The following is a 60,948-nucleotide window of genomic DNA, read 5'->3' on the forward strand; positions in this document are numbered from 1 at the left end:
CCTCTGAGCGTTCCGCGTTCACGGTGCAATCTACGGTCAAAGCCCTCCCTGTGGTGGAATGATGAGCGTGAGAGAGCTTATCGACTTAGAAAAGCTGTCTGGAAAAGCCTCTCTCATAACCACTGCCCGCGGAATGGGTTAAATTACAAATTTTTCGCGGCTTCATTTAAAAGGACCATTGGTAAGGCGAAGGAGGAGTACAATGCGAATTTCAATAGTTATCTATCAAGCGCAAATAACAGCAAAGCTTTGTACCGATTCATGGAACGCAACCATAATTCGCCGTCCTCTCATGTTACAGAGTCGGTGGTGTTACCACCCCAGGATGCAAAAAAACAACTTGACCAGAGAGCACAAGGCCTTGCTTTACGCTTTCAAGCGCGGTTGGTGGTTCCATTCGTCCTACCCCGTCCACGCGCAGACTTCATTGCGGTTACGCCCTCTGCATTATTTTCCGTAGCTACTGGCCTCCAACCTGGAGCTCCTGGAAGCGATGGGGTCTCTATCGGTATGCTGAAGTATCTTGTGAAAGACCTCACTTCTGATGTATCGCATATTGTGAATGTGGCCCTTGAGACAGCTTGGCTCCCTCCTGAATGGAAAATTGCGGAAATAATCTTACTTCTCAAAGATCCTAAGAAGGGTTTGGTAATCGATAACATTCGACCGATTTCCCTCTTGTCTAATTTAGTAAAACTTATTGAACGCATTGTTCACAGCCGTCTTACAGATCCCGTTATTGCATTACAAGCCTTCAGTGCTTCTCAGGTAGAATTTCGTTGTGGGTGCTCGATCTGGACTGCGCATTCAGATTTGGAAAGCAGAATTAAGGTCGCAATGGAAAAGAAAGAGGTCGCGGCTTTAGTCACTTTGGATATCGCTAAAGCATATGACAGCGTAGAACATTCTATTCTATTGAACAAGATTGACGAAATTCGGCCGCCTTTTTACATCGTGGGAGGGAACAGCGCGAAACAAAACGACGGACAAAGGAAGAGGACACAAAGACGAGCGCTGACTCGAAACTGAATTTTTTATTGAAAAACGAAAAACATATATACATCAAACTCACGTGAACAAACAGAGCAACTACCATTGGTCTAGTGGAATCAAGACCATCAAACGCACAATACGCCACGTGGTGAACTCTGAACAAAAGCACCCCTGAATCCCGAAATGAAGCAAGTCATGAATTATCTAAAAACGATACTTCTTTGTTAACTAATGCTAAAGAAGGCTGGCTGATACATTGTGATTCCTTCTTTCGTATGAAATAAGCTTCCATAATCTCCCTTGTCAATTTATCCCGGTGTCTAAACAAAATTTTAGTTTTTGTGACCAAAGGGCGGCACTTTTTCTGTTTATCATTTTCCTTCCCACACTCGCGGCAATGATCTTTCAGATGAGAGTATCTGGTGTCTGATAGTGAATTAAGATGTTCCCTCAGGCGAACATTAATACATCGGCCTGTCTGACCAATGTATACTTTTTTGCACGATAGTGGAAGCTCGTAGACTACAGAGCATGCGCATTCCACCAACGGTGACCTGTGAGTAACACGACATTTAAATGGACTAACTCCTAATACACTTTCACTACGGTTTCTGATGGCCCGGCAAAGCCCGCTCAACTTGCAAGGCGCCGAAAAAACAACTTCGACTTCAAACCTACCAGCTACATTTTTTAGATTATGGGCTACTTTGTGAATGTAGGGGATGACTGCCCTTTTCATACATGCCTTGTCCTTCTTTGACTTGACGAAATCCGTCCTCACCAGCCGCACCAACTTTTCGCACGTTGCCGAAATAACCGAATCAGGGTACCCTGCGGTTTTCAGCCTGCTGACCTGTAACAATACACTCTCTTCGATCCGGTGAAAACAAGAATTCTGTAAGCTCGAGCGGAGGGCAGACACAGCTATTCCATTTTTTACATTTTTTGAATGTCCGGAAGAATAGTGCAAAACCTGTTTCTGTGATCTTGGGGAGTAAAACCAACAAACATGGTCGTTCTTGAAAAACAACTTAATACTAAGAAACTGGAGAGAATCCTTCAAGGGCACTTCTGAGGTAAACGACAGGCCATCTGCGCACTCTCGAAACAACTTCAAAATGTCTATCATCGTCCTATTGAAGTTCTCTCTTTTTGTCAGTACCAAAAAATCATCCACATATCTGAAAATCTTCACCACCATTCCCTCACTGTGTCTACTAATTTGTTTGTCAATCTCACCTAAGAAAATATTGCTCAAAACAGGTGCTACCCTAGACCCGATACAGATCCCCTTTTTTTGCACATAGACGCCGCCTTGCCAGCCTACATGAGTTGACCCTAAATAAAACGATAACAGTTCAAGAAAGGTGTCAAGAGGAACCCCGCACTGACCAATAAAGCCTACTTCATCATTGTCATCAGTGATGCACTTTTTTACTGCTTTCATAATCCCATTGTGAGGAAGTGAATAGTAAAGATCTTCAATGTCAATACTGAAGCCTGTACAACCACCTGGATTGCTATGCTTTAGGAAAAGGGTTACCTTGTCTGTATTACTAACCAGGAAAGGATCATCCACAACCAGATCCTTTGTCCGTCGTTTTGTTTCGCGCTGTTCCCTCCCACGATGTATCAGTACAAACTCGCCCAGTTATCCATCCTTCTTCGCCTTTTTACATTCTTGAATGGGTACAGGAATTCCTAAAAAATAGACGATTCTTCTGTTCCGACAGTTCATTTACTTCCGACATCTTTTTTCAGACTAGAGGCGTGCCTCAAGGATCGGTTGTCTCCTTTACTACTTATGCGGGACGTACCTATTCAGGGTGGCATCAAAGTGTATGTGATGCGGACGACATAGCCTTCTAAGGCGAAAGCCTTTACTGCCTCTTCGTTGTCGACAGAAGGCTGTCAGCAGAGGTGTCACGTTTGACGGGTGTCCACCGAGATATCTGAGACAGTTAATGCGTAATTTCCTCTCCTCAAATACAATTTTCATTTTCTTCATTACGGCCCTCTTTCTTCTTTCTTCTTCCACTTCTACGTCCTCCCTTCCTGTACGGTGCGGTTCAGGTGTCCACCGAGATGACAGAGAATTATTGCGCCATTTCCTTTCCTCAAAAAGCGTTGCGTTCAAAGGGCAATTAGGCATCGTGCCGAACGGGTGGTGGCGTTCCATGGACTCCCTGGCAGCACAACATGCAGTCGCGTTCCACTCCTAAAGGCGAAAATTAAGCGTAAGTAATTTAGCAGTTAATTAGTATTTAATCATTAACCAGTAATTAGCAATTAATTAGAAATTTGTCATTACTTAGTAATTCGTACTTAATTATGTGCGCCGTCATCCAGTGGTGACGTCACCAGTGCCACAGAGGTAACGAGGTGCGGATCATCATCATCATTATCATCATCATCACTTTAGACAGTCAAAGTGCCCCTGAATTTTTTTGCTGCTGCTAGAGACATTCATTCACTTTACCAGCTATTGCAGGCCTGCCTCAATGCCCTGGAATTATGGCTAGGTAAGTTACATTTAACTCTCAACGTAAACAAATATTCCGTTCTCGTTTTTCCTGCAGCGTCCCCTCTTTATATCTGCATGTCTACTGTATCGTGGCGCCAAAATCCCGCAAGATGAGTCTTTAAAGTACCTAGGTGTAATGTACGACCCTCATCTAGACTGGCGACGTCATGTCAGAAGTATTGTCCTCAAGGGTGAGCGAGCTCTCGGTCGCCTGACGCGTATCAGCAATAAGAAATTCGCTATGCACAGAGACACACTCTTATTTCTCCATAAGAACTACGTAAGACCTATTGTGGAGTTCGGTTGTATTCTGTTCTCCGGTTGTCCTCGCTACAAAATTCAACCTCTGGTTCTGTTGGAGAGGCGCGCGCTATGGCTTTGGCTGGGTTTGTCAAGATCAGTGGCAAATTCTGTCCTCTTTCTGGAAGCACGCGTACGGGACTTTATCTTTCGCTTCCAGCTTCTCACAGTGCGCACCTTCGTACGGGGACTTGAGCCTATGCCTGGAGTGACTCCTCCAATTTTTTTGACTAACCCAGTTTTGTTTCTAGACAAACATTGGCCGCTCTGCAAACTGCCTCAATCTGTGTTTACAAAGCACCTGTTGTCTAGAATTGCCGTCTCGCTTAGGTCTGTGGAATGCGTTAGCAATGTGCAGGCTGCAGTATCAGTGTGCTTCGACTACACGCTACCACTATATGAGAAGCACTTATCTGCCAATGTGCTAAACGGTCTCCTGGAGGAATATCTGTTCCAGTATCCGAGCCATGCTGTTATTTTCACAGATGCTTCTCAACAAGGCGAAAAAGCAGCAATAGGTGTTTATTCCCACTCACATGATTGGTGTTATTCTATCCGGGTCCCTGATTATACACCAATTTTCGCTGCTGAATTTCTCGCCATTGGTTTGGCCCTTCAAAACGTTCCCCGCAATATTTCTCAAGTAATCTTTCTATCGGACTGTCTTGGCAGAGCTTGAACGTTCGGGTACTAGCCTCTTGTACTGATCCCTAATCTACTTCGTGCCACTTCATATGCAAGAAGTGCGTTTCAGTGGATCCCGGGGCATTGTGGCATTGCTTCAAATTCGATGGCCGATTTCTCACCGAAATCAGCCATCGACGGGTATGTTGCCTATGTCGTTCCGAACCTCACCCTGTTGACCACGACCCGTTATGAACGTTACCAAATACACCAGTATCTGAGCCAGGAGCCCGTCCTTGGTACACCGGATTTCGAACATTTAAAATTCCCATGGAACATACGTTCTTGCGCATCAAGGCGATGTGAGGTTTCCATGAGGCTGGCCCTGCAGGATTCATTGCCCTAATGTATATTTATGCCGTTCTGGGTTCACGTCGTTAAATCTATGTGCGTCATGCAGGGATTTTGAAACGATAGATCATTTCATTCTCTACTGCCGGCGGTTAGCACTGCAGAGGATTCAGTTTTTGCAATATCCTCTTGCTCAGTTAGGGCTGCCGTTTACTCTTCCCGTCCTCCTCGCCTTCCGTGCAACCGTCTAAGGGCTTGCCCTTCAGCAAGTGTGTCAGCTTCTTCACAAGTATATTATTGAAACCGGGAGATTTTTGTGTTAACCTCTCGATGCCTTTACTTTTCTCTCAAAATTATTTTATTTCTGATTTTTGCTTTACAATTTAGTTATTCAACAGACACCGCTTTGTTTCCTCGATAGTCATTCTGATTTCTTCAAGATCTCTTAAAATTCGCGTTTTTTTTTCTCACTCACAGATTCCTCTATTTATAGTTAAGAGCCACTGGAGATAAACTTGGATGACTTTTTTCCTGTCTGGATCTGCACCGAACCTTGGCCAATCTTCCACCGTGGGTATGTGCCATCGTTTTTTGAGGCAACAAATACAACAACAACGACTCCTGAGCTGCACCATGCTAACGAAGATTGTGGCCGTCCACATTTATTGTTTGATTCGCCTCTTTACTCTGCACACATTTTCCCAAGAGGTATTTTAACAGGGCACTTGATCATCCTGAGATCACTCATGCCTCAAAACACTCAGCCACCACCGCAGCTTTTTTTTCTGATTGCACGAGACACTACTCCCTATCCGAACCAGCTTGTGCCTCATAAAACGGGGTCCTAATAATGCGATGACATTTAACTGGTCGTCTTGAAATAATTACCACGTAAGTTCCTTATTCGTAGTAAGGGTCGTGACGTCATAAGCACCGTCAAATTTGAAAGTGGATGCAAAATGTTGGAACTTCCTGGACACGAAAAATTATTGGTGTGGTTTTGATGTCGCTATCTATGTTGCTGCTCACAAACATCGTCCTATTCTGACAGATTCTAACGTCAAAATTTGTATTTGAGGAAAGCAAATGGCCTAGTAACTGCCTCACATCTGGGTGGAGACCCAAACCGCGCCGTAAGGGAAGAAATAAAGGAGGGAGTGAAAGAAGAAAGGAAGGGAGAGGTGCCGTAATGGGGGGCTTCGGAATGAATTCGACCTCCTGAGGATCAAGGTCGGGTTGTTGAAAACTCCTTTGTCGGGTGCAGAACCGGTTGGGCACATGTAAATGCTCGGCAAGCTGGCCCGTTTGGCAGTATCGGGAGCGGGATTAGCGGCGTGTCAGGGCACAAACAGAAACTCGTTCGCACGCCATCCCGGCTTCATCCGGCAGCGCGCCGCGATCTTGAACAGCCCGCTCACATACCCACATTGACCTCCTGGACGCCACAGCGGCCGTACTGCTTGAGTTCGCTTCTACCGTGTAACGTTAACGCGCAGGCGCCAAACTGCCACGAGGTTGCTGCCCGGCATGACCCACTCCTGTAGAGTTATTAGTATTTGTTTTACAGCTTGTCTTTACAGCCCCAGCATCGAACACTGCATGGGTCATCAGATCTGCTGTCTCAAATACAAGCATCAACTGTGCCCGATATTGAATTAACGTATGAAAGAGCGTTGTCTCTTACGCTAGAATTCAATGAAAAAAAGCCTGTCGGACCGGACCAACGTTTATAGATACTGACCGGACAGCATACCAAACGCCTTTTTATGCAAGTAAGTGGAATGGGTAACCCATTATCTGATCAATATATTTGTAACCTCACTCGAACAGAAACGGGTCCATAATGACAGGATTATTGCCAAGGGGGGCCCCAGTACATAAAGCTAGTGAAAGGCAGACTCTTGAAAATTACAAGCCAGTCTCTCCGGCTTGCGTACGTTGCAAACTTCGGGAGAGCATGATAAGGCAATCTTTCCGCATCTAGAATCCACAAAAGTTTTTTTTTTTTTTTTTTCAAATCAGCATGGTTTGCAGCAAAAATGTCGAAGTGCAACACAACTAGTAGAGACAGTTAAAGGTTTCGCGAAGGCTCTGAATGATATACAAATCGATGCAATATTACTTGCCCTTTCAAAGGATTTCGACAGAGTCCAACACAGTGATTGAGTTAACAAACTAGTACTACTGGGAATTAATCATTAACTTGTGCAGTGAATAAGCATATGTAAGCGATAGATTCCAATTCGTCGAAATAAACGGTTGCAAATAAGAATGTGGGAATTATGGGGCTTAGATTCCCAGAGCAGCTCAGGATGCAAGGAACGCTGTAGTAGAGGGCTCCGGATAATATCGACCCCCTGGGGTTCTTTAATGCGCACTGATATCACACAGTACACACGATTCCAACATTTCTGCTCCATCGAAATGCGACCGCCGCGGCCGTTATCCAACCCATGTCTTTCGAGTCAGCACCGAGCACTATAACCATTGAGTCTCCGCGGCGGCTAGAAAATAAGAATTACATCGGGCAACCTGAGGCGTACCTCAGGGGTCCGTCTTAAGTCCCGTTTTTTTTTTTACTTATATTAACGACATTGATTCTGAAGTAAATAGAGATGTTACCGTGAGACTTTTCGTCCACGTCTGCCTGCTCTATAGCGTAACAAATAATACAGACAACCAAAAATACTTAATGATGCTTTCGAAGCAATAGAAAAATGGTGCCAAAGCATAAAGATAGAGATAGATGAAAAAAAAAAACTAGCTCTGCGGGTCACGAACAAGGTCAAACATGACGATGAGCAATGTCATGAATTCAGCTCTACCGCACCTGCCGCAGTTGAAATACTTACGCACGTGGGAGTGCTCATTTCACTCAATTTAAGCTGAAAAAATAATGCACAAAAAATATGCCTAGCCACAGAAATGAAATTCTTGTTTTTGCATCGAAGAGGCCTCACAATCTGCCAACTGCCCATTTGACTTACATGCGACCAACATCCGAATATGGTTGGATTATATGGGGTACCACAAAAAGTAGATAAATAAAAAGCTTGAAAGCGTGAAAAGTACAGCAGCTCGATTTATGATGTCTACATATACGCCTACAGACTGTACAAACAACTCCGTTTACTTAATGGGCTACCTGTAGCCGGACGTCACCACTTGGCAAAAATAAATTTCTATTTCAGCATTGAAGAAATTTATTTATTTATTTGTTTATTTATTTATTTATTTATTTATTTATTTATTTATTTATTTATTTATTTATTTATTCATTCATTCATTCATTTGTACCTCGCACAATATTTCACACAAAATAATATTCACACAAATTTCCACAATATCAATAGTTCCAGTTACAAAGTCCCCAAAATAAGTCAAGCACCAACGAGCGATGAATGTTTTTACCAAACCCTGATTCCATGCCTTAATATCTACGCTCATTCTTGCTTTCCTACGACGATAGCAGCTTACAATTATTTACCAGCATCTTTCTTACAGTCCAGTATATTAACGACATTTGAAAAAGCTATTTCCAATTAACACTAAAATATTTTGTCAAGAAATTGCCTACATCTTTCCGTTTCGTGATTGTATACTGTTGCGATGAAAAGAAACGTGAACAACGTACCGCCTACAAGATCCGCTGTTCGAATTTCTTTTCATCGTGCGTTTACTTCGGTCATAGCATAAAGACGCCGAAGTCGTCCGTGATACATCCCAGGGCGACTGTAACGTCTTTTTCTTACCACCCTGGTTAACGCGCGATGAAAAGAAATTCGAACAGCGGGGCGTGTAGGCGCAAGGTTGACGTGTCCTTCCATCGTGATAGTACGTCGTTTAAGGTGAGCATCGAAGCAGGGCGTAGCCAGAGGGGGACGGGAGGTGTTTCGGTGCCAGAACATCACCTCCGCCCCCCCCCCTTCCGAAATTTTCTGAGCGCTGCATCATCCCCTCCCTCCTTCATTTCGATCTTTCTTTTGCATATGCTATTTTCACGTCGCATCGATATATGAAAGTGTAAAAACAAAATTCATAAAAGCATAAAAGTGGGTTTTATGCGAAGCATATTAACGTAGGTTTCGGGCCTTCGCGCGACGCCCGGCGGTGGCCACCATTGACCTTCAAGTGACCTTCAAGTAGGTCACGTGACATGACGTCACGTGATGACGTCACACCGGCTGCAGATGGGGCCTCATATCGCGCCGTCGGTCGCCTCCCGGCGGTGGCCACCATTGACCTTGAAGTGAGATCACATGATGTGACGTCACGTGATGACGTCACACCGGCTGCAGATGGGGCCTCATATCGCGCCGTCGGACGTCGCCCGGCGGAGGCCTCCACGCTCGGTAGCTCACTTTAGCTTCGGTTCGCGCGCGACGCGGCGGCGGCGCCACCATCGCTGCATCACGTGATAAGTGACGTCACGCCAGGGATGAGGCGCGCGCACCCGCCGTCGCGTCAGTCTGTGCCCGCAACCGCGCCAGCGTCTTTGCGCCGGGCGTGTATGCGGTCAAGATGCCTCCAAACGCTAAGGGCATGCTTCGCATCCACTGGGCTTAACCTTGGTAAGCCTCCAATTTTTTTTCTAGAAAAAATTGATGTACTACGTTGGCGCAGCTATATCATAGGAAGCGGAAGTTATTGCAGGAAAGAGTCACTCTTCTTCGCCATTGCGCGACGTATGGCACTCCTTTTCATTGTATGAACTGTTCACCCAATTAAACATACCTTTCCACGTCAGCCTACTTTCTATTCGTTCGCAGTTGCTGACATTGTTTCAGAGCGGAAGCTTTTGTCATATAAAAAAAAACGGCGCAAAGGACGGGACAACAATGTGAAAACAGGACGAGCCACCGTCACTCGCACGACTGAAACGAAGCAGGCAACAGTGATAGCACCTGAATACGCAGTTTTCTACAACTTACATGGACAAATTTTTGCCAAGGTTTTCATCACAAGGTTATCATCTACAAGCACGAGGTTTTCATCCACGTTTTGGTATGTCCTCTGAGCCAGTTTCAGTAAATCCGTGTAGTCTCGCTTCATCACCTCCATGGCATGTAGCGTTTAACCGATGACCTCTGCATATGTAGCCAGCCTGGCGCCACACAGAAAGGTCAGCCAGAGATATTCCACCTCGGCGACGTCGTAGGGCCCCATGAAGATAGTGCCACCATACGAGTTTTACTATAGAAGACTCTGCTGGCGGAATGGGCAGGGCCAGTATTCGTCATTTTAACGAAATATCCATCTGCCAAAGCTTCCTCTATATGCTAAAAAGAACATATAGGCCTGAACTATCACCTCGAACGCGTACTGATATTCTTACCAATCTAAGAATGCCGATGGGAGCGGTTTATCTTCTAGCCTTATGTTAAATAAAGGGCCATTTTGTTGGCAAAGTCGTAAGTAAGCTGAAAGAAAGAGTACATCACCGGTGGGGACCAAATCACAAGCACGCGGCATTAATGACACGAGCAGAGAATGCTTTCTGGTGCTATTTAATAAGAGCAACAGGAACATATGCACCTTGGACAAGTCACGGTTTTGCGCTTCCAAGGGGGACTTGGTAGCAAACACCTCGTGGATGACATTTCCTGAAAGTTGCATGTTGTTTTCTCATCTCTCTTTCCCTTCTAGGCAGAGCAGTAGCGTAGCTTACTGCAGACCGTTGATGCCAGGGTGCAGCCAGTTATGTTCACCTCCATGCGAGTATTCGGGGCGGGGTCGTGCGTGAGTTGTCCTCTTGGATCTCCTCTCCAAGCGATTCGCTGCGTGCTGAATTGGACCACTCGAACTCGAGCTTGTCCGTCTGCGACTCGCTCGCAGCCATGCCGATGGTGTTGGCTGGGGCATGGGTGGCCGTGAGAAAGGCGACATCGGCGGGCGGCGTGTGGTCTGTGGGAGTCACGACACAGACGCCGTTGGCGTTGCCCGTGTGCCCCAGTGATGATTCGCGGTGCCGGCCGCTGCGATCGTGTCGGTGATGGTGGCAGCAGCGGCAGCGGCAGGTGCGGCTGCGGCTGCGGTGCTGATAGCAGCGGCCGCAGCAGGTGCGGCTGCGAGTGCGGTGGTGGTAGCAGCGGCTGCGGTGGTGGCAGCAGCGGCCGCAGCAGTTGCGGCTGCGGTGGTCGTAGCAGCGGCAGCGGCAGGTGCGGCAGCGGCAGGTGCGGCTGCGGCTGCGGTGGTGGTAGCAGCGGCCGCAGCAGGTGCTGCTGCGGCTCCGGCGGTGGCAGCAGCGGCCGCAGGAGTTGCGGCTGCGGTGGTGGTAGCAGCGGCCGCAGCAGGTGCTGCTGCGGCTCCGGCGGTGGCAGCAGCGGACGCAGGAGGTGCGGCTGCGGTGGTGGTAGCAGCGGCAGCTGCAGGTGCGGCTGCGGTGGTGGTAGCAGCAGCAGCGGCTGCGGCAGCGGTGGTGATAGAAGTGGAGTCGGAGCGTAGGTGTTGCCCCGCTGGGACCGCACTCCGGTAGCTCGGCTGCGCTCCTTGGGGAAAGTACGTCCGGAAGCAGCGCCGAAGCGGTCACCTGGAGACATCCGCCTGGAGCCCGGCAGGCCCGCACCGCAGCAGCCGCGAGCAGGGCGCATTTTCAGATGAGGACGGCCGCGCTGTACTGCTGTGGTGGAAAAAGCGCTGCCGACCTGTCTGATCGCTGTTCGTCTTTTTGGCCCGTGCTGGCGCGTGGCGCTGCGCGCGGACTGGCCCAAAGGGAACGCCCGCAGAGGCTCCCGCCGCGCCGCCAAATGCGGAGAAAAAAAATGACGTCTGCTTGCATCGGTAGGTAAAACGACTACGACTGAGGAGTTAGACCTTCAAGGTCTTCGTCCAGAACGGCTTTTGGATGGGAAAGGTCACCCTTGTAATGCTCTCTGAGAAATAGTACCCAGATGGTTGCAAAATTTTGGAACTGACTGGACACGAAAATTTATACGCGTGGCGTTTGTGTCGCTATCTATGTTGCTGCCCACAAACATTGTCATATTCTGACAGATTTTAGCCTCGAAATTAGTTTCCGAGGAAAGGAAATCCAGTACCTCTCTCACATCTCGGCGGACACCTCAACCGCGCCGTAAGGAAAGGAATAAGAGAGGGTGAGAGAAGGAAGAAGAGGCGCCTTAATGGAGGGCTCCGGAAAATCTCAAAAACTCTCGATGCACCCCTCTTCTTGGCCGATCCCCCTGTGTGGGTATGCGCCATTCTATCAGGTGAGCAACAACAACAACAACAATTTCGACCGCCTGGGGATTCTTAACGGGCACTAACATCGCACAGCACACGGACGCCTTTTGCGTTTCGCCTCCATCGAAACGCGACCGTCGCGGCCGGGTTCGAATCCGGGAATACCAGCTGAGTAGCCTAGCGCCCTAAGCACTGATATACCCCGGCGGGTCATTTTAGCGTGATAAATGAAGATTATGAACTCTTAACATTGCGTCACAGGAATGAAATAATGTGTGCCCTGTACCACGTTGTGAAGGACTGTGTACGGGAGGCCTAGGCATGGCCCAAAAGAACTCTCCATCGACTAACACCAGAGACACTGTGTCTGGCTCAAAATTATCGCCCTGTCCCGTCAGCGAAGGCGGTTGTGTGGAATGCAGCGGGCGCAACACAGAGACGTGCGAAGTAGCCAGAGGGCAACGGAGGAGAGGCCGCGCGGGGAGCCCAGCGCGACCACAGATCCCTGCGACCCATTTTGCAGCGCGTCCCCAACTCCCCCCCCCCCCCTTTTTGGCGCAGAGACAGGCACGTTTGTGCGTTTGTGTGTGCGCGCTTGCACGCCTGCAGACGGCCTTGTTGTGAGGTACGGGCTGCGGACTCGGAGAAGGCTAGGAGTTGGGTCTTTATTAAGGGAAGTTAACCCAAAAGAAAAGAGGGCCCCATGCCCTTGGAAAACAGACTGTCTCCCCGGGCAGCTGCTCTCTTCCGCTGCGAGAGGAGGAATCTCTTTGTCCGTTGACGGCCAAGTTTTCGAATGCCCTGATCGCGTGTCCAAGCCGCGGTTCTTGGAAGAGACCACCCCGGGTTCCGATGCGAGAAGAGAGAGGACAGCCGTGACCCTCATAAATATGTCAACTTCGAGAGGAGTGCGTCTTCGGCTGAACATGAGCTCCGCGTTCGCGTAGAGGCCGGCACCCTGCGGCGCGGAGGGTAGGCCGGAACGCTCGCGGCACAAACAGCTTCCCGGAGTTCGCGGGCCCACTGGCCTGCATTGTCTTGCAGCGCGACGGCCTTGCTAATGGCTCGAGGTGGCGGGGGAGGCCGGCAAGTTAGCACCAAGAGGGCTCCCAGCAGAGGAGGCGAGGAGGACACCGAAGGAAAGAAAGGGAGTCCTCAGAGAGAGGCGTTGGAGACAAAAGGACAGAAGGGGAGAACGGGCAGAGACGGCGAGGTGGACGGAGGCAGATCGCGCTGGTCTGTAGTCGGTGAGGCCGGACCCGAGGGCATCCGTTGCAAACTGACCGCCAGCCGAGACGCCCAAGAAGCCGGACGCCACAACCCGTCAGAGTACCGCCAGCTGAGACGCCCAAGAAGCCTGACGCTACAGCCCGTCACAGTCACCGAGACGTGGGACCGCCACCAGGCTGAGCGCCACCCCCGCCAGAGCAGCCGAGAGCGAAGCAGCGGTGACAGCGATGAGCGGAAGAAAGCGGTGAGCGGAACTCCCAGTTTCACCTTCAGGCAGAGTGAGAATAAATTAGGTTGATTCGGAGGCGTTGTGTGTTGGCTCATTTCTCCTCGCTTCAGCAGAACCCGTAGATAGCAACAAACAACTGTGTTGCATTGTGACTGACCCCCGACAGGCGGGAACGTCACAAGTGGTGGCAGCGGTGGGATCTTGCTGAAGTTTTGGTGCGAGACCATTAACCCTCGTACCCGAGGAGAGAGGGGCCAACATGTCGCTACAGGAATCACCGAGTCTTCATGAAGGGATGATAGGTGCTAATGAAATGCTGTTGGGAGCTGTGATTCCATCATTCACGGGGGGTGACAACGGTCCCAAAATAAGAGACTTTCTGCAAATTTTAGAGCAGGTCGGTAATCTGGGCGGATGGCAGGAGAAACAGTTAGTCGGGATGGCGCGATGTAAGATGGTCGGGGCTGCTCTGGACTTTGCCTGGTTGGATGAGGAGGTGGCAGGCGTGACTTCGTATAAATCGTTTAAAGCGCTCGCGCTGAAACGATATGATACTGAGCCGGCGTGCAGGAAGTTTGAGAAGTTTCTAAGCGCAAGACAGAGTGCTGGTGAAAATGTGCGCTCGTTCGCGAGCCGGCTGCGTAGGCTCGGAACAGAGGCTTTTGAGGACGTTGATGGCGATGACACGTCGAAGAGAGAAGCGAGGCGCGAAATCCTTAGGGAGCAGCTGACCTCTAATTTTCTGAATGGGCTCCGTGATCCGGTAAGGAGATTTGCTCTGTCACACGATCCCAAGACATTCGAAGAGGCAGTAGAGGTAGCGTCTAGAGAAGAGCAGTTAGAGGAGGTGACGAGCACGAGCACCGCGACTGTCCGACTTGTAGAAAGCAGAGGGGAGACGGGTGATTTTTGTGAACGGCTGGATCGGCTGGAGAAGCTGCTCGAAGAGGTCCTTCGGATACGTAAGGGCCCTCCATCTGGGCAGGTGCGAGAATTGAATCGACGCGTCAAATCAATCGCCTGCTTCTCGTGCGGCAGGTTAGGGCACATTTCACGTTTTTGTCGTCTGCGTCAGATATCGCACGGGCACATTTCAGGGAGCTTGGACCGCTCCGAGCAGCGTAAGAAGGAAGGCGAGGACAGCCCTGAAGGTATCAAGGAGCTAGATAAAACATCTGCTGAGAGCCGCCACGAGCGAGGGTGTTCAGAAGCTGTATTGAGCCTATGCACGGACAAAGCAGAAGGAGTTCGCGAGCCAAGGGAGACCAATCGCCATTCAGACGCGCTCAGCCGCGCGGCGGACGCAAGGCTAACCGAGGTTCCCCCTGTGATTGAGCAAACCCGCCTGTACGTGGAGCAAAGGAAAGATTTGTCTGTGCTAAAATTGATAAACGAGTGCGACAGCTCAGAACGAAAAGAGTCAAAATTGTATCATTTGGACCCTTGTGGTTTACTGCGTTTCAGAGACAAAGCGCACGGTGCCTCAAACCGAGTAGTTGTCCCTTTGCTAATGAGGAGTCAAATTGTGAGGTTATGCCACGATATGGAAGGCAGAGGACATTTAGGATTTCAAAAGACCCGCCGGGCGGTTAGCAAAGGTTATTTCTGGCATGGACTGAGACAAGATGTTGCAGAACACTGCAGAAACTGCCAGTGGAGAAAGAAACCGAGGGTGAGCGAATTGCATGGACCACCTCCTAATCTTAGTGTGACTTAGGGGAAGTCTGGTAGTTGCCACGACCATTGAACTGTGCTCATGATTTCTGCGGTTGCATGTTTTACATATAGAGGGCGGAGTTGTCCGCCGTGTGAAATTTACTCCTCTGCCTGGGGGGACTGAGGGTCCGCCCACGTTGTGCCGTGTTGTGAAACCAGTGCTTGTGCGCGAGGACGATGTTTAACAGCATTGACGTACTCGAAATGTGACTGCTGCCATAAGACTGAGTTGCGAACTTTGCGACGTACTGGTGGTTGTGAAAGTGAGGTGACCACGAATTTTTCGTAGAAAATTTCTTTATAAGAAGAGGGGGTTGTGAAGGACTGTGTACGGGAGGCCTAGGCATGGCCCAAAAGAACTCTCCATCGACTAACACCAGAGACACTGTGTCTGGCTCAAAATTATCGCCCTGTCCCGTCAGCGAAGGCGGTTGTGTGGAATGCAGCGGGCGCAACACAGAGACGTGCGAAGTAGCCAGAGGGCAACGGAGGAGAGGCCGCGCGGGGAGCCCAGCGCGACCACAGATCCCTGCGACCCATTTTGCAGCGCGTCCCCAACTTCCCCCCCCCCCCCTTTTTGGCGCAGAGACAGGCACGTTTGTGCGTTTGTGTGTGCGCGCTTGCACGCCTGCAGACGGCCTTGTTGTGAGGTACGGGCTGCGGACTCGGAGAAGGCTAGGAGTTGGGTCTTTATTAAGGGAAGTTAACCCAAAAGAAAAGAGGGCCCCATGCCCTTGGAAAACAGACTGTCTCCCCGGGCAGCTGCTCTCTTCCGCTGCGAGAGGAGGAATCTCTTTGTCCGTTGACGGCCAAGTTTTCGAATGCCCTGATCGCGTGTCCAAGCCGCGGTTCTTGGAAGAGACCACCCCGGGTTCCGATGCGAGAAGAGAGAGGACAGCCGTGACCCTCATAAATATGTCAACTTCGAGAGGAGTGTGTCTTCGGCTGAACATGAGCTCCGCGTTCGCGTAGAGGCCGGCACCCTGCGGCGCGGAGGGTAGGCCGGAACGCTCGCGGCACAAACAGCTTCCCGGAGTTCGCGGGCCCACTGGCCTGCATTGTCTTGCAGCGCGACGGCCTTACTAATGGCTCGAGGTGGCGGGGGAGGCCGGCAAGTTAGCACCAAGAGGGCTCCCAGCAGAGGAGGCGAGGAGGACACCGAAGGAAAGAAAGGGAGTCCTCAGAGAGAGGCGTTGGAGACAAAAGGACAGAAGGGGAGAACGGGCAGAGACGGCGAGGTGGACGGAGGCAGATCGCGCTGGTCTGTAGTCGGTGAGGCCGGACCCGAGGGCATCCGTTGCAAACTGACCGCCAGCCGAGACGCCCAAGAAGCCGGACGCCACAACCCGTCAGAGTACCGCCAGCTGAGACGCCCAAGAAGCCTGACGCTACAGCCCGTCACAGTCACCGAGACGTGGGACCGCCACCAGGCTGAGCGCCACCCCCGCCAGAGCAGCCGAGAGCGAGGCAGCGGTGACAGCGATGAGCGGAAGACAGCGGTGAGCGGAACTCCCAGTTTCACCTTCAGGCAGAGTGAGAATAAATTAGGTTGATTCGGAGGCGTTGTGTGTTGGCTCATTTCTCCTCGCTTCAGCAGAACCCGTAGATAGCAACAAACAACTGTGTTGCATTGTGACTGACCCCCGACAGGCGGGAACGTCACAACACCTCTACTAGTAACTTTGTACCATTTATGAGCTTTTTGGAGAGTTATCTTATAGTTCAGAATACAAGTATCGCCTAATTTGTGATGGTGGTTTGAATATCACCGCTTTCGAGCAAAGCATTCTTGTCCGAGATTTTAACACGCCGCTACTCCCTCCTGGTTACGTCAATTTAATCAAAACAGCAATTAGAGTAATTTCTTTTACGTCTACTGTGCTAGACTTTTTCGTAAGTAACATTCAAGCTGTTGTCTACAGTGCCGGCACAATATAGCGTCTGATCTGAGCGACCACTATCCTATTTGGGTTACCTACAAAGCCAAGCTTTTTAAGCACAGTAATGAAAGAAAGACTTTCTTAGCGCAGCTTATTTCTGACAGCGGTTTGCAAGCATTCAACTTTCACATGTTGTAGAAGGATTGGTCATCTATTCTGAAACTAAGAACTGCAAACGACTCGTATTATGCTTTTATTAAGCAGTTCTAGTGGAGGTGGCTTTACGTACCGCTGCAAGTCTTGCACAGGAAAAGGAAACAGAAATACTCGGTGTGGTCACCTCTGCATTGCATGCGGCATTTCGCCTGTAGCGTATAATCAGTAGTGGGCTGCAGAAATACCTTGAAGTGCAATTTGGTACGTGGGAATTGACGTCCCGAACTGACACATGGGCTCTGAGGGATGCTGTAATGGAGGGCCCCGGAGCAATTCAGACCATCCGAGGTTCTTTAACGTGCGCTATCATCTCTCAGAATACGGGAGGTTTTGCATTTTCTCTCTATCGAAATGCGGCCGCCGCGGCCGGGATCCAACTTGCGACGTTGTGATCAGCAGCCACCGCGACGGGTGAGAAACATCGAAATAGTCTTTCTGGGTCGAAATCCTACAATTCTGAGTCTCGCACACAAGGGCAACCCTTGCAAGACCACTGTTCATTTGGTAGTTTACAACAGCATAAGTCGACAAAGTCGGGTCAAGAACTCGTTTGTCGGGTACAGAACCGGTTGGGTTCATGCAAATGCTAGGTACGTTGACCCGCTTCGCAAGATCGGGAGTCGGATCAGCGGCATGTGAGAGCGCAAACAGAAACTCGTTCGCGCACCATCCCGGCTCCAAACGGCAGCGCGCCGCGATCTTGAACAGCCCGCTCGCATACCCACACTGAACGTCTGGACTCTGCAGCGGCCGTTACTGTTTGAATTCGCTTATACCGTGTAACATTAACGAGCATTCGCCGAACTGGCACGAGCTTGCCGCCCGACATGACGCACTCCTGTCGAGTCATTAGTATTTGTTTTACAGCTTGTTTTCACCGTACCAGCAAGGAACTCTGCATAAGTAATCGGGTTTGCTGTCTCAAATACAAGCATCAACTGTGCCCGATATTGAATTAACGTATGAAAGAGCGTTGTATCTTGCACTAAAATTCAATGAAAAAAATTGCCGACGGTTACGGCAATTCCTAATGCGAAATTTGAGCGCAGCTCATCAACTTTTTCAGCTTTTCGATAGACTGAGGCAAGGAATTCGAGCAAGACATGTATGTACAATTGCAGACAACTTATTTTTCACGCATATTCCTTCTTCAAAAAACACTCCACTAACAGTTCTTGATTGTCGTGAAGGAAGCTTTGTGGTCGGAGAAATAGATGGATATATGCTCGAGAGGTTGTCACGAAGAACTTCCAGTGGTTTTCTCGCTCATGGCTCAGAAAGAACTGGCAGAGAATAAAGTATTTATTTAGGCAGGCGGTTCGCAGTGGCGAACAGAAGCGGCCATGCGTTTCGGCTCGGGCGGTGCACATATCGAGATCCGCCTTCACCGAGCCGGCGCTCTGACTGCCGCCGCACAGGGTTGGCATTGGAGGAGGAGCGAAGAGAGCAGTTAAGTTATCGGGAGGTCGCGGGAGGCAGTGCGTGGGCGCATAGGAACATTGCGCGGCGAAGTGACAGCAGTGACTGACTGATGCCGCTGACGCTGCTAGCATGTCAAGTGAACGAGGCTATGCGTTTCGGCTTGGGATCCACGCACCGTGATTCGCTGTTGCTGAGCCGGCGCTTCGGCAACCGAAGAACGCTGCGCGCACTATCGCGCGGTCGCCGCCACGGAGGAAGAGGGCGGGGGTACACGCAGTGGCGAACGGCGGCGGCTATGCGTTTCGGCTTGGGCGTGCGGGGGAATTGACGCCAGGAGCGCGGGCATCTAGAGCAGCGCACTGCCCCGGCTGCGGAGCTAGTTACGAGGGACAACGGCGACGCCGCAAAACGCAGGAACGGGCGCCAAAGAACTGCGCTCTAAAAATTAGTTTTGAGGAAAGGGCCATTCTGTCGGCAAAGTCGTGAGTAAGCGGCAAGAAAGAGTACATCACCGGTGGGGACCAAAGCCCAAGCACGCGGTGTTAATGACACGCGCACAGAATACTTTCTGGTGCCATTTAATAAACGGAACAGGAACATGTGCACCTCGGACAAGTCCCGGTTTTGTGCTTCAAAGGGGCCCTTGGTAACAAGCACCTCGTAGATCACATTTTGTCAGAGTTGCATGTTATTTTCTCGTGTCTCTGTCCCCTCTACGCGACTCAGTCGGGTAGCTTTCTGAAGTCCGTTGATGGCAAGGTGCAGCCAGTTCCGGAACACGTTCACCTCCATGCGAGCGTTCTGAACGTTGTCGTGCGTAAGCTGCGCTCCTGGATCTCCACTCCAAGCGATTTGCTGCGGGCTGAATTGGACCACTCGAACTCGAGCGCGCCCGTCTGCGACTCGCTCGCAGCCATGCCGATGGTGTTGGCTGGGCCACGGGTGGCCGTGAGTGAGGGGACATTTGCGGGCGTCGTGCGGTCGGTGGGAGTCACGGCACAGGTGCCGTTACCCGTGTGCCCCAGTGATGATTGCGGTGCCGGCCGCTGCGATGGTGCCGGCGACGGTGGCAGCAGCAGCAGCGGCAGGTGCGGCTGCGGCGGTGGCGGTGGCGATGGCAGCCGCGGCGGCGGCAGGGACGGCTGTGGTGGCGATGGAAGCGGAGTTGGAGCGCAGCTGTTGCCCCGCTGGGACCGCATTCTGGTAGCTTGCCTGTGCTCCTCGGGAAAATGCGTCCATGGGCAGCGCCGAAGCGCTCACCTGGAGGCAGCCGCCTGGTCCTCGGCATGCCCGCACCGCAGCAGCCGCGGGCAGGGCGCATTTTCAAACTAGGACGGCAGAGATGCACTGCGGGGCGGAAAAAACGCTGCCGTCCTGTCTGATCGTTGTTCTTTTTCTGGGCCCGTGCTGGCGCGTGGATTGCCCAGAGGGAACGCGCGCAAAGGCTACCGCCGCGCCGCCAAATGCCGAGAAAGAAGTGAAGTGCCCTTGCCGTGGTAAGTAAAACCCTGGCCACTCCCGTCGTGGGTTTGTGTCATGTCACTAAGGCAACAAGTAAAACGCTTTGAACTGACGAGTTAGTTCTTCGAAGGCCTCGGCCAGAATGGCTTCTGAATGGGTAAAGTTCTGAGAGTTTGGTTGGTTCATTGACTGTGCATACTATGAGCGGGCCCCTACACAGTGCTGAAATGGAAAGGTTGTTAATTGAACGAAATAAGCCAGAATGGATTACGGATTTTCATTTCGCCTACTCCACTTTTAATAATTTTTGATCCCGAATTGCTTTTAGCTCCTATCCTCGGCAAACCAAGTGGAACATTGTTCGGAAGATACGGCGAGCCTGAGGCCGTGCGTGAAGCATAACGTTAAGCAGAAGCTATTCGAAACATCCGGCGGTTCGCATGATATCCACCACAGAAAGAAAATTTGCACACATTTTCCCAAGCGGGAGTTTAACTGGACAATTGATCATCCTGAGATCACTGAAGCATCGAAGCACTCGGCCACCGCCACAGGATTTTTTTTTCTGATTTCACGGGAAACTACCCCCTGTCCTAACCAGCTCGTACACAACATAACTTGGTCGTACTAATGCGATAACGTTTAGGTTGTGTCTTGAAAAACCACTGCGTAAATTACTGATTGGTAGAGAGGGTCATGGCGTCATCTTTGGGACACTCTTCCACGTTAATCCTCCCACTAAGCCCCAAAGCGGCGACAAGGAAGCGTGCACATCGCTCATATCTTTCTGCTGTTACTGCAGGCCATCTTCAACGCAGCCGCACTAGGCGCCGACGAAAGTCAAGCTTCAAGTGTGCGCGCAAGCGGAAGCTAGATGCAAACTGACCAACCTTGCGTCCCGTCAATGTCGGCTCTGCAGTGACCTGCTCCATCGCCATCACGTGACGTCATCTCCAGTGTAAAGCGATCATCGACAGCTTCCGGCAGCACTTGGCAGCAGCAGCAAGCAAGCGTGCACAACGCTCATATCGTTCTCCTCTTACAGCAGGTCAGTGAGAAAAATAACGACCTAACGTTTCCTCTCTTGTACTTGACTTGTCGCTGCTGCCAAGCTTACTGCAGTTTCTTGGTGCCCTTCAGTGTTCTTTTTTTTTTTCGTATGTTTGTTTTCATGTCGGAATAGCGCCCACGGGTTGAGGTGTCGAAGGATGTAGCCAAAGTCTGAGAAGAAATTAAAGTTGTGCTGGCCAAGTTGAAAGATTAAATAAAACTAGAACTCAGAACTTTCCGTGAATCCATTGGATAGGAAGTAAGGAATGAATTCCGAGAGATTAAGAGTGAACAGACTGCCTAACGTGAAAGCGTTCAATTTGCCTATGTTGACATGAAAGGCCTGACAAAAAAGGTAGATGGAGAAACTGCCAAAGCCAAACAGCTTGCTGGTGGACGCGAAGTGCTTCGCAAAAACCATGATGATCTTGAAACGACAACTCTGGACGTTGAAAGGCAGATTGGCAGCTCTGAACAGTATTCTGGGCGAAGGTATCTTGGAATTAGAGCAGTTCTGAAACATGACAATGAGTCTACTGTTGATATACTTTCAGAAATTGGCACGGCAGTAAGCGAACCAATCTTGGAATCAGACCTCGAAGCATGCCGTCGTGTACCCACAAAGAAATCAAACATCCAACATTGTTGTGCAGTTTCAGTCTCGGGCAAAGCGCAACGCTGTACCCAGGAAGGCGAAAGAAAAATGTGCCTGACTTAAGGGCACAGCCCCCGTGAATGTTAACGAACACCTCTTCCCTTCGCAAAAGAAGCTACTTCCCTTGACTACAAAAAAAAAGTACGAGAGAAATTGCAGATAGAAAGAGGAAGAGACACAACGTTTATACATTGCTCATAGCGTCTTGGGAGTCTTCATGGGCGGAGTCCTTAGTCCAGGACTCCTTAGGTAGCTGCAGCAGCTTGGGCCCGTTCGACTAGTGAAAGCTGATCTGCGGGTTCCCAGCTGGACAACGCTGCCTTCCACTGCTCCGGCGTGGCATTGTTTATGGCTGGGATTGCAGGGTTGTGTTGGCATACCAATGTGTTGTGGGTTGTCTCTCTGCACCATGGGCATGCGGGCCTGTATGTAGTGGGGTGCATCCTATTTAGAATAAATAACCATGGATATGTGTATGTTTGCAGCTGTCTCCAACTTACAGTCTGCTCTTTGCAGACTGCTACAGTGCTTTTGCTACAGTGCTTTTGTAACAGTGAGTTGGCTGTGTTGTGGTGGATAGATCCTCCTTAGTTTCCTAAGGTGCTCCAGTATGTCGCCTTATGTCTGGGTAACTGGCTCGAGTCCCAACACATCAGCCATCGCTCGCGTCAGCCACCTAGCCTACTCCGAACAGTTGGGCGGGTGGCGCCGCCTCTCGACGCTTCCCTCGTTATCGGAATGGGCCGGCGCAGTCTGTCGTTTTGTGTGGAGTTTACTTTGGTGCTCTTGAATGCTTAGTTGGTGTTGTGCGTGAATATGTCCGGTGAAACGAAGTCTAGGCAGACGTGCTGTGTTGTTGGCTGCACTACCAGCTACGCAAGCTCCTCGGACGCTTCTAAGCCGATTCATTTCTACCGGTTTTCATTCAACGGTTTCCGCACCAGCGTGAACGGCAGGCGTCCTGGGTACAGTTTGTTCGAAGAGAGAGGTACATAAGTATGGACGGGTTTGATTACTGTGTGGTCGAGAAAACTTTGCGGCAATTTTTTAAATTTTGCGGTAACGTGAAGCTTTGTTCCTTCTGCGCCCCAGGAGTGACGGCACGGGAGCCTGGGAACCGAAGCCGCACTTCAGCACCTGTAGTCGTCATTTTATCGGCAGTCGGAAATCGGAGGAATGCAACAGCACAAGTCACAACCACAGCATTTTCCCGCCTGTGTACAAGAAAAGGCCGGCACCTACAGACTGCCAATGACGTTACGAAAGGTAACAGCAGTGTGTTGACTATATTGTCAATCTGTGTTCTCTTTTTTTGCGTCGAGTGCTTCTCTTGAACGTGCACTGCAACTTGTGACAGCAGTTTCACTGCAGCGCAAGCGACGAAGCTCCCGTTTATTCAAACGTTGGTGGTGGAAACATGTGGGAGCTTAAGAGAGGCGTGCATTATAAGTAATCGTATTTGTTAACTGCAGACAGAGGGGAAAAGCTGGTAGTTTTCAGCTTAAAAAAGTATCACAGTCAGCTGAAGGAAACTTTCGTGTTTTAATTACATGTACTAATAATACCTCAGTCACAGTATTTACAAACAAGCTTGATTACGCGAGATTTCTGCGCTCTTAAAAGACATTTGCAACGCTATACCAAAAAAAAAGGTTTTGAAACGTGATTTTCAACCGCATAAACGTTAGGTTCTACGTTTCATTTGGTGTAATGACAGCTTGTTTACCAACACAATGTTTCCCGACAGTTTGCTTTTTAAAGATATGCGTAGATTTACGGTAAAAAGAGATGCGTGATATTCTGCTGGAGGAATTCTTCGTGCTTGCTGTATCGTTAATAATACTTCAACCATAAAGTCTGTACTAACAAGCTTGCTTTAGCAGAATTTCCGTGCTCTTAAAATAATTTTGTACCTTTAAAGAACCGCGCGACAGTCAGCTGCAGATATCTTCCCTCATTTGTTTTCGCATGGTAATAACAGAGAAATCACGATATGAAGCCTGCATACTCCAGGTGCCCTGCAAAGGATTTTGTAGCCTTAAAGTTAGCCTGAATTAAGAGTCAGCTAAATTAATCATTCTTGTTTTGTTTATTTCTTGTACCAAGGACATACGGATCACAATATCTCAAAAATAAAAAGCACGCGTTCAGTCATCCAGCCATATCTGTAGTTGCTTTGTTCTCCTGTACAAATGTTATATCAGTCATAATTGCTTCACTAACTTCTTGGCTCATGTGAGACTTCCAGACTGAGCAAACGCAAACCAGCAAGCTTCATTTGACGATTCAAGCGGGGCAGGAAGAAAGCACCCAGGTATGGATTCATTAAGGCGAAGCATTGCTCTAGTTAGCTTTCGTTCATTATGCATAACCGGAGCAGAAGTAGAGCAGCCACACTCCTTGATGAAGTGCATCAACTTGCATTAAAATGGTTACCCGAAGGAATGAGGTTGTACTTACAGGTCCACATCGTAGCTTGGCGTATTGAGCTTCGTCTGTGGTATGCACTTACTGAATATGCGCGTAACCACTTCTTGACACTCGCGCATGTCGTACACGTGGCTTGCCTCGTAAAGGCTCTTCCCTTTTTCAAGACTGCCTGATGGGAAAAACTCTGTGCGATTACTTAAGCTTTGAAAGGCACACCGGAGAACGATGGGTAGAGCCATGCTCGAGTACGCATCACCGAACGCAGCCGGCTACACCGCGCGGCTACCTCGGCATTCCGCTGACGAGTGTTTTGCTACGGGCGGCGCTGTACCGCTGAAGCGACGATGTTGTCATACAACGGGCGCCCGGTCCCTATAGTCCTGATATGCTCCTGCAGGGAGCAGTGTTGTGCTACGGTATTCCCCGCGCCGTTCGCGACACTATTCGCGGAGTGGCGATCACATGATCCCGCTGACGTCAAATGTTCCAATTCGTTGCGGCTCAGCCGACTTCAAAGGTGCAGCACTGGTTCTTTGCATGCATGCGCAGATTTCCCTCAGGCGCCATGTGCAGGCACTTTGCGCCATCTTCCTGTGAGCTCTGGTACTGGCGCTGACACTGGCGGCGAGTGGTAAGTGATATGCCAAAAGTGTGTGTTTAGTTCATTTTTTAAAACTGCGCGAACAAAACAAGGACCGAGCAAGAACACAGTAACACAATCAAGCGCAGCGCTTGTGTGTGTTACTGTGTTCTTGCTCGGTCCTTGTTTTGTTCGCGCAGTTTTAAAAAATGAACGATTCAGACCAACTAGGCCGCCAGAAGATACTGGTGTGTTTAGTATTGCATGCATTGTATTACGCTTGATTATATGCATGCTGATCACGTTCATGTCATGATGCCGCAAAACGCTGAGCAAATCACCGAAGATTTTCGGATGAATTATGTGATCAACGTAGTTTTTTTATTCGAAAGAATTCTGGACTGTTGCATCAGTGGCAGTGAACCTAAACTGCTCAACGAAAACGTGTTGCTTCTGATCCATCGTAATTTGCAGCCTCAGAAAAAGCAAGCAAAGAACCGAACACCGCCGGCGATGCCCTAATCATTGCTCCTGCCAAACGAGGAGCGGCTTTCCAGCAGAGCTTTGGACCTAATGGCGGACCTTCGCTGTACTCTGCTCTCTGCGAGAGCATATAGACCTTTCCAATAAGCGCTCCCTGGGCGTCTCTATATTTACTCGCTGGGCTGTTGTGTGAGCTTGGCTTGTGTGAAAGCGGCAGCGGAACCTGTTTGCAACAGCCCAGAGCGGAGGTGTTTCGGCATCCCCGCGCCGCTCGTAACAGTATACGCGCAGCGGCGATCACGTGATCCTGCTGAAGTCAAATGTTTCAGCACATACCCAAAGCATGAGCCGAAGGGGCCCACCCCCTCCCATTTTGGGCGCAGTTGGCTTTGTTGTCCGACTGAGGGGGTATTGCACAGCCACCGCCGGGAGGAGGAGGGGTGCCTTCAAACTGCCACTTTATTAGTTCCGGCTCAGCCTACTTCCCACGTGCAGCGCTGCTTTCCCGCAGAGCTTGGAACATTATGGCGGACCTTTGCGCAATTGCTCCCTGCGGAACCATATACAGGAGCATAGCCTATACCACAATGCGGCTCCATCTATGAGCCGTCGAGTGCACTACGCTGCCTGGAGCGCATTCCATGCTTACATTTACTCTTGACGCTAACAAATACAAAATTTTGTATTTTAACAATTTATTTGTTATTACTGTCGAATTGGTGTGCGTGAATCCACGGAATAAAGATTTCTTCCATTCAATATTTCGCTTTGTCTCCTTTTAACGCACATGCAAGCACAACAAAAATAGAAGAAGAAAACCCTTTAGTTTTCTTCCAGACAGAGTCAATCTGCAAGATTAGGACAGAAAAGAGACTCCTTGCAGAACCACTCGTTGAGAATCACACGTTTCTTTTTTCGCCACCATGCTATATGCTTAACTCTCGTTCTTATTCGCGTTTTTACAGCATTTTCAAACGATCACATGCTGCGGGGTTTTTTTATTTCTATTTGCAAGCGCATTGGTGTTCTACTTTCTTGAGATGTCCCAATACTACCGTCTGCTGGTATGTTTATATGTGCAAGTGTGTCTGTTTCAAAATAAATAGGCCCAACCGAGATAACAGGTTCTACCTTACTTCAAAACTATCAACATAACAGTCAGTACAAGGCTCCACTAAATGAACAGTGCTGCGTCAGGCTTCGTAATTGGTCCAGTTTCACAAAAACACATCATATATGATATCCCGATTTTCTATCCTCCAAGTTCCATAGCAGCAAACTTGAGGAGCAGGGCGTCGTGTCGTACAAAGTTAGTTACTTGCAACCACCAGGAATGCCTCTGCGATTCAACTTTCTGAGTTGCTGAAGTTCGCGGTAAGTTGCATGTGTTGTGCCATGGCTGACAGCGAGGCTTGAGCTTGCCTGTTGAAGAGAAAAGAAGAAAATATCAAGCAACTCAACTGGTAAACATTTAATTTCTCTTTGCATTTCCATGCGCTAAAACGCACATACACAGTGCGCTAAAATCAAACTAAAACACACTCGCCGTTCTGCGCATCATCTTTCTTGCTGGACACTCCCAGTCTCTTTCTCTTCTGAACTTTATTTCATTCTTCTAATGAGGTCGAATATCTCAACCCCTCGCAGTTATCTGCCCGTTCGCTGTGCATAAAAAGCGGCTTCCTCTCTCCTTTGTTTTTTCTTTTTAAACCAGGGATTGTGAATTAAATGAGCTATTTTGTCTTTTTTTTTTCATTGCGACGTCAGCAGCGATTTGATGGTGACGTCAAGGTCGACGAATTACGGACGCGCGTCATTACCGCGCCAGCGTCCGCCTGTGACGCCACCGCATGAACGCTCCTTTTCCTCGTTTCCATGCATTCCATGCAAGCCGCAAAGTTTTGTCAAGCTCTCAGTGCTGTTATTTTCGACAAACACTATACAGGGCTCAGGGAGCGAAGCGTGCTAGTTGAATGCCAACAACCGTAAAGCGCAACAAGTGTACGGACAGACTACACGGGTACTTCAGATTTAAGCCGTTTCCTTTCTTGCAAGGGCCGTGAAACACTTTTTGTCGATCGGAAGAAAACCCTTAGGATCGGCATGGCGGATTACGAGCGATTCCTCCGGAAAAGAATGTTTCGAAACACGCAGAAGGAACGTAAAATTATGTGGATACGCTCTCAAGGCCCTTCAATTTCACCCAATACGAATTTTCCCTCGTATTTTGTGACTTTCCGCCTGCCAACGCTGTGTCCAGTCGCCGTTTCCCATAGAAGCCTTGCCCTCACTATTATTTTGACGGGGCGCGGCCAATGTCGGCGCGCAAAAGCTCGGATTCTGAAGTCGCATGGCGGTTGTTCTATAACCCCAACACGAAGATGAAATATTTGCTTACTTAATAAATGAAGGAAACTTTACCTCCTGCGGAGACTAGTGTCACTTGGTTGAGATGTTCATGACGACGCACTCTACCCTTCCAGTATATTTATTTATTTATTTATTTATTTATTTATTTATTTATTTATTTATTTATTTATTTATTTATTTATTTATTTATTTATTTATTTATTACAGATACCTGCAGCGCCCGAGGGCATTATTGCAGGGGGGGAAACACAATAACATCTGCTCATTTGGCCGAAAGTACACATAATAACAGAAATACAATCACACAACTAATAGATGAGGAAAAACATGCACTGAAGGAAGACAACCACGCTCCAGAAATAAAATAACACTGATTAAATGAAAAAGACACGCGCAAGACAACTGCGCGCCACGTCACACATCAGATAAAAATGCGCAGAATTGACCTTCCGTGCAGCACTCAGTGACGCCGGCTGGTAGCCTGTTCCACTCATTGATCCTCCGTGGAAAGAACGAGGTTTTGTAAACATCTGTGCGACACTTAATCTCTCGGATCTTCCACTGATGGTCAACTCGGCTAGAAAAAAAGTGAGGTTGAAGCAGGTACCGGTCTTTGTCAATGCTCAGCTTTCCAAAATAGATGTGATGCATGATTTGTAATCTCAAATGTTTCCTACGGTTAGCTAAAGATCCCCAGCCAAGGTGGTTTTTAAGAGACGTGACACTAGTTGAGAAGCTGTAGACACAAATCTCGCAGCATTATTTTGGACGCGCTCGAGCATATCACATAAGTAAGCAAACTGGGGGTCCCATACAGGGCAGGCATATTGGTTGGTTTGGTTGGTTTATGGGGTTTAACGTCCCAAAGCGACTAAGGCTATGAGAGACGCCGTAGTGGAGGGCTCCGGAAATTTCGACCACCTGGGGTTCTTTAACGTGCACTGACATCGCACAGTACACGGGCCTCGAATTTCTCCTCCAAAGAAATTCAACCGCCGCGGCCGGGATCGAACCCGCGTCTTTCGGGACAGCAGCCGAGCACCATAGCCACTGAGCCACCGCGGCGGCTGGGCAGGCATATTCAAGAATTGGTCGGATGTAAGCGAAATACAGGAGTTGTTTGACATTAGACGGTGCTTTATTGAAATTTCTTTTTAAGAAATTAAGCATCCTGTAGGCTTTGGATGTAGTGTACTCAACTTGCCTCGTCCATGTTAGGTTAGATGAAAAATAAACGCCGAGGTACTTATATTCAAGTACTTTTTGCAAGGGAACATTATGTAGTGAGTAATTTGTTTGTAATGGGGAACGCTTTCGAGTGAAAGAGACAAATTGGCATTTTGTGGCATTCAAAGACATTTGCCATTTTGAGCACCAGGACTGGATGGAATCCAAGTTTTGCTGTAGTTTTAACGCGTCAGAGGAACTTTCCACAACATGGCCACGCTAAAGGCGTGCCACGCTAAAGGCGTGGTTAGGAAATGCTTTAAGAAATATCTTCTTTGCAAAATTCGGAAGGTTAAAACTCTGAAGTGTATCCATCCAGACGGACTTGAACGGCTCTCCTCCGTTTTTCAGAAGGTGCGAATGTTCCATTTTTCTAGCCGGCAGCTTATAAAAATCGGCTGCTATAGTATAGTTAACCGGTAGCTGCTTGTGTCGTGACGCCTTTGAGACAATGGTCTACAACACGAAGGACGCCCGCCTGAGTCATATGGACGCAAACATCTCTAATTTTCCAACATAAATATGCGTGCTAGCTACAGTGCATGAAAAGTTTATTATTTGATTCTAGCTAATGAGGACGTTGACGACGAGAATTATACTCTCTTTGTGTCCGTGGTCGCGTATCCTACGTACGAAAATAGTTTTCGTGTACTGCCTTTTGTTTGTTGTTAAAATGTTCAGAAAGTCTACTTTTGAATGGCCTGTATTTCTTCGCTTAGAGTGATGGTCTCTTGCAAGAGTATACGAGAAAAGTAAAGGCAGTCGATGGTGGAGTGAAGTTAGAAATTTCGTTGGCATGTGCCGGTGGCCGCGGTTGGTGAAAGACAAGGAACGACGGAAAAAAGCACTTCTCCAGAAGTGGATTTGACCTGGCGGAGGAGGCGGTGACGACGATTTTTACTGTGCTACAGGCACTGTAACATTTAAGTAATACGGCAAAGAACAGAATAAATTTTTTTAGCACACTCATTCAGGGCCACTTGCCCTGTCAAGATGATCGTTACAGCGCATTTCTACAGTTGGCCCCTCCTGATATTAGAGAAAGGTTAAGTCCGATTTGATGTGAATTTCCTGCAGAACATTCACACAGCAACAACGCGGCACGATATAACAGGTATACCATTTGTAGGAAGTTCTCTGCGCTGACGTTGTTTCCAGACTCGTTGTACAGCCTTCCGATGTGCAGCAGGTGAAGGCCGTAGATGGGGCTGTACATACCGTAGCAAGTCCTGCACAGGAAAAGGAAATGGATATACTCCACTTGGTTGCTTCTGCATTGTATGTGGCACTTCGCCTGTAGCGTATAAGCAGTACATGGACTACAGAAATAAGTATTGTGTCTTGAAACCTCGAAGTGGTATGTGGTACATGGGAACTGACGTCCACACGGGCCTTGAGGGATGCTGTAATGGAGGGCTCCGGAGCAATTCAGACCACCAGGGGTTTTTTAACGTGCGCTGACATCTCTCAGAAATTAACACGGGCGTTTTTACATTTCGCCTCCATCGAAATGCGGCCGCCAAGGCCGGGATCGAACCCGTGACCTTAGAATCAGCAGCCACCGCGGCGGGTCAGGAACCTCGAAGTAGTGGTTGCGGGTGGTAATCATATAATTCTGAGTCGCGCCCATAAGGGCAGCCCTTCCAAGGCCAATGTTCATTTGGTAGTTTATATAACAGCATAAGTCGGGTTGAAAACTCGTTTGTCGGGTGGAGAATCGGTTAGGTTCACGTAAATGCCACGTAAGTTGACCCGCTTGGCAAGGTAGGGGAGTAGGATTAGCGGCGTTGAGAGCGCACACAGGAACTCGTTCGCGCAACATCCCGGCTCCAAACGGCAACGCGCCGCGATCTTGAATAGTCCGCTCGCATACTAACACTGACCTTCTGAACGCCACAGCGGTCGCTACTGCTTGAATTCTCTACTATCGTGCAACGTTAACGCGCAGTCGCCGAATCGGCACGAGCTTGCCTTCTCACTCGACCCGCTCCTCTCGGGTTATTTGTTTACCGACATTCAGGATCATCGATGGACTAATCGCCAGTATTCCACTGGCTATTGACCGTGGTGCAGTTGGTAGAGTTGCTTTTTTGTTCGAGGACGGCAGTGTTACAGAAACTGCATTCAATTTTTGTGTGGGTCTGTTGACCATACGTAGCGGAGTGAGGTCGTGCGAAAGAAGAGACGAGGACAAACAAAGAAACAAACAGCAGGACGGACGCCGCATCATATGAAACCTGGATGGAATCTATCAAACTTGGTGCGTGTCGCATGCCTGAAACGAAGGAAGGTGCTATACGTCATCAGGATAGCACCTGATGACGAAGTTTGCTCCAACTTCCAGGGACCAAAGTTTTTTCCCCCTCGCCGAAGCACTAGGTTTTTCTTTACGTTCTGGTATGGCCTCTGAGCGAGTTTCAGTGAATCCGTGCAGACTCGCCTCATGACCTCCATGGCCTGGAGCGCGTAGCCGATGGCCTCTGCATGCGTAGCCAGCCTAGCGCCACACTGGAAGGCCAGCAGGAGGGCCTCCACCTTGGCGACGTCGTTGTCGGGCAGCTCTTTGCCCTGGCACTCCAGGATCTCGCGGCACCGGCTGGCGATGCGCTCCACGTCGCCCTCGTTCTCTGCGGGCGCACGCCACTCAAAATCTTCGCATGTTCCCCGTCCAAGCCAGAGCTTTTGTCGGACGCACGAAAATGCCGCCCACTGTTCACACCGCGGCGATGGCAGCTTGACTGCGGCTTCGAGTGTTTTGGAGAGCACTTCGTACACTGACAAACAAGCAATCCCTCATCCCGGACTAGCCATACGAATTGACGCGATTTTCGATGATGCCAGTAAGAACCGGCATTTCCATGGTAATGAACACATCATTTCTCTCCTACAACTGGGCATCGCACCCCTATGCTGTTACGTCGTTCGTGAGGCAAGGCGCTGAGGTCAGCAAAAGAGACAGAGAGAAATCATGTTAACCGATGGTAAAAGATATAGCGAGCTGGTAAAAGGTAATGCTAGACTCGCCTGTCGGTAGTGATATTTTATTTCTTTTTCCTTGCTGTTCTCCGCTTTCCAGCAATATATTTTAATGCTAGACGTTTGATTTTGAGCGACACATTCTTGTCATTTACAGGACTTTGAGTGTGTGTGTGTGGGGGGGGGGGGGGGTCTAGTCCAGGAAAGATAAGTAAAATTTGCGTTGGACGTATAGATACCGCCCAATAACGAAAAATAATTAATCGCAGATTTAATTATACAAGCGAGGTGATATAGGTCCAGTTATAAGGCTATAAAGCGTCAAGTGAAGTATGGACTGCAGTGGTTACCGTACACATAACGCTACTGTAGAGGTTCCCTCTGCGTGATGGAGAAAGGAAGCAAAAAAAAACTCTGCTGCATGAGTAAGGTCAACCCGACTTCCATTTTGGGTCCGGACGTTTTCACTCGGGAGCCCTAGCTCTGACCACCCGCTATTACCTCTCAAAATTCAGCATAGGAATCATTGCATTCAGCAATAAACCAACTCGCCCAGCACAAAATATTACAGATCAAAATAGGTACCCTTGAAGAACATTCTTACCATAGGCATCGCATACACAACGCTTTACATCTGGTAATCAGAGCACGCATCCCGCGAAATGGCCGACTCCGTAAGCATCAACTTCGCTCCCGGCTCGCTCCACGCTTGCTCTCCAGCTCTGTTCCGCATTACTGACAAACACTTTCCAAGGACTCTGCCTTTTCTTTGTGTGCAGAACCTTCCTCATACAAACAGAAGCGCTGGACCAGCGCTCCTGTGCTACCCACCTGCTTCTTGAGACACGATCAATCGATCGGTCAATCAATCAATGAATCGACAGATTAATCAATTAATCAGTCATGAGTCTTGCACGCCGGCTTGACGTTATTGCCACAGTTATAGGAGTATTTTACCACAAAAACTAAAACATTCGAGCTGAAACAACGCGCCAGCACTCACCTGCTTTGTCCAGCTCCAGCTGCAGGTTGCGGACGCACTCGGTCAGCCCGCTCCACTTTTCGTAAAGCGGCTCCCTCGCGTCCTGCAGCGCAAGAGACCCACTTTTCATGCGCCACGGCACAGTGCGATCGTCGCCTGAAGTGTCGTAGCCCAGCACCCCTCGGGCCGCCCCACGCTGGGGCCATGCCAGTTTTCCTGGCGCGCTGGTTACCTCCACGCTTTATATTTCGCTTTCCATTTTTTCCGCAGCTGACAGCTCTTTGAAATGGCGAGCCCAGATGAAACAACTCCTCCTTTCTCTCCTCTTTACAAAGAACGAACAAGGCAAAAGCGCAGGCCTGCGTGAATTTGCATATCTTAAGCTTCCATGACGTAAGCACACAGTGGACGCAGCGAAACAAAATAACAGCCGTTTGACTTTCAGTTCCCTTACATGTTTTTAACAAATTTAGGTTGGCTTACAGCTGTGTCTGAACACAGACGGAGCAAGAGTAGACAACGACATAACTGCTGTCGTTCACTCCTCCTGTTCCTTCCTTCCTTCCTTCCTTCCTTCCTTCCTTCCTTCCTTCCTTCCTTCCTTCCTTCCTTCCTTCCTTCCTTCCTTCCTTCCTTCCTTCCTTACTTCCTTACTTCCTTCCTTCCTTCCTTCCTTTCTCTTGTCTTCTTGCCAACCCAGGCAAGGAGACGGGAATACAAGCAACTAAGCGGTAGTTCAGCTCTTAGCACTTGTTCCACGAGCAAGTTGCACTGTAGCACTTCGCCCTATTACAGGTGGCAAGTATCGTCCAGAAGTAGCTAATCGATCTATACAGTACAGCTGCTTCTCAAGTTTTTGGAAGATACCGACCTCCTCGAGCAGTGCTAAGAGCTCATTATAAGGCACTCGAGGAGAAATTTTTGACACGAATATGTGAATAACATCGTCTGAGTAGTGCCGCCACGAGCCTCACGAGAGCTGTCTGTCGGCAAATAAGCATGTCGTACCTTCTGGCAAAAGGCGCAGTTGCAGGTGAAGTAGTACTGTCTCTCGAGCGCCGCTATTCTGTCCTCCTTGAGGAGCAGTTTGTCCACGTAGCAGATGTATATCTGTCTCGAAAATGAAGCGTTGAACACTTATGTCAGCATCTCGCATACAAGACCATAAACGCATGAGCTTACATCCGCATGATGCGCGCTACACTTACCTCCCGCACGCTGTTCACGCTGAGGCTTCTGGTTGCTCTGACGGTGAGGCGCGTCCCTTCGAACACGTAAGCAGCGTCCGGGTCACAGGAATGATCAAATATGGACGCCCTGTTTGCGATGAGGGGAAGAAATCGACGTGTAAGAGCGCGCGTGTGACGTTGTCAGCACTGAACGACGGCCCAGCTGTAGTTATTGTTCGTGGCTATTCGTTAACAAAAAATGGAAGGAAAGGATGTTGCTGGCCGCGGCATCTGCCATCGAAACCTGAAGCACCAGAGCTGCGGCTAGCAGGCATAAAAGGACAGAGAGAGGACAGGGAGAGGGAAAAAAAGGAGGGAGCGATATAAGAAAGGATAGGTTTAGGGCGGCAATATACACTATGTACAAATACAGGATACAGAAACAGCTGCAGCAGACATGGTGCATCTCTGTACGGATGCGTACCCGCACGCGCAGTTGACCGAATCGCACTTCTGGCCAGAAAGTCTGGTGTCACGTGACCACGGAGATACGTGTTTTAAGCAAGTGAAGTCTTGGCGCCTGAGGCTGTAGCATGTTGGGAAAATTTACTCACCCGATGTACAAGCCCTGGCCCACTGGCTTTAACTCATTGTCCGTTATGCAGAATCGGTTGATCACCATCTGGAACACACACACACACACACAAAATGAGCACGTAAACAATCCCGTTGGTGAATCAGTTAGCGACACACCCAGGGGAAGAAGCATGGTTACCCTGCCGAATATTTCCAACCCATCCAGCAAAGGTGGGACATTTTCCTCCCCTAGAATGTACTTGACGGTGGCCCAGGCGGCGTGAAACTTTGGCAGTGTCACCGGGTCGTTCATGATCTCGTTCCCATCTGCAACAGTAGAAAGGCATGCTTAGACCAAAGCCGAAACGGTGATCATTAGCGCTCCTTGCACGTTCTCATCCGAGCTCAGAAATGACGAATCGTTCGCAGACGCATCCCGCCGGCACTGTCAGTGAAATATTCGGAAGAAAACGAGCTTTTTCGGCGGTTTTTAAACTATGACAATATGCTATACCTTCTAACGTGCCTGATTTATTCGTCAAGCTGAGTTCGCTATGCAGCGAGCCGACGGAACGTGAAGAAAATATACCAAATTTTGCAGAAATGAGAATCAAGTGAGAAATATTTGTGGCATTGTTTGGAGGAAGCATTAGTGTTTTTCAACTAAAATTAACTTTACAAACTTCACAGAAATTATTAACCAACCCTCAAACCGCTGGAAGTAAGCGAAAAGTTTCCAACGGTTTCAGCGGATAAGACTGTGATCTTATCATCATGATTAAAAACTCCTGCGAGGGGTATTACATGAGGGGAGGGGGGGGGGGGGGCAGAACACTAAAATAACATAATACGCCACGAACAGTATCACAGTCCTAGTCAGGCAGGATACAAAAAGAAAAAAAAAGTATATAATCCTTTTAGACAGGTGTGGACAAGCACAGAATGAAAAACTAAAGATAAATTGCAAGGCAAGAGCAACCCACATTAGGTTTTCAAGTATGATGTCAGCAACTGCCGGAACTTACATGGATCGCGTTCGATAACAATGAGTCAGGTAATGAACTCCATTTTTCTATGGCAACAGGCAGAAATTATTTGTTAAATGCGTTAGAGGAGCCGTGGAGTCGTAGAATGCTGATGGAGTTGATTATGGTTTGGTTTGGTTTATGGGGTTTAACGTCCCAAAACGACTCAGGCTATGAGAGACGCCGTAGTGAAGGGCTCCAGAAATTTCACTGACATCGCACAGTCATGGAGTTGAAGAGGCGGCGCGATGTTTTGAGGGGTGGGAGCAGAACGGAGTCCCGAAGTGAAGCAAAACAGTAGTTCAGCTTATGCAACATACATAAGCGGACGATTTTCCGCCTGTGCACCAGAGGCTCGATGTCGAGGGATAACTTTATGCTTGTAATGCTTGAGTGAGTGTTGTAGTCGGATGAATAGAAGCGGGCTGCGCAGTTTTGGGTGGCTTCTAGACTGTCAATTAAGTAAGCTTGACGTGGATTGCAAATTGGGGAGACCAATTCTAGTTTAATGCGGACGAAAGTTTTATAGGCTAGGCTGCGGATGGAAGGATGGGAGAAACTTAGGTGCCGTCTGATAAGCCCGATTGATTTCGGGGTCTAAGCTGCAAGCGTCCTGATGTGCTCGGACCAGGTGAGGTTGTTGGTCATATGAATTCCAAGATACCGGCACGATTCGACTTGGGAAATAGTGGCTGAGTTCAACAAATATACAGAGCTGACGTTAGAGCGTTTGCGTGTCACCTGCATTTATTTGCACTTCGATACGTTGAGCGTCATTAGACATGTGGAAGACCAGTTTTCGATCCTGTTTAAGCCAGTTTGAAGTGTAACTGATCATTGTTGGTAGTTATGGGACAGTACAGGGCACAGTCATCTGCGAAAAGACGAATGGATGATGAAATGAGGGCCGGAAGGTTGATGAAGATTAAAAGAGCTCGGCACTGAGCCCTGCGGGACGCCAGAGAAAATTTTGGTTTTAGGCGAATGATTATTATCGATAACAGTAAACTAAAAGCGATCGGTTAGGAAGCAATAAATCCAAGTTAATCTCAGACGATGAAGAGAGAATGATGTCCATCAGATCCCAGTGATAAAATTTTCTTTTTGAGCGTCGCAGAACTCTCGTGTATTCGCGAAGACACGAGAAATACTTTTCCCACCGTAGAGTGCTGGCCGAATGCTGTGCTACACGGAAGAGCCGCTTCTTTTTTCTTTAAAACTTTTCTGAGAGCAATAGAAGACAAGGGCCTGCTGGCGTCGCATCGCATGAATACAAAATGAATACAAAGGGCACATATAGATTGATGAGTGATAATAATTTTGGTTTGAAAAGCAGCCAATTTTCACTAACTGTTCTTGTGATGAAAAGTGAGTGATGAAGCGGAAGTGATGAAAAAACTTGTCTGGCTCGGTGATAATACTTAGAATGTCGGCCTTCTTATAATCTCGAGTATACTTGATTGGTGGCTGACGAGGAGCGATGGGCAAGGATAAGATGATCAATAAAGTGCAATGATCGCTGCAGCCGGCAATGCTTGATAATGACTGGATAAATTCTGGGCCCGAAGGTCAAGAGTTGCTTTGGCGAGTTGGTATGTCGACTCTTTGCTTAAGGTTGAAAGTAAGAACTAAATTGGGAACTCCCTCGATTTACTTGTATGTGCGGATAAATTAAATTAATGTTAGGGAAGTTTAAGTAATCGCAGATTTAGTAAGTTGTACGGGGAAAGTGGGCTTTTAGGTCTAGTAGTACGTATTGAATGCTGTTCGTTAACGAATGATATGTCGCAGTCTGGAGCACGATAGCAATCAATTAATATGATTGTACTAGAAGGAAGCTACAGATTGGCATCAGCAATTTCATGATTGCTGATCGGCAAAACAGAAAAAGGCGGTACACGACTTCGCAAACATAAGTACACCGCCCATCCTTCGCCCCACCTTGTCGCACCTGTAGTCTGAGAACGATTCGTACATCGTTCAGTAGCTCGTCATTTGAGATGTCCGAGCTAAACCACGACTCGGTAAGCGACTAAGGCTATGAGAGACGCCGTAGTGGAGGGCTCCGGAAATTTCGAGGTGGTCGAAATTTCCGGAGCCCTCCACTACGGCGTCTCTCACAGCCTTAGTCGCTTTGGGACGTATGCCTCCGCACGTGAAGTCAAAGGCGTTGATCTCTGTACGCGGACGTAAATGGCCACGCGTATCGATTACGTGCAACGAACTCCCGCGGAGACGAGCATAAGGAAGCTGTATAGGAGAAAACAGTTTATTAGCACTCAGTCGACAATAACTGCGAAAGTATGGGTGAGAATCATACTTTTTCTCTCCCCCCCCCCTCCCCCCGACGTAGTTATCGATAGAAGCATGGCTCCTTTGGCGCCTTTTCAGGTCCGACGCAGAGGTAAAACAAATTTCGTTATCCTGAATACTCCTGAACTGAATACTCTCTCACAGGTTGCTCCCACGTGTGCGAACAGGCGCTTGGGAATCTGGCCCCTGCAGCGAAAAGAAGGGAGAGGCGAGGGGGAGGACTTCCTCGCCAAAAGCATTTGTTGGGCGAGTTGGTGTTTTCGATGATCCATAACTACAGCGCAAACTACAGGACAGAGATGAAGAAGGGGTGTCCCGTCTTCATCTCTGTCCTGTCATTTGCGCTGTAGTTATGGATCATGGACTTCCTCGCGCTGGGCGACGTATGCTCTACGTACGCGATTCCATGTCCTCGAGAGTCCTCATGTGGCCCTGTACCATTTCCTTGCAGTCCTTCATGCGTTCCTTCTGTGGGAAGAGTAGGGGGGATGACAGAGCGGAAAAACAAGCAGCGTCGATCAGACAAGCGCAAAGGGACGAACGGAACACTTCGCTGTTGTAAAAGTATTTATTGGCTCTGAACTAAGAAAAAAAAGAGATTCTGCACATTTATGAAAGCGTTAATTAGCGTTGGAACGCCTTACTAGATCACAATACCCTCCATAACTTTTATTGCTTTCACCGTCAGAGCGCGCGAGGATTTATTTCCTGATCACGCGTAACGATAAATGCCAAGCATTTTTTATAGTTTAGTCTGGGACCGTGGCTCAATCAATACTCAATCATTTAGAGCACACCACACAAAGAGCAGTGAAAACTTGATTAAGAAATTGAAGATTATGCTTTCAGGCATCTTCACAGGGATGAAAAACAGACTTCTACTATATTAGCGTGGGGTTTCTGCTCGATATCGGGTGCCACCAGAGTCAGCGTTTAATCAAATGACACATGGCGCTGTATCCTAGAAGCGTTACGCATTTTGTGTTGTGGCTGTGCTACCTTGAACACCTTTTCCGCGAAAATGTTGCGATGCGAGACCCGAAACTTCGCATTTTGCTTTTCCGCGCCTAAGGGAACTGCCCGAAAACGCAACTGAGGCCTTGGCCATGTCTTCCATTATCTCCCGTGGAAATGAAGACAGGAAAGTAAGAAACAGTGACGAAGTTGTTAAGCGCAAATGTACGAAGATGTAAGACAGGGACAAACACAGCGCTATCTGGAGCCGTGTTTGTCGCTGTCTCGTGTCTTCGTCCTTATAACACCTTCCTCAAAACGTGCAACAAACTGGCCCAAGAATCAGCTCAGAAGAAAACATACTTTCGCCAGAGACTCCTTCCTCAGACCTAGTCGAACCGCTCATGCTGCTCTTGTTCCAAATAACTAACGATACGCACAAAGAGCTGAATCCCAAAGAGGCCTTACACTCCGTGTCACTAAAGACGCGCAATGTTCCAGGAACGGCAGCTCGTGTCATTCGTGGGCTGTTCGTCTATGACATTTGAAGAAAACCGATCAATGGAAGATTCTGGAATATTAGCGCGGACCTGAACGATGGCAGGAGCTTCAAATGGCTTCAGAAAAGTGCAACACGCAATCTGAGCAAAACTGCGCACGTCTTGTGCGGCACGCGCGGAGGTTATAACATTTGTCTGAGCTGTTCGCGACCCGTAGAGAGCTTTGCAGCGCATTTCAAGCAGAACAACGCGAATTTCAAGCAGAACACCGCGCATTTCGGGCTCATCGTTAAAACGTGACCCGTCGCTGGCGTCCACGACTCAAATCTACAAGCATGGATGACACGTTGATAACATACATGCGCGCAGACAAGACGCGCATGAGTTCCGGGCAGCTCACCTGGAGCTTGTAGACTATGCGGGTGAGCAGGCGCACCGTGACGTCAGGAATGTCGGGAAACACCTCCTCGAAGTAGCAGCATTCGGGCAGGTGCTCGGACAGGGCGGACGCCTGCGGTCAAGTACACTTGCAGCGCGGACAGCGCGAGAGCCCTCCACTACGACTCTCCCTCCTCTCCTCTCACTCCCTGCTCCATTCCCTTTCCTCGCGGCACAATTCCGGCGTCCACCCCGAAAGAGACAGCTAATGCGCCTTCCCCTGCTTCGTAACCACCCAACCACCCACCAGTGTCTCGAGTGCTACGGCGGCGTGCACTGAGCTTTGCACCGGTCTCAAAGCGAGGGCGAACAACAGATCTTGTAGCTAGCACGCAGGCAGCTCGCAAAGCTGAAAGAGGAGATTGAATAGTGGTAATGAACTCAAAGGTTTCAAGCAGGTACATAACTAAATCTCCCACCATTAAAAAAAAAGAGAGAGAGAGGGAAGCATATAAACAAATTTATTAATAAAAGTCCGCGAAACGCGAACGCACTCTGGGCTGGTAGTCGTTGCATTTCAGGGTTGTCAAAACTAAACTTCGCGCGCACAAATGAAAATATAACGAAAGGCTGCATGCTTATCGATCGAGCAGGCGTAGAGCATTTCGTAGTGCACCTGTCGTAACAACAGACAGATGTCTGTAACTGAATTTTGGCTTCTCGTGGTAGTGCGTTTGTGCACCTTACACCGAAAGAGCGCAGCCGGCCTTAACCGTGTCCCGCTTTCCCAGGCAGCTCGCATTGGCCTCGTCGCCCTTTTTTATGGCTTATCCCGCCGCTCGTGCAATCTTGGCTGGGAGCGGACGCAGGAGCAAAAGGAAGCGGTTAACAAATTACCGCTCAGTGTTATTTATTTACAGTTTTCAAAGCATCCACGCAGACAACGCAGCCGCCTACTCGTCCTGCCCGTTTCATCTCGTGTTTTATACTGATCACGAGGAGGTTGGTCAGACCCACAGCCTCCATGCCGCATTTCCGTGTGACGAGTTTTTTCTGCCTGACGTGAGGTTTCTGTACCGCCGGAAACCTCGTTCAGGTGGTTGAGAAATTAGCTACAGTTGAACGGCGCCGTGAAATTACACCTGATGCTTTAATTTCTTCACGACGACAAACTCTGCGATATTCCTTTTGCCTGCAATTTTCTCACTGAGCTAGAGCAAGGTACAGGCCCTGTACACGCAAAAATCGGGATTACAGCGCTTGCCGTGCTGTGTCCGCGTGGTAAAGCCCATAATGTACGAATGGGTTTTTACATTTATTTCGGAGAACATACGCTTATACACTCAACTGAAAGCGGCATCCGCCCACCTGGCACAACTTGTTGCAGTAATGGGCTACGCGGCACCTGGAACAGGGCTTCAGGCTGTCACACCTGCAACAGAAAACAGGAGCGCATATAGTCGCAGTTGGAAATTTCCCGACGGGCACTGCGATTCCTGTGCATGCACGGGGGACGATTCGCTACAACAGATATGCGGCCTCCGAAACAAACCGAAGATGCGCCCTGGGGAATATACGGCTCCACGTACGTCTCAGCAGTGATACCTCCCACATATTAATTCCAAACCCATCATCATCATCATCATCATTATCATCATCCTGACTACGCCCACTGCAGGGCAAAGGCCTGTCCCATGTCTCTCCAATTAACCCTGTCCTTTACCAGCTGCGCCCACCGTGTCTCCGCAAATTTCGTAATCCCATCCGCCCACCTAACTTTCTGCCGTCCCCTGCTACGTTTGCCTTGTCTTGGAATCTACTCCGTTACCCTTAAGGAGCACCGGTTATCTTGCCTTCGCATTACATGCCCTACCCAAGCCCATTTATTCCTCTTGATTTCTACTATAGAATGTCATTAATGCGCGTTTGTTCTCTCACCCACTCAGCCCGCTTCCGCTCTCTTAACGTTACATCTATCATTTTTCTTTCCATAGCTCGCAGCATTGTCCTTAATTTAAGCTGAACCCTTTTCGTTAGCCTCCATGTTTCTGCCCCATATGTGAGTACTGGTAAGATACATTATATTTTTCTCTTGAGGGACATTGGAAAATTGCCATGCATGATCTGAGAGAACCTGCCATATGCGCTCTACCCCATTATTATTCTTCGAGTTACTTCCCTCTTATGATCCAGATCAGCGGCCACTACCTGCCCGAAGTAGATGCCCCTTACCACTTCCAGCACCTCGCTACCAATTGTGAACTGCTGTTCCCTTGCGAAACTGTTGAACATTACTTTGGTTTTCCGCAAATTAATTTTAATATCCATCGTCCTGCTCTTCCTGTCTAACTCATTGATCATGGTTTGCAGTTCATCGCCTGAGTTGTCTAGCAAGGCAATGTCATCAGCAAATCGCAAATTACTTAGGTATTCTCCATTAACTCTTATCCCCGACTGTTTCCAATCCAGGCCTCTGAATACCTCCTGTAAACAGGCGGTGAATACCATTGGCGAGATCGTGTCTCCCTGCCCGACACCCTTCCTCATTGGAATTTTATTGCTGACTTTATGGAGCACTATGCGCTTTAGCTGTGCAGTCGTTATAGATATCTTCCAGTATTTTCACATAATGCTCTTCTACACCCTGATTCCGCAATGCCAAGGCTGTTGAGGTGTCCGCTCAGTCAAATGCTTTATCGTAATCAATGAAGGCTATATATAGGGGTTGGTTACATTCTGCGCATTTCTCTATCACCTGATTGATAGCGTGAAATTGATCGATTGTGGAATATATTTTACGAAAGCCTGCCGGATCATTTGGTTGACTGAAGTCTAAGGTTGCCTGACTCTATTCACGATTGCATTAGTAAATACCATGTAGGCAATGGACAGTAAGCTGATCGGTGTGTAATTTTTCAACTCCTCGGCGTCCCCTTTCTTATGAATTAAGATAATGTTAGCGTTGTTCCCAGCTTCTGGTGCGCTCGAGGTCATTAGGCATTGCGTATACAGGGCGGCTAGTTTCTCTCTCCGCTCCGTCCTTCAACAAATATGCTGTTATCTGATCCTCACCAGCTACTTTCCCCTTTTGCATTGCTGCTAAACTTTACTTCCCCTTTCGTTACTGACGGGATGACGCATTGCTGTGCGCTATTGTCTCTCTCATTAACGTTCTGATTACATTGGATACTGTATAGATTGCGTAGAACTCTTCGACTACTTCAACTATCTTATTCTTATTGCTAATGACATTGCCCTCCTTGCCTCTTAACACATACATCTGGTTTTTACCTATGCCTAGTTTCCTCTTCACATCTTTTAGGCTGCCTGCGTTCTTTACCGCATGCTCGATTCTCTCCATATTAAAGTTCCTTAAGTCGGGTACCTTGCGCTTATTTACCAATTTCAGTAGTTCTGCTGGTTCTATTCTGTCTGCAGGGTTACACGCCCTCACGCTTTGGAGTTTCTTAATCTGATCTTTTGTCTACTGCTATAGCTTGCCGGTACCCTGTCGAACCATCCTCCGCCTACCTCTGCGGCGCACTCCGTAATAACAGCTGTAAGATTATTGTTCATTGTTCGAACATTAAGATCCTCTGCCTCACTTAAGGTTGGTTTGGTTTATGGGGTTTAACGTCCCAAAGCGACTAAGGCTATGAGAGACGCCGTAGTGGAGGGCTGCGGAAATTTCGACCACCTGGGGTTCTTTAACGTGCACTGACATCGCACAGTACACGGGCCTCTAGAATTTCTCCTCCAAAGAAATTCCAGCCGCCGCGGCCGGGATCGAACCCGCGTCTTTTGGGTCAGCAGCCGAGCACCATAACCACTGAGCTACCGCGGCGGCCTCTGCCTCACTTAAAGCTGGATATTTCTTCTTTAGCGAAATCCTGAATGCCTGTACTTTCCCTCTCACCGCTAACTCATTAATGCGCTTCCGCTTCACTAGTTTTTTTCCGTTCCCTCTTCAAATCTAGGCTAATGCGAGACCTTACCATTCTGTGGTCGTTACAATTAACGCATCTTTCCGAGGGCCTCCACATCCTGCACGATGGCAAGGCGAGCGGATAGAATCAAGTCTACTTCATTTTTAGTATCGCCATCGGTGTTCTTCCACTTCATGTTCTCTCGTTTGCGGAAGAAGATATTCATGATCCGTAAATTATTTCTATCTGTGAACGCTACTAATAACTCTTCCCTGCTGTTCCTAGAACCTATCACATAGTCGCCGACCGCCTGGTCACCAGCCTGCTTCTTGCCTACCTTCGCACTGAAGTCGCCAATCAGTACAGTGTAATGTAATTTTACTTTGTTTTTTGCTGATTCCACGTCTTCCAAGCCCGTAGGCGCAGTTAACTATTCAAAAACTGGCGTGGTATGACAGTACGATGGGTTTAACGTACTGAGCCGACACGCGGGCTATGAGTGACGTCGTAGTAGAGAGCTCCGGATTAATTCCTGCCAGGTGAGATTCTTTAAGATGTGGGCTGCAATACCCAGTTGTGTTTTGCATTTCGCCTCCATCGAAGTGCGGCTACCGCAGCCGGGATTCGATGACACAGCCTCTGAGCCACAGCGGTGGATGCCCTCTATAGCTGGCTCATGCCCACTGCATTTAATTTCATCTAAAATGCCCTCAACTCGAATCTGTTTTCTAATCTGCCGTGTTTTCCGTCCGTCTGTTAATGCTGCCTATTATTTTTCCTCCCGCCACTTCCTAGCTACATATCCAGCTTTCTGCTGGCCTCCAAGTGTCGGCTCTTTGGACGAGTACTGGCCAGAGACAAAAGTCATCTACTTTCCTTTTATTAATTATTGCCAAAGCACTATTAGGTGGGTAAACCCTGAGCAAGATATTGCGATGTTTGTGAGTTTAACATGTTTGTGAGCTTGTGGCAAGTGGTTCGCGACGTTTGTGGGTTTGTGGGTTTGTGCCAAGTGAAAGAAGTAAACAAAAATAAATCAAATAAATATCTGCGCATGGGATTCGAGCTGGTGGCGGCGCGAACAGGTCAGCTTCGCTGGCCACCGCGCGAGAGCACTAGGCCATTGTCGCAGTTCTTTTCTTTACTGCATGGTCGTCAAACCCGCTAAGCTACCTGATGTTTTACGTACACACATACTATCCCCCGACGCAGCCGAACACGCCTCGTGTTAAACTGCAACACACTCTCGTGCTGTGCACTGCACATCGTCTTCTTCATCAACTAACACTACTATCAAACTAATACTTACGCTTCAAGGTATGTGGCGGTAGTGACAGAGAGATTTGCGCTGCAATGCGTTGGCGTGGACAACGCTTTGACAGAAATATGGCACTTGAGCAATATGTCTTTTTTTTTTTTGAGCAATCTGTCTTTTTTTTCGTCTTGTTCTACTTTTTTTTGCATCCGATATTTTATATTTTCTATATTTTTCTGTATTTCTATATTCCTTCTATATTTACATTCCTTCCATATTTATATTCATGTATGACTGCTGAACACCCCTGTACCACCTCCGCCCCCCCCCCCCCCCCTTTTGTAATGTCCCTAACGGGACCTTTAAGGGTTAATAAATTATGATGATGATGATGACAACATCGCTGCAGAAACGCGGTACTGGAGCATAGGCCGCCGGCGTACATTGACAATGAAAAAGTAGAAGACACGCATCAATGGCTCCCTGGGCGTCAGTGGACATCAGTATCGCGCTTTCAGATACGTGGCGGTGGCGTCCGCCTGCAAAATACTGTGCTTTCGCACAATATTCCGTCATTAGCAATGCTAAACAGCCAGTCATTTTGTTTTTATTTTCGCATACTGCAGTTCTGCATGAGCCTCTGGCAGGCTCATTTGTAATTACACAAGTAATATTTGTAATTACACAAGTAATAAATTATTTACCGTCCGTTACCGAAAGGAAACGGACGATATATAATCAGTCTGCAACTTTTTTTAGGTATTTGACATCCATCTGCCTGCAGTTTCCTTATGCCCCAAGTACACTTGACGTCATGAAACTTTTTGTTTACACAGTAGCAAGCTTTCCGAGAAGACTATATACATTTATTCAGGACATCAGCAGTCACTCGATTTTTTCTTGCTGTCAAAAGACAGGAAGCACTCTTGCGACGCCTACAAATACAGACACTGCCGTATCCATCCAAGTTGCATGCCATAGACCCGGACTCCTTTGATTTGGACTGACGCCTCTGTGGCGAGACTCCAATTTATATTATATGGTCTGGGCTTCTCAGGCTAATCCCTAATTAGTGCGCATTCGACAGCCAACGGCCGAGGGGTGAGAGGCGGCTTTGACCAGCTCGCAGATCGAGGACTAAGTCCGGCTCCTCAACCGAGCAAGGGCGGCAGCATCAGCCAACGTACTCCTGGAGTAGGGACCCCAGCCACGTAAATCCCTCGCTCTTAAACGTGTCAGTAAAACATTTTCACCATCAGCACCTTTCCCTCGCTGCATTTCTTTCAGTGCCTTTTCTGGTTCTTCAGTTGCATCCTGAATTTATATTTCTTCGGCGCTGACATTTCCTAGCGTATACACCCCTCTGGTTGTTTTTACTATTTATTGCAGTAGATACATGGCCGTCCTACAAGCAACCTGCGAAGGGTGTTCAATCAGTTTTACCCTTTGTGTCGTAGCATTTTTAATAACTGATTAAATTGAAAGACGGTACCTTCAAATGAAAGTTTTAAATATTCTCTCTGAGGCAGTGTTTTCCTGTGTAGGTGGCGCCGTTGGTGTCGAAGTAGTAACCTGAACAATGGCGGACTGCCTGAACGCACGGTTAAAGAAGCCTGCCGTGATAGAATTTCTGACTGCAGCAGGTGATCCACGTATCTATAAATAACAGCCGTCGGATAGGTGCCGCTTATGTGTGTTGTCGTTTGCACGTCCAGGAGGTGGGCGCAGACCATGTTCTCTGACAAGCCCAGCCACGTCCAATTGAAAGACAAGCATCGCAGTGAACGCCCTGCCTTAAGCGTCTTCTCCAGAGCAGGTGGCATGCGCTTATGAGCTGATCCGTGGGGACCGTCGCTTTAAGCAGAGGATGATCACATACACTGTGGCTAAATCGCTCAGAACTGTGCATCAAATCATCAAAGAAGAGCTTCGTTTAAGGAAGTGCTTCAAGGTGGGTCGGTCATCAGCTGAGAAAGGGCATCAAACAAGCCAGACTGCGCGTGTGCCAGCTAAATTTGGCTCGTTACGGGACGAAAGGAGATGACTCTGTTGTGCCGCCCCCGGAGATTAGTCCTGTGATGGCACGCAAAGCGATGTCAGCACCTTGCCACTTTCCCGCCCAAACTAATGGTCATAACCTTTTTGGAGAGCGATATAGTGCAGTGCTGACTGAACATCCGGAACATGGCGCGCAACTGTACACTTTGCACGCCGCTTCTTGAGGCATTAAACTGCGTGCGCGTCTGTGTAGAATTTGTCTGTAGAGAGATGGAATAATTTAAAATGGCAAATGCCCGGCCCTACAAAAATCGGTACACCAACGCCGCTCTGAAAGAGCTGCAGTTCCCAGTACTTTTTCCACGCCCTGCTTACTCGTCTTCGCGCCATCAGGCTTCTGGCTGGATCCCACTATGAAGGAACATCCGAAGGGTATACGCGCTTCGTGTCCGGCTTGCAGCTCACCATTGCAGTGCGCCGTTTGTCAACAGTTGCCCTATATCTAATTTTTACGATGGCATGCTGAGACTACATCATAGCGCTGGCGCCGGAAGTACATCGCCGCTCCTAAGCATGCATAAAAACACATTTGTTCCTGCAAACAAGATCATTACAAACTTTCATTTCGTCGTAGCACCTTCGAACTCCATCTCTTAATAAAGTTGCAGCCAGGACGAGAAAAATTACTGAACACCCCTCGTACATGCATCACATAATTAGTTACGCGACCGCATAAGGCGCAAAGGAAAAGGGGGGAGAGGGGCTCTAGTATGTACATGCGCAAACGCGGTGGTCGCTGCACACGCTCGACCACGGCCGGACTGGAGAGGCGGCGGCGCGCGCCACCGCCGTGGCTCGGCAAATTGGTAGCGGCCAAAAAAAATTGTCACTGAGAGTTATTCTCTGCCATGACGCTGAACGCGGCATCACATGTTAGAATTTACGGGTTTGCTGACCTCCGCAAGCGCCCCCAATTTTCTTTTTTAAACCCTATGGAAGCACCAGATTAAAAGAAGCGTTGAGCGATTATACATGTATTACCAAAGTGCCGGCGTTACAGCGCTAAGCAAGGCTTGCCGCGGAGCATTTACAGCTGCCTCGTTTCCCAAGCAGAACAATGTGAAAGTAAAATTAAAAAATAAAGGGGAGAGTTGGAACCTGGACGCGAGCTTGTTATTTCAGAGTGCAAACTGGCCCTGTGAAGAGTTGATGCCCAAAGTGCGCGACCACTTCCTCTCTCGATGTCAAACCAGCAAGCGACATCGTCTCCTCACCCTCGCGCCAGATTTGGCCTCTGCAGTACAAGCTACAGCACCACAACGGTCACGCAATAGAGGACACCGTGAGCAGAATGTGCAACGCCGAGCTGGAGTCTCTCCTGTTTTCTCCCACTGGCATTACGACACAGGTGGGCAACCAGCTCCTGCGCGGAGTGCGCCGCGCAAGGACGGTCGCGTAGCGGTCACATCGCGCACAAGGTTGCATTCGCGCGTTACTCCAGCGATACACGAGGGGCATCCCTCACCGTCTATTTTCGACGTAATGAAGAAGCACCTCTCGCTACCTGTGCGACCGACCAGAGGCGGAATCCTGAGGGTGGAAAGGGGGGGGGGGGGGTGCAATTAGAGGACCGGAGCTGCGAGAGCGAGCTTCGCCGTCTGACGCCGTGCCAAGCAAAAGAAAAATCACCGCGCGTCGGGCTTTTCGTGTACACTAAGTAAACAAGCGCGCGTGCGTGCGCCCAATGCAGCCGTGGCAGCCGGTGTGTATTTTGAGGGAGAGGGGGGGGGTGTATGCGATGCAAGAGCACGTCAGTCCTTCGGGACCAGGCCGAGTGACGGAACACTTTGGCGGCAGTGCCATGCGCGCCTGCCACAACGCGCCATACGCCGAGCGGCGGTTACGTGGCCAAAGTTTGCGCCTCATCGCTTGCCGCCCCCTCCCACCCAACCATCCTCTCCTTCCTCTCTCTATTTTTCTGGCTCTCAACAGTACTCCGTTGCTCGCTGGCGTATATCCCCTGATGGGAGCTGACAGGCAGCCTCCAGTTGTCCCGTTGGCTCCAGAGGCGTTGAACTTCGTGCAGCGGCGACAGTGGCAGCTGACCGAGTTTGTTCCCTTTCGATCGCTTGAGCTCTTGCGCGCACATGCGGCATTTTTGGTGAGCGCTGAAATGGATGGGCAGATGCGCGCGACACTGCTGGCTGTTCTGCTGGTGACCGTTTATACTTCGAGATCTCCCCAATGGCACATCGGCATCGTGCTTCCTCTTTTTACGCGGACAGTTGATTGTCAGACCGGCTGGAAACGCTGACGTGCGCTCGCAGTGTGACACGCGTAATACGAACGCGCTAGCATGGCATGCGGATTGCGCGGGGTGCAGCGCTTAGAGGGGGCGCAGCAGCAGCAGCGGAAGGGTGGAGGGGCGAGGTGAGTGTGATGCTACTGCACTTTGTCGAAGGCCTTTACTAAACTCTTCGACTCACAATAAGCCAAGAGCGCACTTTCAGTCAAAATGGATACGATCAGGAGAATCATCAAAGCGGCAGCCACTGACCACGAAGATGCCAAGAATCGGGCAGCATTAGACTTACATTAATCACTGAATAAAACTTTTCACGATCGTCCCAACCGTTTACTATAGGCCTACACTTATTCCTGATCACGGTGCTTCTGCTATGTACTCCTGTGCTCCTGCTCTGTGCACTGTATAGGAGGAGGTTTTTCTAAATGGCATCTTCTCTAAGACTACTTAAACAATTCGTGGGAAGATATTACAATATTATGTATTGAAAGCGAACTGACAGTAACTTAGATGATAAGAAGCTCCACACCCCTCAAGGGCAAAAAAGGACAATTTAGATTCACCGGGATCTTCTTCCTTTTTTTGCTCCATCATGCACTCTTTCCAAGTGCCTTTTGGAATAAATATTATAAATCGTATGTAAAAGTGTTATAAATGGCATTAAGCAAGCTGCTTTCAAATGTGTACACTATTTTTTTCCTGATCCTTGGAATCGATGTGTCAACTGGCATGTTTATTTAGTACATTCTGAAAGGTGATTGTAATGCATGACTGATTATTCGTCATTTGTCATTCTTGATGAAAGTTGTGTGTTTTCCAGGACGTCTTTGAAGTATCTTCACTGATTGGTCATTACATGTATTCATGCATATGTTTGTATGTAAAAAACTAAACATTTGTATTTGTTGCAGGTAGCACCTTCGAATACAAGTTGAGTTGATTTCTGTTTGTTCAACTTGTCATTGCGTCGTCCATAACTTTACTTCTCTTTCGTCATTCCTTATACGCATCTATAGTACAGACGTGTTTTCAGACGCTCGGATAGTATTTCCATTGGTTGATTATTCGTTCGTCTCTAGTCATTACTATACAAATATCAGTTCACTTGTTTTGAGCATGAAAAATATGCGCCGTACTCTGCTTTGGCTCCTTCCGAACGTTCCTGCGCATATCGACACACGTGCTCACAGGACTTAAAACAATGTTTGCATTTCAGTGCTCCCTTGTTAAAAAAAAAAGAACTCGCTTGTTTTTCCGTTTTTCTTTCACCAATAACCATGTAAAAATATACACTAAGTAGGCGTTTTACGTGATGCCTTAGTGAACTATGTGCCAAACCACACAGAGCAACCACCACATTGAAGTAGAGCACGAGAAGAGGAAATGGCGCAAGGAAAGGGGGAGGGGGCACCACAAGGGTGCCGATGACTCCGGTAACGCCTCTGATATGACACTTTGCGCGGTATGTCAGTTTCGGTTGGTCTGCGCTCGGTCTCGAGCGTTTGAGTGAACACGGAGCTCGAAAACACCAGCGTGCTGAAGCTTCGGTGCGCGGTAAAGAACGCCAGCTGTCGCCTGAATTAACTGGACGCCAGCCAAAAAATTACGACCTCTCTAACGAACGGTGTGCGTCACAGTGAAGTGAAATCACTCATACGCGTACGGGAAAGGGAGCCGACGACCTGGGATAGAGTCATCAACTAAACGTTTTATTACACGCAAGATAAAAAGTTGGTGTCAGCCTATAGCTAGGTGCTCCACCTCTCCTGATTTGAGACATATGCGCTGAATGCTTGCGAACTTTCTTTTCTTGTTTTCGCGGACCAAAATATCGCAGCAGGGGGCTGCTTTCAGGACGGCTGGAGAAGCAGAAGAGGAGGAAGCGCCGACACCGACCGTTACCATTATCCCGGCTCTCCCGATTTGACAAGTGCCTTACTAAAGAGGCAATCTTAACATCCAAGGTTCCTGTCTCGTCACTGAGCCATGCCGCAATAACATGTACAGACAGCCGGGAAGAAAGCCTTTCCTCTCGGTTGAGCTTGCAGTCGCGTGTCGGTGCTTTAGCCATTCCAGAGAGAATATTTTCTTCTAAAACCCGACTATTGCATCTGACACCTTGCCGAAAAAGCAACTTTTCAAAATGGTTAACGTTACCCCGTACACGAGGGCGCTTCGAATTAACTTTGGGCGCCTATAGGTTTTTTAATGTGCGTCGAGACGTCACTACACTTACAGCTCGCGTACACCGAGTTGCGGTCTCCGCGGCTGGAGCTCAAAAATATGCTGCCTCGCGCTCTGCACCTGACAGCCATACTAGCTGAACCGCTGCAGTCTCAATGACCGACGCATAGCCAACCCTTCTCCCCCAGAAGTAATAGTCCACAAGGTGGCTTCGTTCGACGTCCCATGAGCTGTCAAAAGTTAAGCTTTGGGTCAATACGTGCGCTCGCGAAATTTTCCACGATAAGAAAAGGAAAAAAAAGAGAAAGAGAAGGCCTGCTTTAATGAAACTTTGGCGCTTGTACGTCCGCTCACGTCACCTATGTGCTAGGCAACCAGCATATCGCCCCTAATTGCCAAGTCCAGGATTCTTGGGAATCAATTTTAATTTTGAGGGAACTGTGGCATACCTTAAAGTACTGTCGTGGAAATACTGAAGGTAATGGTCCCTTCTTCCGACCCGTAGCTAAATCTTTCTTTTAAACTTTGTCCATCGGTCGCATCGAGTAGCTAAGAGGGCCGTAGAAAACCAACGGGGAACGTTTTTGGCAATAGCAAGAACGTTAATAGCAGAAAAATACAAGCCTGCCGAAGGGAGATCTGCGGATATATCGATAGTTATAGTTGAATCTCCCGATATATGAAAAAATTATTAACAACTTCCCGTTGAAAAATTGGCGTGTCCAGAATTTATGGGTGTGAGCCTCTACCAGCGTAGCCAGACAAGAGGCCGGGATCGGGATCGGAGATGATCAGTAAAGCTCTTCTCTCTCTCTCTCTCTCTCTCTCTCTATATATATATATATATATATATATATATATATATATATATATATATATACGAACACAAAAGTATAAGCAAAAGTATAAGCTTATACTTTTGTGTTCGTGTTTCATTTGACGCTGACAGTACTTGCCATCAGCAAAAACAAATCGGTGCACACAAGTACGCGTTTACACAACAGAGCAGAAATAAAATGTAAAGGAAGAATTCTGGTGGGCCTCTATTCCCCACTGTAGGAAAGTGGAAAGTCAGCAAGAGTAATGCAGCGGTAGAATTAGTGAGCTAAGAGAACTTGACACCTCTCGTGAAAGTTGAGGAAAGAAAACGACAATAGATTTATCTGCACATACGAAGGAAACACCTTACAGTGAGAATTTATTTATTTATTTATTACAGATACCTGCAGCGCCTGAGGGCATTATTGCAGGGGGGGAAACACAATAACTTCTGCTCATTTGGCCGAAAGTACACATGATAACAGAAATACACTCACACAACTAATAGATGAGGAAAAGCATGCACTGAAGGAAGACAACCACGCTCCACAAATAAAATAACACTAATGAAATGAAAAAGACACGCGCAAGACAACTGCGCGCCACGTCACACATCAGATAAGAATGCGCGGAATTGACCTTCCGTGCAGCACTCAGTGACGCCGGCTGGTAGCCTGTTCCACTCATTGATCGACCGTGGAAAGAACGAGGTTTTGTAAACATCTGTGCGACACTTAATCTCTCGGATCTTCCACTGATGATCAACTCGTTTAGAAAAAAAGTGAGGTTGAAGCAGATACCGGTCTTTGTCAATGCTCAGCTTTCCAAAATAGATGCGATGCATGATTTGTAATCTCAAATGTTTCCTACGGTTAGCTAAAGATTCCCAGCCAAGGTGGTTTTTAAGAGACGTGACACTAGTTGAGAAGCTGTAATTATTGGACACTAATCTCGCAGCATTATTTTGGACGCGCTCGAGCATATCACATAAGTAAGCTAACCGGGGGTCCCATACAGGGCAGGAATATCAAGAATTGGTCGGATGTAAGTGAAATACAGGAGTTGTTTGACATTAGACGGTGCTTTATTGAAATTTCGTTTTAAGAAATTAAGCATTCTGCAGGCTTTGGATGTAGTGTACTCAACTTGCCTCGTCCACGTTAGGTTAGATGAAAAATAAACGCCGAGGTACTTATATTCAAGTACTTTTTCCAAGGGAACATTATGTAGTGAGTAATTTGTTTGTAATGGGGAACGCTTTCTAGTGAAAGAGACAAATTGGCATTTTGTGGCATTCAAAGACATTTGCCATTTTGAGCACCATTTTGAGAAGCATCCACTGCAACGTTTCAAATGGGTAAACTTCTCAGTCTCTTCAGTTCTTTTCCATTAAAAGACGGGAAAGTTAAATACCACATGCAAGAGGATCTGGTACTTGCACTCGTGCGTAAATGTAATTTTTTTGCAGCGATGCGAAACAACGGCAAGAAAACCGCCCGCAATTTTTCGTTTCTTGCACTGTATTGTGTGGTTGAACATAAATGACAGCGCAAGGCCTGTTCTAGCTCCTGCCAACATGTGCTGAAGTACTTCCAGCCTCTAGCGTGGAGCATACTAGTAGCACCTAAAAAAAAAAAAAAAATGCGGCGATAGGAAAGGCGCCGTGCAAATTTTTGCAGCGGTATGGAAACCGAAACCAAGACTGTGCGCGCCGTCGTCTGCTACGGCGCTTTGCGAAGGCTACTCAGTGCCTATACAACAGGATTATCTCTTTTGATTTTCTCGTTGCAGGCACAAAGGTACCCCGCTCTCCCTCACATCAAATGTATGGCTTCCTAATCAAGATTTTTTCCACCTGTGTTCGCCTCCGTACAGCTGACATATAGTTTATAGAACGCCGTTACACATGCCAGAAGACGGCTGCGACTTCGCCCACTCGTTTCAAGCCGCGTGGCGCGCATGCACTCACCTCTTGAAGCAGAAGTCGCAGACCTTGCCGGCTCCATTCAGCGGGTCCACTACGTACGCGAAAGGCATGGAGGAGACGATCAAGTCGCCCGGCTGGTACGTCAGCATGGCTGGGAATTTTGAATCGGCGCAGAGATTCTGTGCCGCGCTCTCCGAAAGAACCGCCAAGAATCGTCCGTCTCTGCAGACGCTGCCACCGAAAACAGGCTTGCACTTGGCAGCCAGCAGCGCCCGGGGCCGTTATGTGTGTTAACTTAAGTTCCTAACCCTGGCGCGGTTCTCCTCTCCTCCGCTCCCTTCTCCCCCAACTCCGCAACGCCGGTCCCAGACTGCAGTGGAGGTTGCGCCACACCACGCAACCCGTTCTCGCCCAATGTTCCGACAGACTGGAGCGCCAGCGGGGACGACGAGAGGGCGCTCCTCGATGAGGCTTGGCCGCCACGTTGCTTCCGAATATACAGGGTGTTTCATCTAAGACTTTTTGCAATTTTTAAAAATAAGCTATTTGAATTAGATGCGCGCTTTTTCTGGCATAGCATTGTCAGTGGTGTAGTACATCATAATTCAACTAAGACGTGCTAACTAGCAGGCTTGTTAACCAATATTTAATAGTTAACTTTTAAACTATTACCGTTGGGCTCTTTAATTATTGAGAGGCATGTAGCCCACCATAAGTAATGTCCATATCCGTTTTTAGAATTTCGAGAACGCGATTATCCTCGGCGATGTGGCCCAACAAATTTCGCCTACATCGCGCCAAAATACACGCGGTTTGAGAAGCTTGCAGGCAAAGCAACCTCTCCAGTGAACCTAACTCGTCGAAATAGCCAAAATTTGTTGGGCCACAGCGCCGAGGATAATCGCGTTCTCGAAATTCTAAAAACGAATATGGAAATTACTTACGGTGGGCTACATGGCTCTCAATAATTAAGGAGCCCAACGGTAATAGTTTAAAAGTTAACTATTAAATATTGGTTAACAAGCCTGCTAGTTAGCACGGCTTAGCTGCACTATGACGTACTACACCACTGACAATGCTATGCCAGAAAAAGCGCGCATCTAATTCAAATAGCTTATTTTTAAAAATTGCAGAAAGTCTTAGGTGAAACACGCTGTATGTCCCCACTGTCAGCTGTGTCCTACGAGCGGTTCGCTCGGCCAGCTCGCATCCATGATGCCTTAGTAGCGACAGTAGTAGTTATAGTAGTAGTAGTGGTAGTAGTAGTAGTAGTAGTAGTAGTAGTAGTAGTAGTAGTAGTAGTAGTAGTAGTAGTAGTAGTAGTAGTAGTAGTAGTGAATTGTGGTTTTATTGTGCAGCAACGAAACTATACTATAATGCACCAAAGACGAGACGTTAGATTAAAAGCCAGAGAAGCTGCGAATAGACCTTAGTGCAGCGCACTAAGGAAACAAAGAATGAAAAACCAGCTAATGACGCTCTGTCTGCGTGGATTTTTTTTTCGCCCTTTGTTTCAAAGTAACCAGATTAGAGCACTAAGGAAGTCAAGCGTAAAACACTAAAATCGGCTAATGTTTCCGCTAAAAAGTAGAAGCTCAAAATATGGGTCAAATTGAATTTCCGGCGATTCGTTCAGCAAGAACATGGTATGTTGGGGCATTCGCGGTGATGGCAAAGACGATAAAGCCGTTTACGGATGTCCAGATGCGGGCAGGTTGAAAGTGCAACTGTTACCTCGTCTCCGCAATGAGTGCACAAATGTGGTCCCTCGCTTCTCAGTAGGCAACTACGTGTTGGCGCAGTATGTCCTCCGAGTAATTGACACAAAACTCCGTTGTGTTTGGCAGTTCTCGTCGGAACAAATGCCAGCGCGCGCATAATTAACCATACAGTGCTGGTAGCGACTCTGGTCGCCTATCTCGACAGCCGAAGAAACGCGTGCCCGGGTGATACGTACAGGGTGCGTCCGAGGTTGTCAAACGACAGGGTTTGCTTTTCAGCCGTATCTTCTGGCGCTGCTTTCCTGGCACTCAAGCCGCCTGTGATGCTACGAAGGTTCTCGGAGGTGAGAATGCATGATATTTCTCCTACCCCCTGCAGAAATTGTGACGCTCGGGGTTGTCAATGCCCAACTACTCGGCTCGAAAGCGCGCCCTGTGGCCTGGAAACCTTTGACGCACCCTGCAGGTGTGCTGCTACGGCGAGCGGCGACGTTACGCAAACTACATGCACCGAGTCTCACTGGCTAAAGGGCGAACTTTCTGCGACCTTAAAACCCACAGCAGTGGCGCTGCCCCAGGTTCATATGCGCGTCATGACATCAGAGTAGCGAAGAAGCGGTTTTAGGTATTACACGAAACTCAACGCCACATGTGTGGGGCTCATTTCGACAAGCTATGAGCCGCCAGAGGTTGCTGCAAATCAGGTATCTTTTATTGCAATAAGCGCAGTGAAGATCCAAAACCTCGAAAAGTGTTATTACAGGCTTTTAGCGCACCAAAGACTTAACGTGTATACGGGTTTACCGGACGCCGGCTACGCACGCGGAGTGCCGGCGTCCGGTAAACCCGTATACGTCAACGCTAATACGTCTTCGGTACGCTAAAAACATCTATTAATAACAATTTTCGAGTGGTACTGTTCCACAATCGAATCGGATAGGAATAATGTAGGCAAACACCGAATCAAATATATTTACGGTTAATCCCACAAGCCTCGATATTCGTTTAACACATGTGCGAGACAACGAAGCGTTATCGAAGCAGCTGCGATAAGGCGCTATAAGTTATAGAGTTATGGGTATAGCTGTCAAAAGACGCACCACTGGTCTCCACTAGGGACTACGCAACAACTACGAAAATTGCCATTTTCAAAAGCTGACGACAAGGAAAGACTGGCGCCACATCTCAGTAGATGAGACGGGCGAGAGCTACGTATGAGCCGTGGTCGCCGAAACTGGGCCATTCAGACATGGTGAGCTAAACGCGTCGGAGCACTCCCGCGTCGCGCAATTTTTGGAAGACATGTATGAGCATAATGAACGCCGCCACATCAAATGGACCGCGTCGCGGAGTTGGAACTCTCCCTCCCGCTTCTACCGACCCCGGCGGAATGCTCTGTAGTGTCGGAGCGAGCTCTGTTTTTGAAACTGTCGTCGAAGAAAACCATGCCTGTCTTATTCGAATTTCATGCCAATTATTCGAGATCTATTCGAAAATTTGAGAAAATATTCGATTCATTTGGAATAATTTTGCACGTGCACTACTCGATTCGTTCAGCGTATCCAATAAGAAAATATTCGTTTCGCTATTCAAAATTTATTTGCGCACCTTATTAATTCCAGATTTTCCCACGAGCGCTCGGCAATCAGCGTTCAGCTGGCTTTCGTCTCCAACAAAAAGAAAGTGAAACAAGGAACACAAGCAGGAAAGTCAACAGGCGCTTAATTTATGGCACGAAGCTGGACACAGGGCGCTTAGTTAGACGTGACGGTAATAACTGCTTTTCCGTTCGACGATTTACAACACCAGCCCGTCGAAACTCATACAAAGTGAGTGCTGCCAGTTGGAACTGGTCCCATATGAGCCACGCCGCTCAACCGGCTGGTTATTTCCACCTGACATCTCTGGCTCTCTCGAATAAATTAGAGCAATAAAAATGTCTGGCACGCATTCAGTGAAGGTACACCACTCTACCTCCATCATATTTCCGCGTCTGCTGCCATGTGTAAAGCGCTTCCTTCTGCCCGCCGCTCAAGGCAGCAATAAAAAAAAGTTGTCAGGCACCATTAGTGCACGTCTGTTATCTTTCGCTCACTGACTGCCTCACATCTACAATTTTGATGAACACTTCGTGCTTGCTCTCCAAGAAGGGAGTTGCACTGCGCCATTTTGCACGCCCCCTCACCCACCTCCTCTAAATATATCTTCACGCCTTGAGTCCTTTCCACAACAGGGCCAGCCCCTTTCATGGGCCCCCGGTATCGTGACCACGGAGTGGACTTAAAATGACCGTTATATCGAGGCAGAGAGCCCGCAAGTGGTACTCGCGCGGGGTGCCGAGGAGCAGAGGTTGTATGAGCGATGGCAGCGGCAGGTGCCCAGTGTTGCCCGGCTATTTTCAGCAAGGCCGTCGGCTCGTTCAGGAGCTCGACAGCCTGAAAATAGCGCTCTCGAGTGCGCCCAGCCACGGGCAGGTGCGCCGCGCGGCCAAGATCGAATCGTCGCCGTCGCTGGCGCTCCCTCCTCCTCCCGCTGGCCCACTCGGGAGAGCTACATCTGCCCGCGTTTATTTTCACGGCCGCCTGGCAATGCAGCAGCGCGGGCGGCCAGTACTGCGCACTGCGTACGTTCGATCGGTTGTCAAAAGATGGCACTTGAGCCGTGCTGCGCTTGAAACGACGCAGCTGTTCAAAACAGGCCTTGCCTTCCAAATGCCTCGTTGCTGGGTGCGCTTGCTGCCGCATTGAGTGAAGCGGAGTTTGGCTGTCAGTGCAGCGAGGGCCCTCTTTGTAGTAAATATACTCTCGCTATTTGCTTCCGCGGCGGCCATCCCGAATTAGGGCGGTCAGGGCGTGTAACAGTGCTTGTGCAAAGCGCCGATGAGTGGGCCGTAGTTCGTGCATATTCGCGGTGAAATTCGTAGCGCGACACAGGCAGAAAAAGAGACAGGGCGGGCGCAACTATAACGTTTATTAGAAAAACTAGCTAGCGATGTGAAAATGACAAAAACATGAAAATCAAACTTGCCAAAGAAAGCAAAAATTTACCAAGCAAACACCCATGACGTGAAACCCGACGCGATTTCAAGAAAACCAACACAAAGTAAAAAAAGATATAGAGAGAAAAGATATACTAGCTTAGGGTGGACCCCAGTTCCTTTCAGCAAGGCAGAAATTTGGGCGAGTTGGTAAGTATTCATGATTTTGTTCACAGCGCAACAAGAACGGGACAGGAGATGAAAGAGGGACACAAACAAGCGCTGACTAACAACTAGTTTTTATTGAAGAACGAAAGGGGTATATATACGAATATTAAAACACTCATCAAAACACAGAAGTTATCTGGAAGGCACGTGGGAGTTTAGATACCTCAATTCCCTCTCAGATAAAGCAATGGAAGGGCTGCTGATACACAAAGTGCCTTTCTGGTGTTCTTGATGAGTGTTTTAATATTTGTATATATACCCCTTTCGTTCTTCAATAAAAACTAGTTGATAGTCAGCGCTTGTTTGTGGCACTCTTTCGTCTCCTGTCCCGTTCTTGTTGCGCTGTGAACAAAATCATGAATACTCCGTTCCTTTGTTGGCTGCAAGGACATTCCTGCCGAAAATTCAAACAGAAAGAAGTGGAAACGGGGAGTAGGACGCAAAACAACGCAGGACGAAAATGCACAAAGAAGAACGGAAAGAGCTTAATTCTGGTTTACCCGTTTACGATCGAAAGGGCGCATTTGGTGTCTCACGCTACCCTCATCAGGGGTGAATTTCACTTCCAGTGCCAGCCCGAGGCGCTTCTGCTTGCCCGTGCCGTCGCGGTTGCAGCGCTGCAGCCTTCGCTTGCGGTTCCTTACCAGCGGTTCTTTTGTCGGCCGCGCCATCCATCATCGGTGCGCTGCCGGGCCCTGCAGGCGCTCCTTCGAGCCGCTCAACTGCCAGCATGCGTCAGCCAGAACTGCTTTCCACGGCTTCTCGGGCCACGAGGCGCTTCTCGGCGAGCGCCGCGAAGCGCCAAGGACGGGAGGGAGGCACGGCCGGGTGGTCCTTCTAACGCGACCAGGCGTGAATGGCATGCAGCTTTCGCCTAAGTTGAACTGCACTTTGTAACAGCTAGGTAACCGAACGAATGATATGCGTAAAAAGCTGCATGGGGGCGATTCGAGGTAGATTAGACGGTTCCCCATAGAGTTAATCGTACCGATGCATGCGTTTACTGATTCAACTTATGCGCCCATTCCAGCATTCACAAAAAATTACCGCAGTATGGTACATATAAGTATCGAGGCAGTTCGTAAAAAACAAAGGAAATAAAGAGGAACAAAACAATCCGCTTCCATGCAAGGCATTGCGGTAAAACTGCCGGCCGATAAGCACTCATGTCATGAGTCTTAATTGCCATATATATATATATATCAGCACCACAAAGTAAATGATGATTTGAAAAATCCCCTGGTTCTCTTGGTTTCTGCAGCTGTCGGCTTCTCTCTCTCTCTCTCTCTCTCTCACACACACACACACACACACACACACACATATATATATATATATATATATATATATATATATATATATATTGTTACGAAACTTATGCCGGGTCGCTACGCAATACGCCGGGCCGCGCTGCGGAGCAAGTGAAGAAAACGACGGATCCGATCGAAACGTCGAGTCGCATAATTATGTTTCCTTTAACGAAGCGTATACTTCGCTATATATATATATATATATATATATATATATATATATATATATATATATATATATATATATATATATATATATATATATATATATATATGACAGAAGCCAACAGCCACAGAAACCAAGGGGCACAGGGGATTTTTTTTTAAGTTATTTATTTTGTGGTGTTGATCAATTTAGAATATTACTGAATATGTTATCGTTTAAAGATAACTGATTAGAAAAGCAGAAGAAAAAACAACCACCTGCCGCCGGTGGGATCCCAACCCACGACCTCCGAATTACGCGTCCGGTGCTCTACCTCTGAGCTACGGCGACGGCTGT

At 48.4% G+C, this 60,948-nt stretch overlaps 1 protein-coding gene across 3 annotated transcripts; it reads right to left on the reverse strand.

Moving 5' to 3' along the window:
• Positions 1–25,079: 25,079 nt before the first annotated feature.
• On the reverse strand, positions 25,080–59,851 carry LOC149352461 (histone-lysine N-methyltransferase SMYD3-like). Of its 3 annotated transcripts, none has more exons than XM_089577169.1 (12): positions 59,781–59,851; positions 41,145–41,228; positions 39,819–39,929; positions 38,363–38,432; positions 34,826–34,953; positions 34,665–34,732; positions 34,090–34,198; positions 33,890–33,991; positions 32,903–32,984; positions 31,364–31,550; positions 30,044–30,152; positions 25,080–26,748 (listed from the first exon to the last, which is right to left on the reverse strand). In XM_089577169.1, the coding sequence occupies exons 2-12, from the start codon at positions 41,154–41,156 to the stop codon at positions 26,641–26,643; spliced, it is 1,086 nt and encodes a 361-aa protein (XP_089433295.1). In that variant the 5' UTR covers positions 41,157–41,228; positions 59,781–59,851; the 3' UTR covers positions 25,080–26,640. The 3 variants fall into 3 exon arrangements, with proteins under 3 accessions (XP_089433295.1, XP_089433293.1, XP_089433294.1); XM_089577167.1 differs by lacking the exon at positions 59,781–59,851 and adding an exon at positions 54,253–54,480 and having other exon boundaries at positions 41,165–41,228; XM_089577168.1 differs by lacking the exon at positions 59,781–59,851 and adding an exon at positions 54,253–54,267.
• Between the last annotated feature and the right edge of the window lie 1,097 nt (positions 59,852–60,948).

This window comes from Amblyomma mixtum, chromosome 3 (assembly GCF_055824585.1).
Source record: "Amblyomma mixtum isolate Tamu chromosome 3, ASM5582458v1, whole genome shotgun sequence".
NCBI classification, from domain to species: domain Eukaryota; kingdom Metazoa; phylum Arthropoda; class Arachnida; order Ixodida; family Ixodidae; genus Amblyomma; species Amblyomma mixtum.

Excerpts from the sequence above, each read along its gene's own strand:
- LOC149352461 (XM_089577167.1), bottom strand. The coding sequence starts at position 54,359 with ATGCTGACGTACCAGCCGGGCGACTTGATCGTCTCCTCCATGCCTTTC. Across the intron at positions 41,229-54,252 it reads TGCGACTTCTGCTTCAAGAG|GTGTGACAGCCTGAAGCCCT; the intron begins GTGAGTGCATGC and ends TTTCTGTTGCAG. Across the intron at positions 32,985-33,889 it reads ACTGCGCCTTTTGCCAGAAG|GACGCGAGGGAGCCGCTTTA; the intron begins GTACGACATGCT and ends CTTGCGCTGCAG.